The following is a 71,845-nucleotide window of genomic DNA, read 5'->3' on the forward strand; positions in this document are numbered from 1 at the left end:
GTCTTTGTATGTTAACCCCGGTGCCGGCCGGGGTAACAGCCGGTGACACCAGTGTTACGTGTACGCGAAGTCTCTACAGCCACTCCGTGCAGTCGCCGGGGACGCGCCGGCGCATCCTTTCTTGTCAGAACCCGGTGTAAACAAGGGCCAACCGAACACGCGTCTTTACGGAGGCGCTGTCCAAACAAGCATGCATTCCTCGCCGAATCGAGCTTTAGACTGGAGCCGCCGCGGCCTCCGCTTTGACTCCGCGCCGCCAAAAGGGCGAAGCGGCGCGGACGCTCCAAAGGAGCAGGTGTCGCACCTTGTTCCCGTCACTCCACACTGCGCTAAGTGAGCGTCACGCTCTGCAGCGTTCATCTTCGGCGTTTCTGCAGTAGCGTGCAGCAGATCACCGTGAATGAACCCTGTAATTCTAGAGTTATGTGCAGTGCCGTGCATTGCTAATACAAAAATACACAGAACAGCTCTTATAAAAATATTCAAGATAAAGAAAGAAAAACAGTGCTCTTGGTTTAAAAGTGCGGGGCACAAGACGGGAACGAAAAATGAGAGAAACAAGATGGGTGCTCCCTTTTATAATTTTATTTGTAATAATGTATAGTTATCTAAACTTGTTCTTCTGAAAAAACTAAATGAAGTGAGCTCCCTGCCACTGATGCTGATTTAGGTAAAGTTCCTTTTTTTATATAATTTGAAGACTAAATTTTGGCGAAGTTTTAGTTTTTGGTTTAAGGCTTGTGGGGTTTAACGCCCCAAAGCGAGTCAGGCTATAAGGGAAGCCGTAGTGAAGGTTTCCGGAAATTCAGACTACCTGGGGTTCTTTAATAGGCACTGACATCGCACAGTCGACGGGCATGTATAATTTTGCCTCCATCGAAATTCGACCGCCGCGGCCGGGTTCGAACCCACGCCTTTCAGGCCAGCAGCGGAGTGCCGTAAACCCTGAGCCACCGCGCCGGGCTGAAGACTGAATTTTTACGGAGCTTAAGGAAATTTTGAGAACAGAAATTGTCTCCCTTTTTCCAAATTACAGATAATTTCAAGCACCTGCAGAGAAAAGGGCACAAGAAATAGGTATGTTCTGGTCTAAGTAAGAGAATTTTTGGCTAATGCATGAAACACCTTGGCTCTCGGCCTGTTCATCTCTCACACCCAGAAATTCTGGGCAACCGCATTTTTCAAGAGGCAGTCGTATATGAAAGTTAGTTATTTATATATCTTAAGATTTCACTATAACAATCAATATATACCAGCGGATCTTTGCTCAGCAAGTATTCATTTTTGTGATTAATATTTTTGCCATCATGAAAACCGTTTCACAATGCTTTTCTATGGCAGTCTTAACTACTTGATGAGAGCGATGGACAAACATTAAAAGGAAGAATGTGATACGCATCTGAAGGGTGGGCATTTGGCATCAATATTTCCACAACAGTGTCTTATAATATTCCGCAGTTGCCTCACAATTGGAATTGACATCCAAGAATCCTGGACTTCGTTTGTCCTAGTTTTCTGCCCCGCTCTTTTTTCCACTAGCACTCAGGCAACTAAAGCAACGGTATGCTTTGCAAAATTTGTTTTTATAAGGAGGTTTCTAACCAGTCCAACGAGTTTGGATGGTTGCATTCAGCTCGAAATTGAGTGATAGATGATGCAACGCCACTAGGATCCCTGTGAAAGGAAATAGAGGGGAAGGGGCGGGGGCAGAGGAGTTAACACGACGGCACTCTGTGTTTCCTTGAGAGGCTTAACTAAGCATTTTCCATTGGTAATGTCAACCTTCGGAGAAGGGGGAAATATAAATGCGCTTCAGGTGTATTCTCATTAGACTTTGAGTGATAGCTGCCCTAGCTCTTTTTTTTTTTTACCGAAAGCCTAGCGACTGATGTAAGAACGTCGAAGGCTTTTATTATTTAGCTTCCCCCCCCCCCCCCCCCCCCCCAAAGAAAGCGACAACTAGCGCTGTCTAGCAACTTTCGGGCACAGTTAACCTTAGAGGCCGGTGGTCCTATGCTATTCCTTGAAAAAAGCTTATGTGGATAAATTTGCCTCGGTAGTTAACGTGCGGTAAATCACACCTGCTTCAGATCTGTGAAATTCGCATCTTATAGGAACCAAACTACTAAGCCTAGCGATAAATGCCTACGTAGCTCATGACAAGGAAGAACCGCATATGATATCCGTTAGCCGGCATCATTGGGTGTATTGGAGCCAGAAAAGGCTCTTACGGGAAATTGAATTACTTACAGAACAAAAATTTACGGTAAGCTGGTTAATACCTGAAATGCGGCAAGATCAAACATATCGTTGTCTGTTTCTTTCTTAATGTTTTATCAATTGTTTTTTTTTCTTTCCTTTTAACCCCTCTGCAATCCTTTCCCTCACGGGACGGACCAGGTGTCAGCCCGATGTAAAACTGCTGCTGCACCTTTCGGTCCTGATGAGACACCCGTAGATCATACGAGAGGCGCTTCGAAGCGTTGAGCAGCATCTTACGGTCGCGCTTCTCACTACGAAGGTCGCAGGATGCGTGAGGCCTGCGTACACACAGTGGTTACATGATCGCAATTAAGAGCAGTGCGTCATTCGCAGGAGCTACGCGCGGACGTAGGAGGTAGGTGATTGCGGGCCCCACGTGACTACATATGTTCAGAGGGCAGTCACGTGATTTAGGACACACTTCCGCATTGGTTTCGGGCAGAGGTGGGCATTTGACCTAAAAAATCTGGACCTCACCTCAACCTCAAAAAGAATTTGCCAACCTCACTCAACCTCAACCTCACCAGTTGAGGTAGAGGTCTCCTTAGACGCCCTTACCTCACTTTTCCTGAGGCCACTGCTGACCTCACTCAACCTTACCTCAACCTCAAATTGGGAGGTTTAGGTCGGCTGCTCGACCTCAGAAAAAAACAAAAAAACAAAACAAAAAGCGATTGAGAAGCTTTTCAGAAAAAAACAGTTATGAGAATCCTGTGGGACAGGGAAGTCAAAATGATGATGGTATTATTTAATAAGGTGTGTACAGACACTATTGATGTGCACGCAATAGGAGAAGCTTATAATCTGGGATGAACCCTCAGAGTATATGGCTCGCGGGCAGGGCTGTCCCATACGCGGTTAACACAAGTACGTCGGTGAGTACATTATATGTGTCAATATTTGGAAACCTGCTTCGTGTATACTTGCTCGTATTGGAAGCCTCTCGCTCATTCACGCACGAACCGGCAATTGACAAACACGGCCTTTCTGCACCATCTACCACAAATAGGGAGGAGGGGGGACGTACTCACGATACTCTGTTCAGGCTTGAGAATAGTTACCGAATATAAAGAAACTGGTCGTCGATGTACTTTCCAAAGCGACGGTTATGCAGGAGAATATCAGTATATTTCGATTTTCTAGCTATATCCGGCATAGCGAGAACGCTTTTTTCAGTCCTCTGTATGTTGCCTTCGAAAGCACTTAACAAGCTGCGACTGTAGTACACCAACAGAGGCACGTTGTATTTATGTCTGTGCAGAAGCCAGCGGCTTTTTTTATTAATTCTAAAGCATTAGATGGCTGCATCTGTCTCATATATCGTTGGTTCAGGTGTCTAACGATATATGAGACAGATACTGCGCCATTTCCTTTCCCAAAAAACCAATTATTATTGTTATTATTAGATGGCTCACTTTCAAGGTCATATCCGCAGAAAATTGTCCGCAAGAAACGGCGCCATGCGACGTCACGAGCCGACGAGTCACGCGACGAAGATCAATGCTAATTAATGCTAATTAATATAATTAGTTAACAGTAAGACTAATCAGTATAATTAGTGATGCTATCGTGTGTGTGTGTGTGTGTGTGTGTGTGTGTGTGTGTGTGTGTGTGTGTGTGTGTGTGTGTGTGTGTGTGTGTGTGTGTGTGTGTGTGTGTGTGTGTGTGTGTGTGTGTGTGTGTGTGTGTGTGTGTGTGTGTGTGTGTGTGTGTGTGTGTGTGTGTGTGTGTGTGTGTGTGTGTGTGTGTGTGTGTGTGTGTGTGTGTGTGTGTGTGTGTGTGTGTGTGTGTGTGTGTGTGTGTGTGTGTGTGTGTGTGTGTGTGTGTGTGACGTCATACCAGGTCAAGTGACAGCGATGTAATGTGTCATCAGACCTAGTCACGTGACAACGCTGTAACTAAATTATTCCGTAGCCCTCCACTACGGCAGCTCTTTCTTCCGTTCTTCTTTCACTCCCTCCTTTATCCCTTCCCTTACGGCGCGGTTCGGGTGTCCGCCGATATGTGCGACAGATACTGCGCCACTTCCTTTCCCCAAAAACCAACCAACCAATCTTTTTCGCAGCTGCAACCGCGCTATGCTGGTGTGTTCGTCTCCTGTTGCGGTGGTTTGTCATAATATGTTAATTTCCGAGAAGGAACAAGGAACCGGAGACCAAAAGAGAGGTTATCCGGCAGGATAAAAAAATGAAATTTGATTTGCATCGGCTTGCATTACGGAACGGGAATATGCAGAATTAGTGTGAGTTTCGAAAGGGGAAGTCACCGATCAAAAGCTTCGAGGGTGTTATAGAAGTTTTTCTGGCTTCGTGTTTTTTTTTTAATAAATTCTGCAGGTATCCTTGTTAGTAACCACATGAATCACATTCTCTTGCCTGTGCCGACTACTCCAGTTTCTGTTAAGTCAGCTTGTAATGTACAGAAGTATCCCATTTATTCGACTGGAAGTCCCGAGCCATGACGTCTGCACCGGCAACGAGCATGAACACGAAGCAGTCTTGCTTGGGGCCATCCGCGCTGCGACGAATTTATTGCGTGCTTGTTGAAGTGAACTTATTTTTTTGCGGAATCAAACAAGGCTACCGCGGGTCAACGTGGGTTACGTGCTTTGCGCGCTCCCGGGAGTTTGAGCCGACCGGCAGGCAGCCGGGTGCTGCGCCAGCGGGGCAAGGGGGAGGGAGAGTGGCGTGCTGTGACAGTAACACTCCTTCCAGGAAGACTGGAGGGGTGCGTCTTTCTGTAGGCTCGGACTGTATGAACATTACGGCGCAGCACCGGAAGCTAAGAAGGAACTGTGGCATTTTGTTGACCAAATAGGGGAAACCTAACACCAAGCGTCATTGCATGAACACTGCGGCGGTGCGTTTCAACTCCGCTTCGGAAGCGGCACTCGTTGGAGTAAGACGTGGCAACTGCCAAAGTCTCCACCTCAAAATTTCGACTCACTAAATGACGACCTCACTCAACCTCAGACTCACGCCTGAGGTTGAGGTGCGATTTGCTTACCTCACTCACAAAATTTCGAGCCGTCGCCGACCTCACCTCACGATGTGAGGTTGAGGTCATTTTGAGGTCGAGGTCGACCTCATGAGGTCGAAACCTCTGAGGTTGCCCACCTCTGGTTTCGGGGAATGTCGCAGAATCAGCTCTCGCTGCAAAAACATCTTGAGCAGATTACGCTACAGCTAAGTTAAAACATTCGGCGAGTGCCACATGTCCCTCCATTATATATCCCCTTTCTCTTCTCTCTGTTGGCTTGGCTTCGATTTAATCTTGGCTTAGCTTGCTTCGCATTCGGATATCTACAACAGTTACAAGCAACAACGTTGCTTCAATTACAGCACGACTCAGGGCGGGCTCGCAATAACGGCTCTCACCGTAATATATCAACCAACACCGAAACCTTTCACTGTCCCTCGGAATGGCGCAAAACGGCAGGAGCGCTGCCCACAAATATCCAAAATGGTTCTATTTTGGTAAGCCAGCATGTGAACTAGATAATGCTTCTTTTTCATTAGTTGCAAAGCGGTCACGTGATCCTGCGTGGTGACGTAACTGAGCTTTCTCTAACGGCAAACACAGTGCGCAATATTATACCAAAAACATCGACACAGTTAACGATGAGCAAACTCCCTGAAGCCCCTATCGCAGCCAAAGGACGGCGGGAGTCATTCTGCTATCTGCTATTTAACCAGGAGGTTAATACAGCTGGTCATCTACGCTTTCAATGGCCGCTTGTTTGGCGCAGTCATTTAGGCCCGATTCCTTTCAAACTCAGCGACCGTCTTTTCGTCTCTTCGTACAGTGCACGATTTTTGTCAATCATGATTGGAGGGAAGACGTCCATCCTGCTCTTCGGTTATTGACGTACGCCTCCAAATTCTCACGATGAAGGGTCACAGGATTCCATTACTGCACAGACGTGAAATAAGTAGGCTTCTCATAAGAGTAGGTGCGAAGCTCCGCGGAGCGAATAATGCCATTTTTTAAAGCAGGCGATGTTTTTTTTTTCACAGTTTCACGCTGACGGGCTTCCGCGTAGCTATAAGAACAAAGCCACAAGCGACGCGCCCCCGAGATAAAAAGTGCGCCAGGATATCACTTTATTAGCTCCGTAGTAAACCCCATAGCAGCTAGTCACCATGATGCCATAAAGTTTACAACCAGACCTCACGGGTACACCGTGTCCTCCGATCCTTGAGCAGCTATCTAAGCCATCTAAGCTATCTAAACGTTCATCCTTCCATCTCATCTTCACCAACAGCTGACGGACGTTGAGGTTCTTAATTCCAACCTAGCTTTGAGCTTTTGTTCATACCTGGGTTGTAGGTAACAAATTCAGCCGACCCGCAGAACTATACGCCAGGCACCTGTGATCCCCTGGCCTTACACTCTTCCACACTCAAACGCATATAACAAAACACATTACTACAAACTTCGAGAAAATAAGCGGGCGATTTCATAACCACGCCCCGAAATCTGCACCTCATCCACTCAACTCAAACGAAAAAATCCGCTTAACAATCTCCGCCATATCTCACCACCATATCTCTAACGTCAGTTGGCCACACCTGCCGGTTCCCAGAAACACTGCGCCAAAATCTTCAATTATCTCTTTGAATGCCCATTAGCCGTACAATTACCACATGACCCATACTTACCCCCTTCTTCGTAGAGCACTTGGCTCCCCTCGTAGCAGCTGCATGACCAGCTGACCCCGTGCGGTACCCCGTTACACACTTTGCGGGTAATACATAAGCCCCTCAATAAAGTCCATTCTCTCTATCTTCCCCCCTCCCCCCGCTCCAGCGCTCTAGACGAGGCAGACAAGCTGGACTGAATGGTTTTCTCTGACAAACTGCACGCTGCTACCTAAGCGAGCAAAGAAAATGAAGCGAATGAGCAGAGTCGTCTATGTAACTCGTCTAGCTTTACTTCTTCCAGGTGTAGCCTTTTAAAAAGTATCAAATCTGCATGGGCTTGCTTTTAAACCGTCCAGTGAATCATTCACGGCACCTTTATACGTAACACGGCTTGAAAGCTGAAGAGCGTTCTTGTCAGTCTACGGATATGTACAGGGTAGGCCAAAAGTTCCCAGGCCGCAGGGTCTACCTTTCAGCCATAAATCGTGGCACATCATATGACAGTAAGTCTATCAAACTTCTCAAAGGTGAGAATGGTAGTTCTCCTACCCTCCACAGAGATTCTCAGCTTTGGGGCTGTCGTGTGTGCCTGATGGTGCTTCTCGAAAGCAGCACCTGTGGCCTGGGTGTCCACCCCCGTGCAACGACAGGGGTGCCTCAGTATTCCCCTACGTGCATGTAAAACAGGCCATGTCGCCGAAATACTTTTGTCCAAGGGTATACGCCTCCGCTAGCTCTTTGTAGTCTCTTGTACAGGCTCTCGCCTAAATGAGTAGCCTACCGCCCCAGTAGGCAATTTGACGTTCGAAGATAACGCTGCAGCGGAGGCCACTGCACTGCTGACTCTAAGTGCACTGCACGCAACTTTCGGGAGACGCCTTACAGTCCCTTCTCTCTCTTGTATACAGTACAGGACGCGAGCGGAGGATTGCTCCCAGATGAGTCAGTTGTTTTGCAGAGCTGCTTGCGTTTTGGATTCGACCAGCAGTGCGAATGCAGGCTCGGAAGCCCACGCCTGTCGGCCGTGTACCCATGGAGGGGCGGAGCTTCCTGTGACGTCACACCACCCTCTTTTACTTTGGTAGACGTCCTGCAACTTCCCGCTGGCATCGCCGGTCGCAACTCGCGTTTTCGAAGCCAGGAATACCAGCTCTGCTTATATTTGGCTACATCTGTATGTAGCTTCCTCTCCAGGGAGGGCGACTTCGGAAATGAAACGCAGAAGACACTCGCGGTGGTCTGGTTTGTGTCTTCGGGGATCGACCTTCCATGCCAAGAACGCCTGAGCCTGAAAGCGTCTTCGTCACGCCACTAAACTTGACCGCGCGCTGGCCTTGTACTTAAAACGCCTGCTTCCTGGGAAGGCTCGCGCTTTTTGGCTTGTGAGTCAGAAAGGAATGCACCTCGTTGTTGTTTAAGCGTTTCTTGTGGGAGAACTGGAATGGGAGGAAGAGCTGTAAAGCGTTCTCGCGACGACTTCAATGGTTCGAGACCGTGAATACACACTTGAATGCTGGCGTCTGCTTCGCCTGAGCAGGTAATTGGGGCTGCTCCTTAGTCAAGCGTCCAACTTGACATTCTTATGAAGCAGGACACGTCCGCTACATGGCCAGGACATATCCGGGACGTATTTGTGATAGGTCCAAGACGTGCTCGTGGCACTTTGCGGGAACAGTGGAAAATGAAGGCAAGTGAGGGTTAAAACATGGTACTCGCCTACGACCGCTCGAAAGGTTATCAAAGCGTCTATTCTCTCAGGCAGTTTCTGTTTGGTTTTAACAACCTAACGGTACCTGTGACGTCAAAAGTGGTTATACGTCACGTGAATCATGAAAAAAACGCACTATATTCTCTAATGCGTCGTTTATTTTCATTTCGGCTCGTTAAGAAGGCCGGTGTAAGCATTGTAGGGAACTAAAATGACGGATCAGCGTTATAGTGAACAAAACGTGAAGCCAAAACAAACAAAGCATTAGCCCAGACAATGTAAACGAAAAGTAAAGAAAAACCTTAATAGTACCGGGAACTCGATGAGTCCTAACAACTATAGATTGCTACATCCTGAACTACGTTGCTCCGAAGTGGCCAGGTGCGATAACTCTGCAAGCGCTGCGTCGTGTCGTCGCGTTGAATCGGGCACCCAAACCTTTTTCTTAGTCTTATTTTGTTTTGACTTGTACTGAAAGCTACGTGGCTCCCTCTTTCTCGTAGTGCATGCAGTAAGTCTCTTGATGTCTCCGTCTTCTGGACTTCGTGCCTTAGCCTCCTTCTTTCTTCCCGTGCAAGATCCTGCACTTCGTCTGTGCATGCTATCTTCTTGGTCTTGTGCACTGTAATCTCATACTGCTGTACTCCTAACTCGCAACAGGCATACGCGCGTGTACATTGAGTGCTGGTCGCGTGCTTTGTAGAGTTTTCCGTCGCGTGCCCTGGTTATCGTTGCAAGCACGCATTGACGGCGGCAGGCGCAGCCTCTGTGCAAGCAAAATATCTCGACTCGATAAGGTCAAGAACACTGAGAGCCCTTTCGAGAACTTCACAAAGTGCAGCGTGTTTCCACGTGTTTTTTTTTTGTTTTAACCTTAACGCCTCTGAACAATTCCCGCCACAATACTAAAAGCGTTTATCAGCGAAAATTGTGACAAACAATTCTGAAGGCACCTAAGTCTGCTTACGTGGAAGAATGCGAAAGGATAGAACTTTCTAGAACGCGGGTATCTTCCTCGTCGTCAGTACGCGTTGTTTTTTATTTTTATTTTTTTTCTAATATTTTATTGATTTTTATTTTTATTGACTTAAGAAATTTATTTTTATTTTTATTGTCAATCATTTAAATCTTTTTGCTTCGATTCTGTTTTATTTTTACTTTATTTATTTTAGTTTCGATGACGTCATTTGATTGACAGGTGACGTGGACACTTTCTTCGAACGGACACTGCCTGCGAACACTCATGATGGAAGTAAGGCTTTCGCCTTAAAGTTGTTTTGGTTTATGTGTGTTTAACGTCCCAAAGCGTCTCAGGCTAAGAGGTACGCCGTAGTGGAGGGCTCCGGAAATTTTCATCACACGGGGTTCTTTAACGCCATAAGTACTGAGCCACTGTGGTGGCTAATGAGCCAAAATTCGCATTTCATTTGAAACACACACACGCACACAGACAGAGGACGCCTTACCTCGTTTTTTCACGCAGATTCCAAAACTGTCATTTGGCCAGATGACAAGAAATGACTGCGCTAATTCAACATCCTGCTTACCGCAGAACACGGACATCTTTGTACAAATTTGTTTTCAGTTTCTTTATAACTACTTATTAGGAGGGCTAGAATTATAGAACAACCTCGTACGTTCAGTGTTAAACCAGTCAATACAGCAGAGCAGCAGTTTACCTGGTGGGCGAATGGGAGTAAAGGAAAAACTCCCGTGTGCAGTGCAATCTCAGCGAGCGTTAAAGATTAGCACCAGGTATTCAAAATTACTTAGGAGCTCTCCACTATGGTGTCTCTAATTGCCAATGGGTTGCTTTAAACCCCATATTCCATACCATACCATGCCGCCTGAGTAAAAATTGTTTACTTTTAGTTTGGTTTAGTTTGGTCAATGAGGTTTAACACCCCAAAGCGACTCAAGCTACCAGAGAAGCTTTACTGGAGGTCTCCGGATAATTTCGACGAGCTAGGGTTCTAGATGAGCGTGCACAAACATCGCACAGTACATGTGCCTCTATAGCACTTCGCCTCCGCCGAAATGCGACCGCTGCGGCGGGATCGAATCCTTGTCTTTCGGCTCGGAAGCAGAGTACCATAACCACTGAGCCACAGCGGCGGCTTGGAATTTTTCGGAGATGTGTTCCGGGAGCCAATCATTTTATGGTGATCACTGCTTATAAAACTTCCTATAGTACTTTCGTGTTTACTCCCCTCCCCCGGTATATGTAATACCCTTGGTAAAACGCCTCTAATGTGTTTAAGCCCTTGTGAAGGAAAATTACTTCAACTACGAAACACAAATGATGGAGGTCTATTCACAGCCTTTTTTCTTTAGCCGCATGAAAGTTTTCGCTTCGAAGTTACTTACGACTACTGACCTGTTTTAAGCGAACATTTTTTGCCATACTAATCTGTTCCCGACTCCCTTGGACAAGGCGGCTTTCAGACTGTGGGAAGAGCTTTGGGGCGCATCTTACCTCAACACTTCTCAGTTCTACGATCAGGTGCGGGCCACACCCAAAGTCAAACGTAGTGACGGCATTCGAACCACTTGTGAAAAGGTCTTCACTAGAGAGAATAGTCTGTGTTCCTTTACTGTCAGAGGCGAGAGAGTTCAACGCAACGGATCAGCCATCACAGAGGCGCAGGGCGAGGAAGGATGTCAAGGGCAGCCGTCAACAAATGTAAATTGATAATGCGAACAAGAAACCTTCAGCGCTGTACGCTGTGCGGTGTACCTTACGCTATTCGTGGCTCGCTCAAACACATTGGGATAGCCCCCAAATAGCTTCACACAGTTTTCACAATTGAGACAACCCTGGAGGGTACACTCGCGTAACATGCTATCACACAGAGGTAAGCGCACATACGATCGCGCGCTCCGATTATCGTGTCTCGTTCGTTGACGACGGTGTTATCTTGCTGCAAGCTTGAAGATACGATTTTCTATTCTTCTCCTACACACACCAAGGCTTAGAGTGCCGACCGACACACTCGTTCCTCCTCACTCCCGTCTTCTGGAAGGCCTCGTCGACGGGGTCACTGACCTTTTTGTCAAAATCAATGCGGACTTGAACGAAGCTAGCCGGGCTGAAGTGAGTGGCAAGCCATCGCGCGGTCCTCCACACATCGGCTCGTTAAAAAAGTCGACAAGAATTCGCTGGTCACATGCCAAGTAGCCTTCTTGCCAGACCCGCTTGGCATGTCTGAAAGCGATCGGTAGCCTTCACATGTTGACTCCGAGCTCACCAAGCATTTTGTTCCTGATCTTCCTCCTCGCAGCTGCTAAGGTTCCAAAGTGTCAGGAAGTACTCGTGCCTCATTACACAACTGTCCCAACGTCGGACAGGTGCTGCCAAGACATATTGCTACTTTGTTTTTAAGCGCTGCTTTAGATTATGCCGTCTCATCTCTACTTTGTAGCGATGTCCTAGTTTCTCTCTTGCAGTTGTTTTTTGTTAATTTACTTTTTTCTTTATTCTTCTGCAGTGGCCCTTTCACTGCTTGGTAAGACGGGTATTGCTGTCAACCGCTGGGCTATACCAGTCAAGATCTATGCGACCTTGACAGTCCCGTAACTGGGCAGTGGAAATAAAGGTGCGATTGTTGCTATTGGGATATCAAGTAATTCCGGACGTCTGCCGAGGGATAACCCTGGGTAAGCTCACCGAACCTCACCTGCTGCGGGTGGCTCAGCAGCGGTTGTCTTCGGTTACGTCAGAAGAGCTCGTAGGTGTGATCCCAGCCGTGGTAGCCGCATTTTAATACAACTGAAATGCAAAAACTCTCGTGCACTGAAACTTATTTTCGGTCAGGTTAGGTAGTGCAGTTAAAATCCAGAATTTTCCACTGAGACGTGATTCTTACATAGCCCACAGTAACTCTCTGGAATTACAGCAATTTCTAAATATTCATGGTTATTTATCAAAATTTTCTAGGTACATTTTAAATTGTAATACAGTTGCCAAACGGGCGAGTTGCTTATACATTATTGAGGGTAACCGCGCAAAAGACGGGATGAGCGCTGACTTGCAACTGAAGTTTATTCAAAGGAAACTAGGCGAATATAAATTCTAAATTGTGGCGTTTAACTTCCGCTGCCGGCCGGTTACCCACCGGTTTCCTCAAAATGGGTACAAACTATGTCCCGGCCTGGTGCTCGGCTTTATAGGGCTACATGGCTTGGCGAAAGAGCCTGCGCCTTCAAATCCGTCCCCGCGGGCTTGGAAAAAAAGGCCGACAAATGGGCTTCTACTGCACGAGGTAGACTTAGTTTGCTTGACGGCGGAACTTAGCTCTGATCCCATCAGTAAACTATTGTACTCATTAGAAAACCTCTGGGTACCCGGCGGCACTGGGGATCGAACCCAGCACCTCTCGAATGCGAGGCGGATGCTCTACCACAAGACCACCGCTTCGGTGGCCTTGACGGATCAGAGATAAGTTCCGCCGTCAAGCAACCCTAAATCCGCCTCGTACGGTAGAAGCCCAACTTGTGGCCCTTTTTTCGATTACTCAAGGTGGGGTCAAAGACCTATTTCCCAAGCATTTCACTGTAAAGAAGCCGATCACCAGGCCTGGGGAAAGCTTGTACCCATTTTACCAGCGGGGGGTACCCGGGGGCACTGGGCATCGCACCCCCGCACCTCCCGTTTAACTGAAGTTTATTCACAGGAAACTAGGTGAATATAAATTGTAAATTGTGGTGTTTAACGTTTCGTCGGGACTTTAAACGTGATGTTTTTTTTAATGTGACAGCATTAGGAGAAGGAAATTTCCCTAAAAGCTACCTCCCACCTGCCACGGTTGGCAAGAGTCGGCGTCAGTGGGGAGCCTCCACCTGCCAACTATGTCCGGTGAGAAGTGGTGATTAGGGGGGATTTCCTTCCCCACTTGTAGGGAAAGGAGGAAGAGACCAGACTAGGAATGACTCAGCAAAAATGAAGAAAAGAAGCGATTTGGAATCGCAGTTGAATAAGCTTAGAATCAGAATTTAAATAGAGCTGAATTCAAATTCATTCAGAACTGTATATGATTACAACTGGAATAGATTGGCTAGGGGAAGACAATGTAAAGAGAATTGGAATAGATTGACGAGAGGAAGAAAAACAATATCGCATTTCTTCAGCATTAATGCAATGGGTGACCCCTAAATTTCTTTCACTTTTTGATCAGCTTGCGTTTCATCGTACTAGTTATACCCGCATGATGGAGAAAATATTTACTGTTGAAAGGAAATTCTCGCACAACCTCTGAAACTTTGAAGTTACTAACGGCAACTAGTGGGGAGCACCTGAACTACTAACTTGTCCAGAATTGCTGAGCATGAAAACTTTGGGGGCTGTGCTTCTCTTGGAAATAGGTGTCATCATTCTCAGCACACTCTTCCCTCGCTGTTTCCAAAACTTTGTACAGATGTGCAGCGTGTTCGTGCTCCCCTTTCACACAGCATTAGGCCAGAATATTTGAGTATTCTTGTGCAACAAAACAATATTTTAGCGGACTAAACTGATGTCGGAGTAGGGCAAAGCCAGAAATCCTAAAATTTTTGTGATGACACTCGCGTATTCCACCGTCTACCATAGCTACAACAAACTTTGCTTTGCATATATGAACCCTTTATTAGATATGGTTGCACGACACATTTTTCCCCTATAGGGAGAGGGAAAGTAATTTAATGTCACTCAGTTATGCGGTCGTCATAACATACACCTTCGACTTTCTTGCGGCCACTGATCACTACTGCAAAATAACTGTAGTGAAAAAAACTGCAGTACGATCAGCCGCTGCCTAAGAAGACAAGAAATAGCAACGCTACATTCATGATTAACTTTTTATAGAGAGAACACAGAATCTGTTCTGTGTAGTCTTTTTTCTGCTAGTAGGCAGTCTTTTTTTTTCTTTTGCATCAAAAATTATGTTGTGACTGCCGCTTTCTCTAGTCCTATATGTTCTCTGACGTCGTGCTTCTTTTCGCAGTAATGTTCATTGTAAACACACACCACAAGGCTGAAACTCCTTCACTGGCTAAATTAATCAAGTCATACAGCATCTGCAGTCTAAGCATAGGGCACGAAGGAAACAATGCGTATCTTTAAAAAAAATGGGATATTTCTGCACCACGCTAAACTAGCGTTAACATTTGCTTGCAGTCCTGACCTGCCTAAATGCATTCCTGACAAACAATTTGGTACCGTAGCCAAACTCCATATAACTAATATGACTAGCAAGATTGGAAAAACAAAATCGGCTCTGGTTCAACTCATGAGCCTTATAGTTGGAGGAAGAGGTTGGTTATGCTTGCTTATGAGCGTGTAATTAATACGCTCATCATTAAACTATTCACGAACGCCTCAGTAGATAACTAGATACTAGATGCGCGCCATCTGCTACGTCCATTGCGTGTTGGGATTTCAGTGGGTTCCGCATGTTGGCGCTACCACCGCACGCTATGCACGAAGAGAATTCACCGGAGACCTACTTCGCTACTCGTTTTATTGGGATGTCTGTAATTTACATGCCATAATTTATTCATGCACTCCTCAGTACTTTTCTCGAAGATACGCTTCATAGACGTCTGAGCGTTCACTGGACGCGCATTCATTCACTATGGCGTGATTTTCCTCATTGGACTTCATAGCCTGTGAAAACGCGCATGCTGGACCGCTTCACTGAACCTCTTGTTTCAGCCAGAGGCGATTTCAGTCGAATGATGCTCCAAATCAGGGGCATTTATGATGAGAGGGACGTTCTACCTGGTTTCCGCTGTTGATGCGGTGTCTATCTTTGCCGCCCTGTTAGCTGTAGTGTTTTCTGTCTAGCTAGCGCAGTACCGTCACTAGCTGCGTGCTTTATATATATATATATATATATATATATATATATATATATATATATATATATATATATATATATATATATATATATATATATATATATATATATATATATATATATATTATATATATATATATATATATATATATATATATATATATATGCTCTTTCTAAGCCGGCGCTGGCTCAGTGATTATGGCGCTCGGCTGCTGTCCCGAAAGACGCAGGTTCGATCCCGACCGCCGCGGTCGAATTTCGATGGAGGCGAAATTCTAGAGGCCCGTGTACTGTGCGATGTCAGTGCACGTTATAGAACCCCAGGTGGTCGAAATTTCCGGAGCCCTTCACTACGGCGTCCCTCATAGCCTGAGTCGCTTTAGGACGTTAAACCCCCACAAACCAAAACATCCACTTTCTGTACATACATAACCTCGTGTAATAAATGCCATATGGGAACACAAACTGAAAGTCGTGGTGGAGTGAAAACGTCCCCGTCTCGAATGCCGAGGGTCCGGGTTCGATACCCACCTTCACTAGAATTTTATTCGGTTATTTTTTTATTAATTCAGGCCGCTTGAAGGTCATATCTGTGCCGTAACATGACCTTCACAGTTTGTAGGCTGGAAAGAGAGCTTTCGCTCCAAAACGGAACTGCACGTCAAAACGCGGTAAAATCTTCAAGCTGCGCTGGACCCGTCCGTTGAACTTCTGGCAACGGCTCCGTTGGCAGCAATTCTTTACGTAGTGACCAATGCAAAGCATTCGGGCGAAGAAGGAAACAAGACAATGCACGTGGTTTGTATGCACCGGACGAACCGGAAGTGGTGCTTCGTGTTGCACCTTTTTTTTTATTCTTCTTATTGGCCGGAAATCCAGCCTTCCCGCTTAGTCGCTACTCTTGCATGCCTCTTCGAAGCACTTGTCTCGCTTGAAGACGGGAAGCCGTCGTTCCTGAAAAGAGGTGCCAAGAAAACCGTCCAGGTATCATCGGGTATTGAAAGAATTAAGAATGTAAAAAGGAAAAGATATTCAGTTCGGAACTGCGATACCTCTCTCTGCACGGGACACCAAAACAAACTTACTTCAAGCACAGCACTTAACATTCTCATATTTTTGTGCTCGCGCTTGAACTCTCCCGTTCGCGTTCCATTTGGCCCTGATTTTGCATTTACTCAGTTACTGTTACATTCTTATATCATTGTTAGTTGTTTTTTACGCTGCACTACTGTCACATTATTGTATATATTTTCGGGTGTATTCTCTAGTGATAATGGTTTATGATTTGGGGGGTTTATCGTCCCAAAGCGACTCGAGCTATGGGCGACGCCTTAGTGGAGGGCTCCGGAAATTTCCGCCAGCTAGGGTTCTTTAACGTGCAATAACATCACGCAGTACACGGGCTTCTAGAATTCCAACTACATCAAAATGCAACCATGGCGGCCGGGATCGAACCCGCGTCTTCCGGGTCATCAGCCGAGCACCATAACCAATGAGCCACCGCGAATCTTGTGATTAACTTCTGTCGCTTGAACAAATAGTTTGTATTGCTAAAATCCTAAGTAGTGGCGATACCCAGCGAAGTTCCTCGGGTAAAACCCTCAAGCATAGCTTAGTGAGCAGGAAAACGAACACACTCTAAACGGCCACGTGTACGAGGAACAAGTGTACCAGAAAAAAAATTCAAGACTGCCGTCGGGTAGTCGGCAGATATATTGATTGCTATACTGAAATCTTACATTATACGAAAAAACTGCGTTCATAATTAAACGGTTTTCCGCTCAAAAATAATTGTGTACGGAATTTTTTGGTATGATACTTTGCCACACTCTTCACTTTAGCACTCACCAGAAGCTAACGAACAGGCGCTTCCGGGAGTACTCTGTAAAAAATTTTCTGAAAGTTTTGTTTACGTGTGTTTGTATAGGTCGCAATCCATCTCGGTACCCCCAGATGGGGGTGGCTTCAACGCGAACGTATCGCGGAGTTTCAAAAATACACGGCCTTTAAAATTACGTATACTTTCACAACATGTTCTACGATATGCTTGATTCTAATTCACGAAGGACCACCTCATGGGTGCACTGTGAAATCAGAAAACTGATTTGAAGACTTTTGTGCACATGTATTCCTTTGCGGCGTAACTGCAGCTTTTACATCTGGCTGGTAAAACAGCGCCACCGCATTTTCTTTAAGTCACAAATCGGTGTTGGTCTATACATGACCTCTTATTGACCTTTAAACATGGGCGTCGCCATATTGGTCGATCGATTGCTTTCTGCACCTGGCTCGACCGAGCTATAGTGAGTAGGATGCAGCTCAAGAAAGCAGCGGCAAATACCCCCAAAAGTAGGCCCGTCAGCCAATGGGGCCCACTGCATGATTTTCATGACGTCGCGGTTAATCCCATTTTACGGAGGCACCTGCCAGTCCCCTGGAATTTCGCGCTAGGGTGTTAACCGCGACGTCACGAGAACCGGCTGACGTCATTGACTGGAGTCTTTCCTCTGAGGGGCATTCGCTGCACTCTTTTGTTGTATCCTACTATAAAATCAATAGAAGATACACCTGGGTGTGTTAGAAGCTGTTCACGACGTTTTGTATGCGCAAACTTTTCGAAGACTAAGAGAGCAACACAGCACACGCGCGTGTTCTGTGTCTTCTGTCCTTGTCTTCGAAAGTTTGCGTCCACAAAACGTCATGAATACTACAGAATATTCTAGTTCGCTGAACCAAGCGCTCCGTGGGCGTCGGCTTATTGCTCGCTGCTTCGAGCGCAGCAGCTCGGCAATCAATAAGGAGACGCCTATAGGTTGGAATGGTATATATACAGTATCATCGTCCTCAGCATGACGATAAAACTGGTGTCATATTACGTGAACCCCTTTCCACTTTATTTTTATTTTACACCCTGGAGCGCACCTTTTCATGTGCCCGAGTGTGGGAGGCGTGTTACGCCTCGGCAATGACCTTGGGGGTGATTTTGCAGGTGCAGTGATGCGGAACCTCGACGGCGCCCCAAGAAGGCAGGGTGTCGTTGGTGGAGCCGCTCTTGCGGTGGTACAAGATCATGAATCCCGATCGCTCCGTGCACTCGCTGTCGTACCTGCGAGGAGAACACCGACAAACGCAGGGTGGCACACTCGTGAGTAGCCACAAGGTATATTCTAAATCGGACAGTGTGTGGCAAATAAACTGCCCCCTCGAATGTATTGTGCACCTGATCAAGTTTCGATCCCATCATATATGAGAACAACTACTTGTACAGTCCTATTTAGTCCACGTGACTGTGCCTGAAGGCGGTGCTCTTATGGAAGTCTGTAGTGATGCTAACTATTGCAGGGTAGCTCAGCGTATTCTACTAATCCTCTTTTGTGACGACCTCTCCCCAGAATCCGAGGATTTCGGGTGAAAATTGCTCAGTACTTCAGTTCTTTATTCCTTTAACATTATAATAAACAACAACACAATGGCTATACGGACGAGTTCGTGATGCACTGTTTAAGCAACAGCGTGAAGAACGAAGAAGTGAGGTGCATTGGATGAGCACTTGGCTTGTGAGTCTTTCTGACGTCTTAATTCTTCGCGCTGTTCCGAAAACGCTCTTTAGGGCGGAATATAAAATAAGAAAAATAGTGCCCGCTCACACCATGTTAATAATAATAATAATTGGTTTTGGGGGAAAAGGAAATGCCGCAGTATCTGTCTCATATATCGTTGGACACCTGAACCGCGCCGTCAAGGAAGGGATAAAGGAGGGAGTGAAAGAAGAAAGGAAGAAGAGGTGCCGTAGTGAAGGGCTCCGGAATAATTTCGACCACCTGGGGATCTTTAACGTGCACTGACATCGCACAGCACACGGGCGCCTTACCGTTTTTCCTCCATAAAAACGCAGCCGCCGCGGTCGGGTTCGAACCCGGGAACTCCGGATCAGTAGTCGAGCGCCCTACACACCATGTTTCTTAAATTTAAAATTAAAATGGGTCTTTTTAAGAACATTCTTAAAGAATAAAATGCGTCACCATTTGGAGCCCATTCTCAGTTATTCTAAAGGACCCCCCCCCAAATTTTGCAAGAAGGCTGAGCCGAGAATATAGATTAAGGTACAGGGTCGGTCAAAAGTTCCCAGGCGACAGGATCTGGTTGCGAGCGCTACAGTCAGGCACTTACGAGACTCCACCAAGGCCAAAATCTCTATAGAGGATAGGAGAAGTACCATTCTCACCTCTGAGAATCTTGATAGCTTTAGTGGTATCATAGGTGGTAGGATATTCCCCTGAAAAGCAAACACAGTGGTCTGGCAACTTCTGATCAACCCTGTAAATAAGTGGCGATTATTTGGTGGACTAAGATGCATTAGTCGGTATACGTGGGTAGATTATGGCAGGTTACTGAGGATTAGTGGGTGTATTAATGTAATTATAGGGATCAGTGGGTGGATTAAGGCACAATAGAGGGCCCAGTTAGTAAAATCCCATATCATATTCCAACGAAAGGTATTCGAAAATTAATAATAATAATAATAATTGGTTTTGGGGGAAAGCAAATGGCGCAGTATCTGTTTCATATATCGGTGGATACCTGAACCGCGCCGTAAGGGAAGGGTAAATGAGGGAGTGAAAGAAGAAAGGAAGGAAATTCCAGTTCCCAGATTTTCAAATTTGGCGATGCTGACGACATCACGACCCTCTCCCTCAGAGAATTTCGTGGTGGAGAAGCCGTGTGGTTTTCGCAAAATCACATGTCGAGCGTTATCTCACTAAAAATTGTGACTGCCCTCCAGGGCGTATTATCCCTACTTCTATGAAGGCAACCCGCCACCGTTGTTGTCTACCGCCGAAAAGTTCACTTTTTTTCCCCTGCGCATTTTCCCCAGGCAGGGAGAATAAAAGATATTGTAGAGACGCCTGGGAGACTTCGCTGCGTTGCCCGTACCGTGAGCATTAGCTTCTCGCCGTCCAACTGGCCGAAGAGGCCGCCGCGATTCAAGAAATCCAGGCCAGCATCTGACGCGGCGACCCTGTCCACCCCTATCCCTCCTGTCCCTGATCTCTCGACAGAGAGGTAAATCCGGAGAGTAGCATGAGGTCGTCTTCTTCACTTGAAACAAAGTATTTCACTCACTCACTCCTTGCGTGAATGCTGAAGGCGACGTAGCACCTGGCGGGAGAAGCGCGAACTGTGTGGGGCTAGTTGGACTCACAGGGCGTCGATGCCGACGCAGGGAGTCCCCTGCGAGGCGCAGCGGTACGAGAAGACCCACTGGGGAAAGGCCTCGTCCTGGACCACCTCGACGGGGTTGCCGAACGAGTCGACCGTCTGGTTGAGCCGCTCCCAGGCGGTGCTCGTGCGGCAGATCTCCTCCGAGAGGGGCGCCAGCGGCGTCTCCGGAGGGGTCCTCTTCACGCCCCGCACGCTGCCCCGGTCGCCACCCTGGGGAACCCGGGGCGGGTCAGCCCCGGATCCCTGAAGCCGGCCGCCGCGCTTGCTCAGTGTGGCCGCCGCAGATTCCGCCTGCGCAACGACAGAGACACTACTGCGACTGAGCGCGAACATATATATAGTGCAGCGCAAAATTCTAGGGTCCTAATATTTGCCTCCGAGATGCTTGACGACGCGGCGCCGGAGCCATCACGATGCGTTCAAGATTTTCGGGTGGCAGATGTGCAGCTTCTGCCAAAAGTACATAGCTCAAGGAGTTGGCTTATATGTCTTGTAGTGAGGCTCTTCTAGTGTCGCGGACAATCTAACTCGGACCGGTGAAGACATGAGGTCCTCCCACCTTCAAGAGATTTGGACCGCTGGCGATGCTTATCGAGGCACACAGCATGGCTCAGGAGCACAGACTTGGACTGCGTACTTTTGGCAAAGGGTGTACCCTCAAGGCCATTATAGATGCGCAGAAACTAAGAAACTGAGTGATTTCTACTTTCCGGATCTTTCCTCGGAACGTTTCAGGGCTACTGTCCCTGCGTCGGCCGTTTGCGAAGGGATGAAAATGGAGGCGACCTTACAGGGTCCTTGACGCTGCAAATCTGAGTTTTGCGCCGCCACTTATTGACGCTGTGTGGACAGCGCACTCTTATTTTTGCTTGTTTTTAGGCAACACGATGTAAAATATGTATTGTCTATATGCTGTCGAGTATAAGGGGTCGTAAAGGCGGTAGCTTTAAAAAGTGCCATTTTTGTCGCATCCTTCAGGAGACAATACTGCGCCTTTAATTTTCAGAGCGCTATTTCGTACAACACTGTTTATTGTAACACAGGTACCTAGCCTGTGATTTCATTGTTATGCTCGTTTATTAGACTTGCAGTACCGAGTGACTGTAAACCTCACGAACTTTCTTCGGAGGAATGCTTGAACGTTTCAAGAAAAGTATGTTATTGTTTTTGCTCAGTATAATGTATACAACAGTCAAGTATATGAACAGGAAAAAGCCCTTCTTTTCGCAGTAGGCTCCTCAACTACGCTGCACAAAGCCGCTGCACAAGGATGTTCGGCGGGAAGGTGCTTCACTAACGCCTGAATGTAACACAGAGAAGATAGATGCTTCGCATATAGATAGCGAGTAAATGAATTGTCTTGCAGCACTTTAGAGTGAGCTCTATAGGTGTCGTTCCAGGTAAACCAAGCAACAACCGCACGCAGCCTGAATACCGGCTCGTAGCCTGGGGACGACTGCGCCGCCAGCGTGGGCTCGTCGGGGCTTCCGCGGGGCCGGTCCCGGCCCACCCACAGGTAGCGCTGGTGTAGCGCCGGGTGGCGGCGCACGTGCTCGTAGAGGCGGCCCAGTCGCTGTCGCAGGAACTCGGCCTGGGACTCGCTCAGCCGCAACACGGGGCTGTCGCCGAGGTCGCGGATCAGTTCATCCGTGTACGCTGCAACGAGATGGAAAGGCGTTTATATAAGGACGAACAGCAAGGGGTGTGGATTTGCACGCCCTATGTTGGGACAGGTACACCTGAAATCCCCTTCCTTTCCAAATTGAGCTAATTCAAATTCTATATAAAGTGCAACGCGAACCAGCTAGATTCATCTAATGAAAATTTTCACGCAGGGATTCAGCCACAGCAATGCTGAATCCAATGAAATTTCCTCCTTTAGCAAATCGGCTGAAAGCGGTTTAGCTGAAACTTTTTTTTATTAACCTTGGAAGTTTTTTTTATAATGACACCTCCTATTGCTTGTTTTCACCGGAACAAAATAATTTAGAACAAAGGCATGATTGTAATTACCACACTCTGAAACCACACATTAACTCATACGTCTGCTCACTTCTCAAAAATATAGCGCAGAATAATGCCTTACCGGCTGCTGTTCCAGAATGTGATACAGGGCTATCGTTCCAAAATAGGATCAAAGAGGACATCTAAAATGTAATTTGCATACGTTGAAACGTTGTACTCGCATTTGTAGTTGTTTTTACTGCAGTGTTTTTTTGTAACCACCTTTTCTTTGTTTTGTGACAGAGTGTGCGAATGCTTTTGCCCACCTCCGATGACGGCAGCTACCAGCTAACACCACTGTAAATAAAAGGTGACAGCATTCTGAGGTTTGTATGTTCGCGCCAAATTTGCCCGCTGCTTTTGAGTCCGGCAGACCTCATGCAGCCTGAAAACAAGTTATACTTATGAAAAGCACAAGAACTTATGATTATACATCTTTTGGGTTTACATTGATGGGATGTCAAGCGGATGGCTTACGCTAAAAATTCACGTACAGTGTTGGAACATCGCACGCTGGATGGCGGAGAATGAAGTTTAGAAGACAGGAAATGCTGGGTGCCGGGGCAGCTGTTATACGTAGTTGGCAGAACGGCATCTGCCTCGTTAGAAATAAAATTACATCAACAGCTGCCTCCTGTCCACCAACTGCTTGATGCGGTGCTTCATACATCTCCATGCATTGTATCTCGCTCGCAAAAGATGGCGCTACCCTGGACAATCCAGGCTGCAGTGCCATAGATCCACATTAGCTGAAAACTGTCACTTGCTTAATCGTATCCGCAGCGTATTTCTCAACAGCTAGCGTGTTGCATTAGAACATATTTATAGAGTTTAGTCCAACGCAGTCGAATATTTATGCAATGTTTGTTTTTGCCTGATTATTAATGGAACTATAGAAAACTAAAAGCGGAGACAATCAGCATCACAATGCTACTTTTCTGCGGAATTTATGCTCGCTCCAGTTTGCTGTTGATTCTATAAACACTTGTTATCCCCACCTAGAGTTACTGACCTCTAGTGCAATAAACAGTTCACTAGTATCAAGTTTGTTCTACCACACATTATCTTTTTCGTAGTCAGGTGTGCTTGTATGCGGAGCGCAATGAAAGACTGCTCGCTACAACCACTGCGACGGGAAATGGCTCCAGCGCGCTGCAGGAGCGGCTTTTCCTGGTAACTTGGATGCTTCGGAGAGCAAGAGGGCAAAGCTATGCGCAACGTCGTTCCAGTACATAGCCTGTACAGGCACCCGCGCGACAGCCGTCGGCAAACTCGCTCTTTGCGGCTATCTTAGTTTGCCACCGAGACGTCTCTCGACCGTGCCTGGAAGAGCTGTACCCTTTCCAGCTCTGCAGGGCAGTTCGGCGACAGCTACCGTCGATACGGAAGCAGAAGCGGCAGTTGGCGCTAATGGTCTCGTCGTCTGGGGCCTCATCAACACTGCAGCAATGGGCTAAGGCCCTTGCAGCGTTGGCTTGTACATGCTGCTGCGATTTTTCACTTTTTCATCTTTAACACGGCCGGGAAGCCTCGTCACTTGCACAGAGCTGCACTAACTGCGGAGTAGCATCGCATTATTAGTACCCCCGTAATATTTCTACGCTATACCAATCGGTAACAATGTTCTGTAAGCTGTGAATAAATCAATACCTTGGATTCAATTTGCAGCATCGCATGTCGGCCGAGACCATGGCTCGCGAATCCAAGTGCCTTAATGGGACACTAAGGACCGATTGAAGTAGACCTCTATTGATAGACTACTGCATGCTAATGACAAAGAAACCACTCTCACCGAAAAAGGAACTTTCAGAATGATATGTGATGTTATGTTATGTTGTGTTATGTTATGTTATGTTATGTTACGTTATGTTACGTTATGTTGTGTTATGTTATGTTATGTTATAGCAGACTAAAAAACGAGATACAGGTGTCGCCCTCACCGGCCCAATTTGCAGTTGAAGTGCATGCGTCTACATCGAATTTTGTGAGTATAACAGGATATGGCTGTGCTACGTTGCCATTGACTTCAATACGGCGGCAACCAGTCCTTGTCGTTGTGGACGCCACGATTTTGAATCGAATCAAGTGGCGGGAAAAATTGCTTTTAAATTTTATTTCCTCAGCCTTACTAAATGTTTTTGTGCTCACGCACAAATGTGAACATACCCAGAAACAGAACTAAAATCATTTTTGTTAATACCGTCGCCTTTAGAGCAGAGCAGCTATGCTCTATAGACATCAGGAATCTCAACACACTAAGAATAGCAAATATTGATTGACAGCTGAAAGTGAACAGGGAAGGAGGAGCCTCAGGGTGCTTAGCCAACTTTCCTACAAGAGGACTTGCTTCGTCTAAAAAATAATGATTGAGGCACACTTGTCATCAAAATTTTAACAGCCACAATAGAGCTTTCATAGCAAAGTTTCATGGCACTACAAGTCGGCAAACAAGACCAAAGTTTCGATAGCAAACATTATTTTTCTCTTTCTCTTGCTAGCGACGATGCCCAGTGAATATGTTTTCCGCAGGCATGCTACTCTTCGCTGAGCGAAGTCGGCGAAAAAATGAACCCCAAATACGCATTGTTCGAATGAAGGATGCAGTGTACCGGGCGTGGTTTTTGTAAATAGGTACGAAGCATAACTCCTGGCAAGGCGAATACGTAATGCTTACATTTTATGATGAGCCGTACGATGCCGCTGCCAAAGTTGAATGGTGGAGGGTGGTTGGTTCTCAGCACCTGACATTGGGCTGGGAAGAGAGCTGCGCATAAAATAAAGAGGAGGTATAGTATGAACAGGGGGTCCATGTGCGGTGGTCGCAAAAGTATCACCGTCATCATCATTATCAGCCTGACCACGCCCACTTCAGGGCAAAGGCCTCTCCCGTATCTCTCCAATTAAACTCGCCCTGTGCGGGCTGAGGCTCTTTATACACGCAAACTTCCTAATCTCATCCGCTCGTGCACCTAACTTCCTGCCGCCCCTGCTGCGCCCTTAACGACAACCAATTATATTGCCTTCGTATTACAAGGCCTGCCCATTCCCATTTCTTTTTCTTGATTTCGACTAGGATGTGATTAACTCGCGTTAATCTCCTGACCTACTCTTCTCTCTTCCTGTTTCTTGACGTTAAACATATCATTTTCCTTTCCATAGCTCGCTGCGTTGTCCTTAACTCAAGCTGAACCCTTGAATTACCCTCCGCGTTTCTGCCCCGCAGGCGAGTACCGGTAAGATACAACTGATGTATACTTTTCTCTTGAGAGATATGGGTAAGCTGCCATTCATGATCAGAAAGTACCTGCCTAATGTACTCCAGCTCATTCTTACTCTTCCAGCTATTTCACTCTCGTCGTCCGGATTTGCGGTAACTACTTGCCCTAAGTTGTATTCCTTTACCGCTTCAGGATCCTCGCTATGCCTATCGTAAACTGTAGTTCATTTCAGAAACTGCTGAATGAGTTTAGTTCTCTGCATATTATTTTTACGCCCACTGTACGGGTAATTGATCACGCTTTGCAATCCGTTCCCGCAGTTCGTTCCGCCGTTATTCCTGCACAGAACCGAAAGCTGATACCGCGAATTGTATTACATATTGGTCTATCTTAGAGGCAACAGCTATTGTGGTAGCTAAATTGATCAGTCTGTAACAGCTAGTAGCACGGCGACTGAGACCATTAAGCGGGACCGGAAGTAATTTTAACTGTAATGGAGAAAACGTGGTATTGGCCCAAGGTGCATGACCCCGTGCAATTCGTTTATTAATGACTCAAGCTGCGCGTCACTTAATGCCTAGACAAAATCTCAGGCTTCGTTTTCCAAACGTGGCTTGGTCATAATTATCTGCCCTCAGTGTAATAAAACAGCATTCGCAGCGTTTTATTTACCTTTAAAAATAACGAACTACATAGACAAAAATTTGTTTGGGGCACATAGATAACTCAGTTCTTAACTGCGGGAAGGCGAAAGCCGTTTGCGACTCATTGTACTGATTTGAATTTGCCACGCTTGAATTCATTTCACGACAGAGAAGAAGAGCAGCTGGCGCGAGCGTGGCAGAGACATCACGTGACATCACAAGGTCACGTCGACCTAGGTCACGTGACCAAAAATGTAACGGACGGACGCACTTTTCTGTATATTTCAGACAAGGGTAACAACTGTTGACAATGGTTTTAGCGCAATTTCGCTTCAAAGTGCACATTCGCCTTCTGCTGGCCGGCTTTCAAATCAATATACCATACTGGCAATATCGTCTCCCAGAATAAACTGTTGCGTTCTACGAAAAGCCCGCCATCCATAAACGGTGGCGCCCACAGTGCATTCCCAAACAAACGTAGTTTTACCCTGGCTAATAATATGAAATCATTCCTGTCCTCAGCCGCTGATTTTTTCGGCTGAGGGTCGGCCCTGGTCACCCCTCCCCTCCCTAATCATACCCTAAGACCATGGCCTCTTAATTGAGATTGATATAACACTGTGCCCTGTCACTGCGCCGCATAACCAGAAGCACCGCATTTGCAGTGTCACCCGCCATAAGTATATCCTGCGGCATTCTTGATAGACAGCAACTAAGTTGGAACAGTGCACATAATCCGTAATGATTTAATGCTGCTTTTTAGGTCTTTTATGAAAGCGGCGCGCCCAATAGAGCAACGTCCACTCGCGAGTCTGCGATCCCGCCTTTACTACACACTGTATTCAAATCTAGTAACCCGCGTTTCCGAAGGTTTATTGGAAAAAACACAGGTATTAATACACTCTAACACAAACAGGACGCATGCGCCTCCCTGAACACTTCTAATCATGAAACTTCAAAAAGTCTCTATTAACATTAATAGGCAAAAAAATTGAGACACTTTGGTTGTTGGGGAAATGAATTTGGTAAGGCTTCAACGGTCTGTTAGTAGTTATGAGAAAATTGTCTAGATTGTTTTTTTTCTGCAAAAACACATACACAGAAATTCCTTTCAAACGTGTAGTTACGGAGCGTGCCACCTGGCAACACTCGGTATCGTTTTTTGCAAAAGCACCTGTCTACGTTTCTGGAATCGTTAGACTAGTCAACGTGCTCCGTAAGGTATAGCGTCTCGTAGACAGCACACTTAGACCCAAGCCGGAGCGTAGAAAACGAGTGAGGGGAGGGGGAGGGGGGGGGGGGGGGGGGGAGGAGTTGACAGTTCAAATCCTAACAGCAGAAGTAGCTTCGGAGATCCTCTTCTCCAGGTTACGAAAGGAGATCGTAGCTCAGTTACGTGTAAGCTGAGAGAGCCCAATTATGAACGCAGTCTTCTCTTTTATCTATGGCATGATTATCTACCACTGACCTTTAGAACTCACCAGAGTTCACCGGCCTCGATCATAGCAGCCAACATATGTTATAGTTGATTAACAATGCTTCTTTCATTAAGTTTACAGGCACTCCAAAGTTAGCCTTCTACACAGACGCTCACAACATCGCTCGCCTGAGCACACGGCAAAGTTACCAAGTTGGCAAAACACGCTTAAGATGTGAACTTAAGTCATTCAAAAAAGAAGTGAAGAGAGGCGGGTATGGGGTGGCAAACCTGTACATCAACCTGTGCATCGCTCTTGCGGGCGCCTAGGAAAAGCTGCCAAGCGGAGGTTATCTGTAGGCATACCTGACTCCACGAGGAAGAGGAGCAGGACGACCAGGACTCGCTTGCTGCGCTCCATGCCGTCTGCCACCGCGAAACACTCCCCGCTCCCTTCTTATATGCGCCCGTGTGACGCAGTGTCACGTGATTTCCGTGGCGTAACTTCGGTCACCAGTCAATCAGGCTGATGAGAAGAGGCCACGTGTGCGACTACGAGCATCGTTTCTGGACGCCTGAACGTCTGTGCCGTGATGTCCTACGGAGCGGAACACGCGGAACGTCCTCGCATCTTCCTCTGGGCGGTCTTCGAGGAGAAATGGTGCGGCTCGAGGCACGACACATTGAGTCGCTTGGCGCATTGCGATTTCGTGAGTTTTTCTTTCGCGTCTAGAGGATCTTGCGCAGATTCGAACTGGTGCGGAGAACACACAAAAAAGGCAAGGTAAAAATTAGAATACTGCCCTTTTTACTTACCTTTTAATGTGGTTAAGAGCCTTAGGCCACGCATATCCTCGTTTTCATATTACAAGCTGTCGTCTCCTATAGCTAGAGGTCCTGAACCTGTTCTCCTTAATCGTACGCATCCTGAGCAGAACAGTGTCGTGGACACCACATATTTTTGTTTTACTATCAAAGGATAAAAAAAGCGCCATGTTTTATTCAACCATAGTCGAGCCTTCAAAGGAGTATAACCACCTACTCTTAGCTGCATGTTTTTTTCTCTGTAATGATGCATACACATTGAAATACATGGATAATCGCGTGGTAATCGTCTACGACCGCTATTCATAACTAATTTTCATCCCTCATGTTTTTTAGAATTCAGTTACATCTGTGATGTTAAATGTTACTTTGTCATGGGAGGGATGGAGAAAACTGCAATATTATTGCTGATATGTAGCTTTAATTTACTACGCACTTTATCCGGTCTGATTCATGAGCCAGAATGACAACGAACGATGTACCAGCGATTGTGAAGCAGTTTTCTCTATGCCTCGCGTGACCACAAGCCAACTTTTGCGTCACAGCAAACGTTCTTTCAGTGAAACCGAAACAGCATGAAGACGAAATTTATTTATAAATTATTTAGCGGTCGTAGCAGCCTACCATGGTATGGTCCATGTATATTAATAAGCACTTTTAGAATAGGGTGACGCTATCGGTCAGAGGCATAGGGGAATACCGGGGAGCCCGTGTGCAGGCGCAGGACAATAACCGGAGGGAGGGGAGTTATGGCCCTGCGCCTGCTCACTGGCCCCCCGCTATTCCTTTATGCTAGTAACCGATAGCGTCACCCTATTATAAAAGTCTCTAATGCCTAAAGAATAATTTCAAAGGTGAAATGACGCCATCAAGTATTTGGTGCCAAGAGTTCTTCAAGCAGTTCGCCCATTCAGCAACTTTATTCTGACACATAAGTCATGAAGCCGTAGCGAACAGGGGTCTTAATTTTGTAAGAGTTCTCTCGATGCTTACCATCGCTCCTACCACCATTACTAGGAGGCGCTGCGGGCCTTGTAAAAGTAGTTAGCCAACGGTCATAGTCATTCGTCGGCTCCGATGCCTAAGGAGGAGCGGACCAATGGAAGCAAAGCAATACAATACCTGAACAATATGGGATATGCAGCATCATTTTTTAACGCTTATATACTCTTAGTCTTCAGACTGCCTCAGCGGCTTTGTGATGCACAGAGCTGTCTCACACCATTTGCCGCTCGGAACTAGTTACTTTTTTTATACACGAGCAATCTTCTGTCTAGCTGACATGAGGCCCGCATAGTTGTAACACCTTCAGCTTCCTGATTTCGGCACTATGAGGTTCGATACACCGCGAGTTCGTTGGCGCTGACATGTCCTAGGGCCTAAGGCATTTGCGGCATTGTAGCGGTTAAGAAATATACGATCATACAGCACTTGCAGTGGCTTGCATACATCACTTGGGGTAATGCGGTCTCCTTTCAGCTCGAATTTCATACATACGAACTTCTAATTCAATAATACCTGAAATATTATAAAAAGAAGAGAAAATTTTGCAATGTTTTCCTTGATTTCGGTGACTGTTGTCTTTCTTCATAGATATGTGAAAGCGATAGATGGCTGGCTGACCAATTTGGGTTGGTGGCGTATGAAAAGTTTCAATGTTCTGTGTGCTTTGACAACTGAAAATAATAACGACGATGATGATGATCACTTGCAGAAGATTTCGTCTGCTGCTGAATACGCACAGGGACACATCGCCCTGCTTGACTCGCGTGTTCATTCTCTCAAGAAGGTGTTGGTCTTTATCACCATGTGCTCCCTAAGAGCTGTGTAATATGTTTGGAGTGGTGCCTGAAGCGAAAGCTCATTTAAAACGGTTGGGAATACGCACTTGATGCTTAGGCACCTGCTCGTTGACGTGGGTTTGTAAACTCGGTGCTCTCTAGTAGGTAAATTATTCAATATTCACGCACAGTCCAACTATTGGAAGCCCTGATTTAAAGTCATCGAGTATTTGTAACCGGCAATAGGTACAAGAATCTTTGCGAGATCTCCATTGGCAGCTCTTTCTTTCTTTCGTTCTTTATTTATTTATTTCCTTTCCTTTCTTTCTTACTTTATTTATTTCCTTCTTTCTTCCTTCCTTTCTTTCTTATTTTCCTTCTCTCATTCTTTCCTTCATTCTTTCTTTCTTTTCTTCCTTTCCCAGGCATTACTCGCTTCTTATACGAAAGGAGGCTTTAGTCGACTGAAATACTTAATTACCCGACTATACAAGACACCTCTTTGGCAGAGTTCCTAAGGAACGGAGACTAGCAAGAGGGCTGATTTTGCGTGTCCTACAGGCCATGCCGTTATCCGGATGTCTTTCGGCAACCAGCGTGGGCGGCCTTTCCCGAATGAACGTCGGAAGCTCCGCGAGAGTGAAAGACAGCAGAATGTTCAGTCGCCAATAAGGCAAAGTGCGCGTCTCCGTTTCCACGCTCGAGCATGGCGGTCCGCTGACTTCAATCCACTTATCCCTGGCGCGTGCACGGTAGGCACAGCGACCGTCGTATGGCGAGCAGTCTGTGAGCTTGCAAGATGTTCAGCTCGGACCTGGATGACCATTGCAAGCTGGCAGACCGGGCCCGGCTGACGGCAGCCGCTGCAGGAGCCCTCCACTGAGGGCCCCAACCTTGCGGGGTAAACTGCTTATTGATACAAATATATGTGTAAACCGGAAACTTGAGCTAGTTGGTTCATGTTCGAAGCTTTTGCCAACGCTGCGGCAGGGGACAGGGAGCGCTTGTCCTTCGGTCTAAACATCATAATCACCATCATAAGTATCATCATCACCGTCAACCCCGAAGTCCCTTTGGTGAGCGATCACCGCTCCTCCATTGCAATAATCGGACAGTGATTACATTGTTGTGCAAAGCATAATTCTGGGGATATTTGGAAAACAGATAACGAGGATGAAACCTTCAATATTATTGTACTGTTATGAAAGAAATTGATATTCTTCGCATCTATGCGACTGTCAAGATCTATTACTCGTCGTCAAGCAAACACTTCCACGCAAGGAGGGAAGCGAGATACACACTAAACATGAATACGCTAGTACGGGAGTAAAAGGGAAGTAAGCTGTCCTCTAGCGAACGCACTTTTTTAAAAGGGTGTGTGCTATAGGACAGATTACTCCTTTCCTACTCCTTTCCGTTTAGAGTGCAGTTAAGCGCGCATGATGTTCATTGTCATAACACTCCGCTCCACAGACTGACGTATTGCATCTGTCGCTCAGGTTCGTCCCAAAATTTTTCTCTCTTTGGAACAATGGGCTTGCGTGGGAGAGAGCACCAGCGCTTAGTCGGATGGCAATGTTAAGCCTAACAATGGCGTACAACTACGTAGTTTGACCATGCAATATTTCCGGTGACATTCAAGTGCTGGGTATGCTGAGAACACTCAACCGTTGTCGCACTTCTCTGCTGCAAAATGTTCCCCTTGCTGCGAAGTCACAGATGTGCAGTATCCTTCAAGTTTGACAGCAACCATGAAAATACAAACGTCTTAATGTAGCCCCCCCCCCCCCCCCCGGTCAAAAGTATATAGTCCAAGAGGTTTGCTTGTGAGGCCTGCCGCATGCCTCGTTATGAACCCTCAATGACCGCAGTCTCTTGAACGATGGATGGCTTCGCGTTCTCAATCCTCCCAAGGTTTGGACTGCTTGATATGAGTCACGCTAAACAGCTTAGAAGCAAACCCTTTGGGCTGTATACTTTTGACGGGGACTGTAGTGTCGCGCCAACAGCTATCACTTGCAACGCGTCCGGAGTGAGCCTGCTGAGGATTCCGCTTTATGGTGAAATAATTGGAGTAAAGCAGAAATTTGGGCAAGTTGGTACGTATCATTTTGAAACAGCGCAACAAAGACGGGACGTGGAAACTGAGGTGTAAAGACAAACATGCGCTGACTAACAACTGGGTTTATTGAAAAAAACACACAAAATATATACAGAGTTAGGAAAGATTAATCGCCACCATAGTCAACTCATGCCACATGTGACGCCAGATATCCAATCTCCCCTTCGGAAAGGGCGACCGATGGGCAACTAATGCACGTTGCGCCTTTCTCACGTATAAGAAAAGCTTCAAAAACTTCTCGCGTCATCTTATCACAATGGCGAAACACGATATTGGTGTTCTTATAGTCGGGGGTACATTTGCATTTCTTGCAACGGAATGCACCTTTAGTGAGAGGGTCTCCTTCTGTTTTTCTTTTTTCGTACTTTTTTTCGTGTTTGCATTTGCACCTTCTGCAGTGGACCGCCACGTGTGACAGGGGGTCTTTTTTTCTGGTGTTCTCATGTTCCATGAGTCGCTTGTTGATGCATCTTCCTGTTTGGCCAATATATGTGGCGCCACACGAGAAGGGAATTTGGTATACTACCCCTACCTCGCAAGGTACATAAGGGGAAACATGGGGCACCTGACAAACCCTTTTGTTTCCCTCCTGCCTCTGCCTTACCTGTCTACACATTCTGCCTAATTTCTTCGGGGCAGAAAATACGACGTCAACGCCATATCTGCCTGCCACTTTTTTGAGCCCATGGGACATGCTGTGCGCATATGGAACCACTGCCGGCCTTTTATTTTTATTTTTATTTTCATTTCTTGCACTCGGCCGAGCCCCATACTTCACGTGCCTAAGCAATTTTTCCGCTGCCCTGGAAATGAGGTGAGCCGGATAGCCATTCGCGCATAATCTGTTTGATTGGGCTGCAATGCTCTCCCCAATCATTTCATGGCAGGACTTCTTGAGTGAAGATTGGAGGCACGACAAGATAATGCCTTCTTTTATAAGCTTGGAATGACCTGACCTGAAGTTTAACAAGGGCTTAGCCGATCTTGGCCGATAACACCAGCACACGTGCTTGTCTCGGGAAAACAAAACCAAATCTAGAAACTGCAGTTCCTTGTTCGTGGGTACCTCTGTTGTAAACTTTAGCCCACGCCCGTACTCATTAAACACCTTAAGAACATCGACTAACATTCTAGGCAGGCTGTCTGGCGGGGTAAACACCAAATAGTCGTCGACATAACGAAAAATACGCACCCCTAACTCCTTCGAAGCTTGCTCAATCGCCCTGTCCACAAAACTCAAAAAAATGTTAGCCAATACAGGTGTAACCCTGGAACCAATGCATACACCGGATGCTTGCACAAATGACTTGCCCTCCCACTCAACAACTGGCTAAGATATTGCACTATTAAGAGTAGATGTCCACAAGAGGAAAGCAGCCGTGCATTTAAAATATTACCAATAAAGCCGCAGTTCATTTTAGATTTCCCATTAGTGGCATTGAAGCGACCTTGCTCGCTACGACAAAAAGCGCGTTTGAATACGTATCGCGCTCCGATCTGATAAGTTCCGGCATGAGCTGCATCACTCTGGCCAGATGGCAAAATCCATTACCTTTATCTTTTTCCCTCGCCAGTCCCGTTGGCCTCGGCTACATAACCGAACACCAAACAAAAGCTTGCTGCATTCGCTTCCCTGATGCGGGGACGGTCATTGCGACGTGCACGGGAATGCACGATACATGGAAGTAGCCGGCGAACTCGACAACGCCCTGAACAGACGCAAGACAGGGAAACCAGGCTGCCGGAATGGATCTTCTGAAGCCACCAGAACCACTTCGCAACAAAGGTGACGTTTGTAAAAACTGGCAGATATTTAAGCAGTAGTTAGAGCTTGACTTTACCGTCGTAAAGTCACATGTGAAGCCCTACAGCGATGCTGCGAATACTTCCATGACAGTGAAAGTGGTACCTATTTCTTCAATAATTTTAGTTTGGACAAAGACGGACGCAGAGAATACTACAAGCTGATAGCTGAGCCTGCCTACTGCAAGCAAAGTTGTCATCGCTGCTTCGCCAGCGGCGGTGACGATCAGTGCTTCCATACAAAATCTCTTTATGCCTCTGTGTCCTGGCTTAGACGCCTGCGGTCATGCTCTACAGGTCTCATATACTTGTCTGTGAAATGTCGAGGCTGGTCCGCGGTCTTAAACCGTGAGCTGGACGTCAGTAGCAGCTGTCGGTGATGGCAACGAACTCCGGGCAGCGTTTGGCAATGCGATGGCGGTGTCCGATACTTTGTTGCAATGTGTCTCGCTCGTCAATGTGTCGTCAACGCAACCCGCAACTTTGAACGACCCCGAGGGAGCCCGAAGCCTGACTCATCCTGTGGGCTTCCCGTCGTCCTGATGGGATCAGTCGGAGGATCCATTCCACAACGGTTTCTTGCGGCCAGGCCAGCCTTCAGATCGGCGGCAACGGTCACCATTGTAACGCACCGCACGTTGACATCAACGCGTCACACCAACGGCGGCGGTAAGGAGGTATCGTGGGGCGACGACCCCGAATCACAGGAACCGCAAAGTCACGCGCAGCTCACCGGCCGGCCGCGTGACTCGCAACTTAGCGGCATTGTGTTTACCGGGGAGAGAGTGCGTGCGACAGGGATTGGTCGCCCGCTCCAGGGGCGAGGTGAAACACTAGAGGGGGACATTATAGGCTCTGCCCCAGGGCGTGGACATGTTTTTGATTGGAGTGCTCTGTTTTGGATGCTTGTTTAACCGCGTTCTGGGGAGTCCGAGAATCATACAATAAACGAAGTGAAATCTTCTAGTCCCCAAGTCCCAGTTTTTGTCCAGGGTGCAGCAGGCATGTCCCAACAGGCCACCGGACCCTCTCATGGGCACGGCGCGTGAGCGCCAGGCAGCGACCCTAGAAGTTTAACTCAAAAGCAGCGTTTACATGATGCGTTGATTTGAGTTGAAAACTGGTTACTCGGTTCATCTAAATGCCGCCTAGTCGGGTCGAGAACTCGACTCGACTCGACCCCTCGACTCCGCCGCAAGGGGTGGGTTGACTCGCAGCTCATTTTCCGTAGGGGAGAACAGAAGCGGGAGCAAGTTCAGTTCTCTTGCGGTCGCGCCTCACAGGGCGCGAAGGGCGAGTTTACTCGCTAGTATCGAGCTCATGCAAACAGACAGTCATCGAGTTGGGTTGACCTCGCTCAACTCGATCCCCTGACGCGACCCGCCGCTGTCTAGTTCACGTAAACAAGTCTTATGGGAAACTGGCTGCCCGTATTGGTGCCTTATAGCGTAGCACAGTGTTCCAGAGGTAAAGTAAAGCCTCGTTAATTTGATGTTATTAGGGCTGCAAAAAATATTCGATTTTAATAGGTTTTTGAATGACCATCCAAGCACAGCAAAAGAATGATACTCAAGCAAAAAAAATAGTTACGAGAACGCGTTGTATGCGATTACTAAGTTTGCGATTAATACCGTGTACTGCACAGTACAAGTCCACTCCCCAACTCGTAGCCCTTGCTCGCCAAAAAGGTTGGCTCAAAATATAAGTGGAGACATGCCCCCATACACGCATACGCCGCAGTTTGTTTCGGTATCCCGCAGCTTGTCATCGCGACACTCGCGCAATTCAAAGCAATAAACGTGTGACGATGTGCTCGCAAAGGCTGATGTCGGAAGCCAGTGAGAATAAAAAGCGAAAAAATGACCCTCCATCATGCCTTCCACACCCGCGTGAAGTCGGACCGGTAGGAGAGTGGGCGGTTATTTTGTGCTATCTGCACACATGCGTTGGCACGGTGCAACTTCTCAAACAGTGCAATCTTTCGCTGCGCCGTCCTTAGCAGCTGTGCGCACTTCAGCATAATCACATGTGGCACACGGCCAGCTATGTAATGCCATCCCTTTAACTGTAATGTGCGATGCCGGCGTAGCTGCGTAATGTCATCCCTTTAACTGTATTGCGCGATGCCGGCGTAGCTGCGAGTGTTCATTTGCGCTAACACCTTCTACCGCCAAATATTAACCTAAGCGGAAGACACTTATGGTTAAGATATTGCACTGTTAGGAGTCACTATTCAAAAGAGGAAAACAGGCGTGTATTAAAATGTTAGGGTTTTAACGTAGCTAAACCAAGCATAAACGTGCGAAAGCATGTATTTAGCCTAGTTGGGTCACACGGTTTTGCTTTGATGGGTCGTCGGCACGTCTGGTGACGATATTAGAGTCGTGTTAAGCTCTGATCGAGGTTAAGCTGATCTGATCTGTTCGCGCACAGATGGAGTTGAAGATGACGTGGAAAATAAAAGCAACAAGTTGGCCACGTGGTGCAGTTTCCAGAGAATGCGCCGACCGGCGAGGCGCGCGCGCGGCGGTGGCGGCGCCGGCGCGCCAGCTGTGCGCCGTGTGAAGTCACTGCTCCTCGCGCATGCGCACAACGGCTGTCCAGGAGCCAGGCGAAACTGCTCAACCTCGTCCAGTGTAGCTTACGCTACAAAAAGCGCGCTCGACTGTGTTTTGCGCTCTGATCAGATATGTGCCGGCATGGGCATCACTCTGGTCACACGGCACAGTTGATGCCTCGTAACTGTTTTTCTCGGCAGTCGTGTTGGCCTAGCTTGCTTCATTCGCCTCCCTGATGGACGATCGTCATTGCGTAGAGCACGGAAACACGACCCATAGTGTCAGAAGCTGACAAACTCGACAACTCCCTGAACAAACGCAAGACTGGGGATCCAGGCTGCCGGAATAGATATTCTGAAGCCGCCAGACGAACTTCGCACCACAGGTGACGTTTCTAGAAGCTGACAACTATTTAAGCAGAAGCTAGAGCTGTACCATCGTAAAGCCACATGTTAATTCCTTGAACGATGCCGCTACGACTGCCATGCTGGTGACTTTAACCGCTGAAGGCGTTACCGAGGTGTTCAGTAATCTTCCTTTCAACGAAGACGAAAGCGAAAGACTGAGACAGTCGTTAAAAAGTTTGACAGTTGGTCCTGCGCTGGTCTGAGAGCATATAAAAGCTGTGTGTCAGCACTGTGTGCGTCCTTTCCGCCCTTCCATTCGTGTATCCTCTTTGGCCTAGAGCCGTTGCACTCCAGTTAGTCTGTGAATATGTCCCAACTGCTGGGGAGTCCAGACGAGCGAAGTGTACCAGCGGTACTTGTTCCAGAAAAAATGCAAGTGACAGGATAAACCTTCGAGCAGTTCTCACGCGACGTGAGGAAGCACACACGATAATGCAATTTCAGGAACTTAACAGACTCAATGATCTGCGACCAGATAGTAATTGTAATCAGTAATGACATGCTCAGGACGAAGCTTCTCCGGGATAGCGAACTGACGTTGGCCAAAGCGGAAGAAATGTGTGAGACACCCGAAGCAGCAGCTCTCCAGAACGAAACGTGGAAGCACAAAGAAAGACTGGTCGATCCTGTGAAGATGGCATGGGGCAAGTAGGCCGCAAAGCAAAACAAAGTGCTCGCAATGTGGTAGACAACACAAGCAGCGAAACTGCCCGGTCTATGAAAAAACTTGTTGAGCATGCCAGGCTGTTGAAAATGAGCGCAAGTCGATGAATTGGGGGACGACGACGATGACGTGGAGATCTTAGACGTTTGCGTGGACAGCGTATACGAAGTCAGCGATTCTGGATGGGCAAAGCAAACGTTGGCAATGTAGATGTTTTGATGAGACTGATCCCCGGATCCCACAGGAACCTGCTGCCCTACTCTGTCTACAAAAGCATTGAGTCTACGCCGTCACTCAGTCACAGCATGCAATTCCACCCTACGATCTCATAGGCAGCCTGCAGTGCCTGCAGACGGCGCTCTAATTGTTCCAATGCGTGCCTGAAAACTGCTGCCGTCAGCCGCTGGGGCCACAAAAGACGCGAGAGCACATTTTGAACAATTAGAGAAACGCCTTTGGCTGGTAGCACTCCTTTCTTAGGTTTTATCGGCGCAGCATATAGCTGATGCACGCCACGCGCTCATGCATATATATAAGCGCAGGCAGGGGGTGTGAAAAAGCACTATGGGCGCACCTAAAGAACGCTTGCTTCTCTCGGGAGGCTGTGTGCTACGGCGTAACGATCTACACGGCAAACATCGTTGCATGCTGCCTATAGCAGCTGTACAATTAAGCACTTGAGCGTTATCAGCCAACAGGAAGGCATCGGCAACTGATGTTATGGGTTTAAAATTTTCGTCGTCAAGAAAGAACGCCAGAAAGGTGGATTCGGTGATAAGCAACCTTTCTGAGGAACTTCTTGAAGAATGCAGCGACATCTTTCAAGCCACCGGCTGCGTCCAATGCCAGTACACAATGGTACTCTGCGAGGGCAAGATTCCAGCCGCTCAAGGCACTTGGCATGTACCCCTGACGCGGCGAGCTGATACGAATGGAACAGGCTGGCGTTATACCCAAGGTCACGAAATCAAAGGACTGGATGAGTACCTTTTGCGGCTGTTAAAAAGAAAGAGGGGAAGCTAAAAATCTGCATGGATCCCAGAGGGGTTAATGCATGTATAAACAGGAAGCATTACGGGATCCCACGGTGGGATTACATACCAGAAGAATTGTCAGGCGCGGGAAAGTATTCAGCTGCCTTGACGCGCAAGCTGGTTTTCATAAAATCCCGCTTGACGATAAGAATTCAAGGATTTGTACCTTCGCAATTCCCTCTGGAAGATACTGTTTCTAGTGGCTGCCTTTCGGTATCTCTTCCGCATTTGAAGTCCTCCAAAAGGTACCTGGCGAAATCATTGAATCTTTGTGTGGCATCCTCGTGTATGTGGATATTTTTTGTATGGGTAACGTCTAGACAGTGGCATGATTAGGCTAACCCCACCTGTAGCATTCAACACCTCAACTCAACTCAACAAGCGCTTTAAGTGCGTATTTCAAGCCGCGAAGCGCGCGAATCTAGCACTCAGTGCACAGGAGTGCAACGTTGGTGTTGAAGCCTAATTTTTGGGGACCATAATCTCTGAGAAAGGCATAGCGCCTAACCGCGAGTTTGTCAAGTCCATAACGGAGATACTTTTGCCATATCCGACAAGTGGGTAGGGCAACGTAAGCTAGACATAGCAATTTATTGTTCCAAGTACATTTCTTCCTGGCAGAAAAAAATCGCCTCAGCTGCGTAGTTTTACCGAGCATGAGGCGGTCTTTGAATGGCCTCCCAGCCACAAAAAATAACGGCTAGGAATCTACGAATATCTCGGCAAAGTGCCACTTCTTGCAATCATTCTACCCTAGCTAGCAAAGAAATTAAGGATGCATCGCTGACTTGTCTCGGTTCGGGCCTTCTAAAGCGTCATGTCGCGGTGCGCACTCATGAAGGACGCACACTTTAGTTGAGCAACGTTATTCGCAAATCGAAAAATGTCTTTTCAGTGACGTCCGGCTCATAAATTCCAGAAACTCCATTATTTAATCTACGGCCGAAATATAACATTTGCAACCGACCACTGACTGCGATTGGTCAAAAAAAGCAATAGGGGACATGCCAGCCAGGCTTCATAGGTTATTTTTGCGTTTGCTAAAATATTTCACAATGCCGTATATTCCAAGAAAGCAGGTTCTTCTGGCAGATATGGTTTCAAGAGCCAGGATTAATACAGCAGGAGATGAATCGGCCTTAGAAGATGACATCGAAATCTGTGCTGTGAGTAAGGAGGCCGCTTTTTTAAGCGATGTCACGATAAAGCGGTTTAACGACGCAGCCGATAACGACCTGTACTTGCGTACAGTAACAGAAAGTGTCTATGCTGGAAAAAATAGAAAGAGAGCTGAAGCATTTCGCCAGTGTACTCTCTGTAGCGAAATGGATCCTGCTGAAAGGCAGCAAAGTGATGGTATACCTGCGGTCATGCTAAAAGAGGCTAGAACACATTCATCAAGACCGCATGGGCGTAAACAAATGCAAAGCGAGGGCACGAATATTTGTGTTCTGTCCAAGGACGAATGGGCAAATGGCTGCTGCTTATAACCGCCGCGGTGGCTCAGTGGTTATGGCTCTCGGCTGTCGGCCCGAAAGACGCGGGTTCGATCCCGGCCGCGGCAGTCGAATTTCGATGGAGGCGAAATTCTAGAGGCCCGTGTGCTGTGCGATGTCAGTGCACGTGAAAGAACCCCAGGTGGTCGAAATTTCCGGAGCCCTTCACTACGGCGTCCCTCATAGCCTGAGTCGCTTTGGGACGTTAAACCCCCATAAACCCAGACCCAAATGGCTGCTATGACCAAAAATTGCGAAGCATGCAAACGCCACGCATACAACCAACCTACAAAACAACTCAGACTGGCACTAGACAACCCACGGTGCAGGTTGAGCGTCGATTTATTCCATTACGTGGGAAAATCTCCTCTCTGTGCATGATGTTCTTTTGATTTTTTTCAGAAATTAAGGAGTTCAACGACACGTCGTCAGCAGCACTAATCGAAAAGCTGGGAGCCGTATTTGCAATGTACAGAATCCCGACAGAAGTGTGCAACGACAATGGAGTTTTCGCAAGCGATTAAGACTTCCGACATGTGACATCGAGCACCGAGTTTCCCGGTTCTAACGGCTCAGCGTAGAAGGGAACGCATATATTGATAGCTGGATCGCCTGCTTAGAGCAGCGGCACTCATAAACGTATTTCGTTTTTCGCTCTTTTCTACTGTATCAAAACTGCGTCTTCGGTTGCAGTAGTGTGTTTGTGACAAGAACGTGGTCCCCTGTCAGTACAGGCGAAGTTCTATGTGTCGTCACTGACCCTTTAACTCGAGCAGAGTGCTTGTGTGAAACTCCGTACTGACGCAAACTTATGCAAAACTGCATATCTGCCTTGCATGAAGGTTCCAAATGCTCCACAACCCTGTCTTTCCAGCAAAGACTCCATCCATCATCACGTTGGGCTTTTTTTTTTACATTCGTTTCTGTTACCTTTTGTTCAAAGATGTTCAATTATTGCTTGAAGGATGCAGAAGCAAGCATTTAACCCTTTGATAAAAGACCTCGAGAATTCTCAGTATTATAAGGCTTCTGATCTGAGATCACGTATGTTGCATACCTGTGTTAAGTGCTGATCTGCAATGTTGAAGTTCAAATCAAAGGGACATTTGAGATCAGTTGCAGGGTTTAAAGCACTGTCATATTGCATTTGTGCAAACATAGACTCATACTGTGAAACTTCGCAGTTGCTAAAAAAGTACACCAGTGAGTGTCTAGACCTTCCAACTGCAGCTATAGAGAGAAATGGAAAAGCTTGTATCAAGTTTCAAAGCAAGCTTTTGCACAAGTGTGACCACATTGGTGTAGATGCAACAGGACCATATTTTGATCTTAAATGGCCTCACTGGTCTCAAATGTTGCTTTCCGTCCAGCTGCAGCACGTTACGTTAACTCTGAACAGGCCTGGCGACCTCTGCATCACAAGTTTTATACCCCAGCATAGAACTGTGAAAATTGCAGTGCCATTTGCGATTCATAGTTTTGTGGGCGAGCTGAATGACCTGCTTTTGCGGCAACACAGACAACTTGGTTATTTACCTGTACTACTTAAGTGTATGTATGCCACAGCATGGAACAAGTGCTGTACTTCGAACAGACAATGACAATAAAAGCTAACTGCGTGCCAAGTAACATCTGCAAAGGCAATGTGGCACTATGTACCTGTACTTGTGCTTGTCCTTGATATATTCAGTCACTCGTGCCAATACAGGAGTGCTTAGTAACACATTCATTCACTTTGTTGAATGAATGTGCTGAATGAATGAAGCTTTGCTGAATGAATGTGTCACTCGTCTCTAGCTGTTATTTATATCCGATTAAGTAGAAGGCGCATAAATGTGGAGGCAAGTTTTGGCTGGGGTGCAGAGAATATAATCCTGGCTAATAACGTTAAATACCTAGGCACTACTTTTCCTTCAAACCTAACATGGAACAAACATGTAAACTATGAAAGCTAGGCGAGCACTTTCATCAAGTGAAATTTCAGGACTGTCCCTCGTGAAATTAAGGAAATTCTATACTTTACTCACGTTGCGTTACTACTGCTTCAACAGCTAGGCTGAGATCCTAATTCTATTAAACTGATAAGAGAATTAGAATCTGTTCGTGACCGTAACTCATACACGTATGAACCAGTGCGACCGCACTGAAGAAAGCACTTACATGGCAGGGTCTTAAAACACACCGCTCCTTATCCAGGCCCAAATTGCTGAAGCAAATAGCTTGAGGAATTGTTTGTGTTGATCGCAATCTTTACCTTAACCTGCCTGCGTTTATGCTGGCCAGATATGGTCACAGTTGCGAATTGCTTGAAATAGCTTGCCGCTCATATGTGTGCCAATCGTCGTTTTTCCCGCGTAAAATAAATAAGTGAAGCAGCTACTAGACTGCACCTTTTCAGCCGCTGACGACATTTTTCTAGTTCTGCCGATGCAGCACCTACAATCTAGAGTGTGAAAATTGTATTCCTGTGTTTATTTTATTTATTTTTAGTGCTAATAGGTATCTACTTACTGCTGGCGCGTTATCTGTGTTCTTCCGATCACATATTTTTGTTACTTCTCTTCATTTTCCATATCTTCCCTTTTTTGCCTTCTGTCACAAAATTCGGCGCATTTTCGAAAAAAACCGGCGCTGCGTCTAAGCAATCGCGCCCGGGCGCGGTAAAATAAAACAAAAACAGCGGGGAAGGACCCCCGGAGAGTGCGTAGCTTTGCGCGTACTTCTGCAACTCAGCTCGCCGGCGCGGCGCCGAGGGAGGCACGGCCGCGCGCGTCGTCCATTTCTCTAGAATGTGTGAGTGGTTTCTACTCATCGTCGACGGAGAGGGCATGACCTTGACCGCACTAAACTGATACCCTCTCCCCTTCGCTCTTGCGTCGATGACTCAGCGTGCCGCGAATGACCTAGATTGCTCTAGAAGGTGGTTTCCGCGCTCGACCAATGGGGTCGCGCGCCCGGCGCGAGAAGGAGTTTGTGCAGTTGAAGCTGCGTGCATGTGCGCACTTGCCTTGGCGCGAAGAACAAACAGACGCAGTCTGCGCCTACAAATGAGGGGCTGCAACCGCTGTCGTCGGTTAGCCCGAGTCACCGTTTAAGCTTCCGAGAAGCGCGCCTGCTCGACTCCCGGGAGAACACTCGCCCAGCCCGGACCAGCGAAGCAATGTGCCCCAATCTGCGGGACGGCCCCGTCGAGCTCCTCAGGTCGTCGGACTGTCGCAGTGCCCGGTGAACAAATTGTGTTTTGTTGATTTCTCTCTCCGTATTTGTGCACTTTAGGTGCAAACATTCTGTTGAATTGTAATCTCTCTCAGATGTTACTTAGCGCGATTTGCATTAAATTTGTAAATCACTTTGTATTCGCTCGTACCTATGACTGCGAAATCCTCTGTATCGTCTCTTTGCTGTATAAACTTTGTTTTGTTTCGTGAACCTTTGACTCAGACCCGCGAAAGCTGGGCACCAAACGACCAACCCCCTTGTCACTTGGTAGCTGGTCTCCGGCTCAGCTTGCCACGCTGAGTCGAGGGCATCTCCTTTGTGACAGAGACCGCTACTCCCACACGCTCTAAGGGTGTCTGGGAGCGCACGCAAAAGTGTGCGAAGTGGTGAGACCTTCGCTTTGACGTTTTCACCTTGACAATTGTGCCATTGCTTCGAATATCACTTTTTTTGTGAAAAGAAAACCACTTTAACGCCCTGAGGATGCAATCAATAATAAATGACGTATACATGACAAATTAAAGGTTCTTATTTATTCCATCACCCAGAACCAGGTATCAGTTCAAACAGAGCAAGTTGAAACATGAAAATAGCTTGAAAACTCAGTCATGAACATGAAGTTATCACACTACAATTCTAAAATATTTGTGCATCATGTGGATTCAGGTTATCACGCAAAGAATACAGCCATACAACAAGCAGGTGAGAGAGCATCCAGGAGGCGTAAAGCAAATCACAACGAACTGTACTCTAAGAATGATCTTCCCGAAGCAATAATGCATAAAACCTGCTAGGACGCTTGACTAGAAGCCTAAATGAACTAAGCTCTACGAACTTTACACAGCAGTGCTACGGACTTTGCCCTGGGAAAAGAAGTGTTTTAGCCAGCCCACTTAAATTCCTATAGACACCTCACTTAGGGTGCCTGTTTTCTTCTCTGCAGTGATGCATAAGATATTACATATATCACCACGTTTTATACCCCTACGACCTTCAAAATAATTCATACTTGAATTTTTCCAAGATGCTGTTTCGGGTTTCTTCTATCGAAGGATGGCTGTGACGTGCAAGAAGCGTGAAGAAGTCACGTGTCATTGATTATAGTGCAGCTTTTTGTGCCTCACGTCACCTAAGCATTTCTCCACGTCACAACCATCATTCAATCAATCAATCAATCAATTTTATTTCTGCCTCAAAAAAGTGACAGAGGAGCTGCAGAAAAAGCTGTCATAGACAGCTTGACTGAGCCGCAGCCCCCATTATACCGGGCAGCAGTGACAGGCAACGAGAAAAAATAACAAAACAAACAAAAGAAAACAATTCAGAGAAAAACACATTAACACCAAAAAAAAAAATCTACCACTAGATTGTACATGTGGGCAATTTACATGTTCATCCAAACATCATTGCATAAGTATCTTTCAGCAGTACAACAAAAGCACAATGAATCAAACAATACAAATTAAACAAAACAAAAAACACCTCTTAGTGCAGTTTAAAGAAAAAAAAAATCATTTTGTAACACAGTCTATGTATAAGCAACGCAGCTCACGATTAGTACAGGTAGACAAGTTGAAATTGGCAGATTTGTATGTGTTTGTGAAACCGAAACAGCATTGAAAAGAAATTCAATTATAAATTATTAATGGTGGTAAGAATATCAATGAGTGATCCATGTATATTACATGCATTATATTGGGACTAAAAGAAAAGAAATAACAAAAATGTGTCCCGGCCCGCACCACTAAGTATAACGGGCTAAGTCCTACTACAGCCGAATACAACTCAAGAACGAAGTGGCAGGTGCCCCTCAAAGGAGGCCCTACAACCAATGGCAAACCGGTTTTCATGTTGCCGCGGTTAACTCAATTAAGCCCCGGTTATTTCTCATCCATATGCCACCCCCTGAGATTTCAGGCAAGAAGGTCAAAGGGGGAGAGGGAGAGAATAGTTTGACGCGACTGGCTGGAGAGGCTCCTGTGAGGGGAATTTGCCGCTTCGTTATTGAGTTGCATCTGACAAATGCTTAACGCACAATTTCGAAGAAAACACTCATGCAAAATTTTGGTTTCTATACTCCTTTAGGCAGCCAGGCTATTCACTGAAACCCGAGAGCAAAGGATTACCCCGTTCCCAGTAAAGCAGTCACTGCTGCACAAACATTCACATAATCAAGCAAGTCACTGCTGCATAAACGCCAATTCTAGCACTTGCTGCCAAGAAGGTGGGAAAGTAAATGCACACCATTAAATGTATTCACACCACGATGTCCATAACCCTCAGATACGAAAAAATGTGCAGCCAGCAAGAGATGTTCAGGCAGTCAATCTGATGGGCGCCTCCCACGTGCGGCCGGCACCTCACAGGACCCTTGCAAACGCCTGTGATGGCAAACAGGTTTGCTGTGATGTAGCGTCGGGCATTTCTCATAGCTTTGGCCACGGCATGCGGTCCGGCAACTCTGGCCAGGTGTTTTTGGAAGGCATCTGTCTGGCAGAGCTCCTCGTACGCTACTGCTGGTAGCCGCTGAACGCCGAACTTCTGTGGATTCATCGCGAATTCCACAGCCCTGTTAAGGTACGCGACATTGCGTCGAAGGATCTCGTTGATCTCAAAAATGGTGTCCTCAAAGCCACACTCCTCCCAGATCATGAACGAGGTCAGGACATGGTTGACCGGCAGCGTGTGTGCAATGGACTTTACTGCTGACAGCTTGGTGGTCAGGAGACCAAAGTGCTGAAGTGTCCGGTTGCTTCCGATCATACTGAGCAGTGCACGAATGCTACAGTTCGCACTGGAATCAAAATGTAAGTCTAGGTGGGACACTGACTGGTTTTGCGCCATGCCCCTCATGACCGCTGTTAGAGCCCAGCTGTGCGCTTCCAGCATGGGCATTCGGACCTGCTTCAGCGTCTTTGTTGTGATCAGGAGTTGGGCAAACCTCCTTCCAGCATCGAAATCCATTTTGAACTCGGACTCTATGCAGAGAACTTCAAGGCACGGAACAGCCACAAGCGCGGAAAACAGTGACTTCAAGCAAGGGGATTTAAGGATAACGCTTTCGTCCAAGTGAACCGTTGTAATCCGGTTCGCATTCACGCGGAGGGTTTCGGAAAGCTGTAAGACTCCTTGTAGGTCGTAGCCGAGACGCACTCGGTCATGCGCAACAGCACGCTTTAGAGCTCCTGTGACATCTTCATAACCCTCTTCTTGGCGTGTCACCACGTACCCCAGTTTTAATTGTTCCAGGACACTATTGACGACGAGCGCATCAACAAGTGCAACGATTCCTTGGGACGTTAAGTCGTTGTTCTCAAGATCGAGCTTCTTCAGGGTCTTGTTAAGCCTCAGTGCCCGTGCCAGCCAGATTGCGGCAGTATCATCTATCAAGTTTCCACTTAAAACAACTTCAACGAGGCATGTGTTCAATTCCAGGAGGGTGGCGATAGACTCGATTTCTGGTTGTCGAAGGTTCAATAGATCTAGAGACAGGCACTTTAGGGTGGTGTTCGTCTTCAGGACTTCGGCCAGTCTAACAATGCCGAACTGAGTAACAAGCGAATAATAAATTTCTAGCTTCTGGAGGCTGCCATTTCTCTTCAGACCTTCTGCAAGAAATATCAGTTGGTGCTCATCAAAAGACGTTATTCTACGCAGTGACAGCTCCTGCAACTTCGAAGTCGTTTCCAGAAATTCACCAAGAAGGCGTGCTCCATCAGCTCCAAGAGCATTGTCGGAAATCCGAATGACCTCGAGGTTGTCGTTCCGGCACAGACCCCCAATGAGCTCTTTGGCAGCCTCAGGTGACATGCTGTTATTCAGGAAACTCACTTTCCGAATGGACTTTGATCTTGCTACCAAGCTGCCAATGCGGCCAGCGGCAGAGGGATTCAAAGGTAGCTGGGAGATGCAAACGGACTCAAGTGCCGGCATCTTGCACAGTGAGTAGACTAGTGTGCGTCCTGTCTCTGGTGAAAAGTCCTCCCAGAAAGCTATGGCCAAGTTCAAAAGTCCTCTGTTGCAAGCCAAAGCATCACATAACAACTGTGGATAATGAGAGGCCAGCGTGGTATATACCAGATCTAGAGTCATTATGCATTTATGCCTCTTAAGCAGTACGTGTAAAATTATGCAGGCATCGAAAACCTGGTTGGTGTCTTGGTATTCGCACACTACACCGCCAAGAGGGCCAATTCTAAGCTTGCGTGGTTCCTCCTCTTTGATCTCCATGTCCACTCTCATCAGGACACGGTTCAACGACGTCAAGTTGTCCATGATCCAGCAACGTTCTTCCTCTGTCATCGAGCATGGTTGCTCCATACTTAGGCCGACCTTCTGGAACTCCTGGAGGCGCTTCACTACCACTTCTACTGGAGGCAAACCGGGGCAGATTTCATGGAGGTGCAGCGCATACAGCCTACCAGCAGTCTCTGTATCCTGATTTGGAAGCCTGCGGTCATCTCCTGCAGGATCCATGTACTGGTCTTCGAACTGTTGAGGTGGGACACCAGTAGCAGCTGTCGGCGATGGCAACGAGCTGCGGGCAGCCGTTGGCACAGTGGAGGCGGTGTCAGATATTCTGTCGCAGTGGGTCACCACGGGTGGCTGGCTGCTGCGATGCAAAAGAAAAGGCAAATAATGAGCCTTGTGGTAGCAGAATTTTTCGAAGATTAAGTAAACGCTCGCAATTCAAGTCATTAGGGCAGCAAAAAATGCTTCAAATAAGAAGGTGTTCGAATGAAGTGAACAGAGCAAAAAAAAATTTCGTTTCAGGAAAGCGCTATCTTTATTGGACCGTTTAGTGCCGCATAAAAGCCTGCTCCCCAACTGGTAACCCTTGCTCACAGAAAAAAAAAGTTATAAGTCGACACAAACGCCCGCAAACGCATACGTCACACACTTTGTTGTGAGGGCCGCCGCGATGCCTCAGTAGTTACGGTGCGCGGCTGCTGACCAGAAAGACGCGGGTTGGGATCCCGGCCGTGGCGGTCGAATTTCGATGGAGGCGAAATGATAGGGGACGTTTAATTCGATTTAATGGGAAAATCGGCCGTAGAGGACAATAGTTCGAAGCTTCTAAGAATGCTCGGAGCGCGTATATCGAGTTCCCGTGGTAAAAAGACGAGCTTAGAATCCTCTTTAGTGCACCTTTAATTGCGAGTACTGCAAGCACTGAAGTTCCGGAATACGGCACATCACGCTTCGAAGATTATCCGAAGTTTGCTTTCGCCCTACCTGCAGCAGGCAGCCGAGCTGCGTGGCTGTCCTGCGCTTGACTTGCGCGGTGTCTGCACACTGAGGGCCGAGTTGGAGATGCTGCTTGGCCGGATGCGTTGACGCTCACCCGTGCCATCCAATCCCGGTGCCTCTGTCGCCTGGTCTGGACGCATGTTGTCGGCTACTTCACAGGTGACACTGACGCAACCCGCACTTGCACTTGCCGCGGGTCCAAAGTGGTTCTAGTCCAAGCGGTAAGCAGGGATATGGGCAGCAACAGCGGTCAGCGGCCACGTGTGGCTCGCAATAGCTGACACTGAACTGAAGCCTAGCAGTTCGTCGCTGTAGACGACCTTGTTAGTCAGCCCGCTGCTCACACCGAAAGAGAAGCAGCGGGCAAACGATTTAGCCTAGGAGCACGAGGCATTGCATGGGAGGCACTCCATTCGCCGAGAAGAGCGATTACGTCAAGAGTGGGCTTCCAAAAAAGGCAGTCTAAATCGCACAGGAAAATCCCGCAAGCAGTGCTCTTCGTTCTCCTTCACTTTTGCATGCTCATGTATACCAAAAGGCCACACAAACTTTGCAGCAAGGAAACTACAGACGAGAAATGAACTCCACACAGTAAACAAGACATGTACACATGGCTAAGCTTGACTGAAGCATACACAGGCACAAACAGGGTGTTTCACCTAAGCATGTACACCATTTTTAAAAATAGGCTTTTTGAGTTGCAAGAGGGCTTTTTCAGCGGTTTAGTACATCAGATTACAGCTAAGATGCTCTAACTAGCAGGCTTGTGAACTGATATTGAATAGTCAACTTTTTAACTATTACTCTTAGGCTACTTAGTTACTGAGAGGCGTGTAGACCACCGTAAGTAACATTCATATCAGTTTTTTTTTTATAATTTCTAAAACGCGGTTACCTTCAGCGGTGTGGCCCAACAAATTTTGGCTATTTCGACGAGTTACGTGCACTGGAGAGATTGCTGTGCCTGTAAGCTTTTCGAAATCGCATGTATTTTTTTTTGCCGCGTTTTTGTCAAAATTTGTTGGGCCACAGCACCGAGGGCATCCGCGTTTTCGATATTCTAAAAACTGATATGGATATTACCTGCGGTGGTCCACACGTCACTCTAATAAACAGCCCAAGAACAATAGCTAAAAGTTAACTATTCGTTATTAGCTCACCAGCCTGCTAATTACCCATCGTAACTAATCTGATGTACTACACCGCTGACAATGCTAATCGCAAAAAAGCGCTCTTCGAACTCAAAAAGCCTATTTTTTTTTAAACTGTGGAAAAACTTAGGTGAAACACACTGCATATAGTCTAATGAGGGAGAGGAGGGTAACAAAGGGGGAAAGTATACGGCGCAAAGGCGGCCAATTAGAAGTAGTCGTGTCACAAGGCCAAATCGCAAACAAAAAAGAAAAATAGAACCGGTAAAATCTGGGTGTAAACTCTGTAAAAAAGTTAGCTGTGGTCTAACTGCTGCTAAACCTGATAAGAAAGCGAAAACTGCGGTTAACAGGGCAAGTAGGCGAGTCTTGCCGTCTGCAACGTTTAGTGCGTTCAGCACACTGTATAGGCAGCGCGCCTACCCTGCCACCCCGACAGGTGGCTGTTAAATTAATGGTTCATCGCAAGAGGTTGGTCACCCAATGAACGGTACGGCCTATTTTACCGCCCTCTGCCGGCGAATCGAAAGGTCGGCGAATGGTCGGCGAATCGGCGAATGGTAAGGCCTATAGCCGCACTAGACCTCGGAAGGTCAACTGGCAACGCACGGTGAAATCTGCTTTACCTTGCGTAGAGCAGTTTTCGCCTGAAAATAACACCATGTGTATACTTCGTCGAGCCCAGCTTATGGCAACAAGGTTGGAGTCGTGCGCATCCACAAAGGCCAGCATGTTCACATTGCCGCAAAGGCGGCAAAGTCCGTTGGCGCCGCCGGCTACGTGAGCCGGTCGGTTTTTCGCGACCCGTGCGAGAAGAGGGAGTACGCTCTAATGAAAAAAAAGGAGTTAAAAGGCTGTGCGCTAGATGAGAGTTTACTACCCTTCTGCTCAAGTATATGCGGTAGTACGGCAGAGTCCCTGGATGAGTTCAAATAAGCGCGCTCCTTTCCCCGCGCCACCGAGCTTGGAAGAAATATGGCTGCCACGATTTATTTCGCTCTGCCTCTGCAATGGAATTGCGGTGGCAAAGCGTCCTTTATGCGCTTCCGTTCATCGACCTCCACCCGCACCTTTGGCGCCGATGGGATATGTAGATCAGCGCGATGCCATCCGCCCTTTCCTTCTGTTGACCGGAGACGTCGTGCAGTCAAGCATTTATTCAGACAGCAACACAAGCTTAGCACTCCGAAACGATCGATTCAGGGGCTTCACCTTATAACGGGATACAATAGCACAAGTGCGCAGTAACCGCGTACATCAGAGAAATTCACCAGCGGTGCAGACGAGCTGCAGCGACCGCATTTGTGTGGTGCTTTGCCTCAAAAATGACGGCGAGTGACAGGTGAACAGTGATCGCACTGAAACTATGCCCGAACAGATATAGCGAAGCAAGTGGTATTCAACCGGCTCACTTGCTATGCCGTTGAACACCTATTTGTACTATGAAGACAACGCAACCAATACATACATGCTAATCTTTTTTTCTTCATTCGTTTCCTTGAGCATAGCAAAATTTTGACCGAACTTGCCAAACCGATGCCCGAGCGTTTATACTCCACGACGCCACTAACTCGCCGCCAAGTGAAACGCGAACCACGGCAGTCACGCAGACCGATAATATTGCCATTCCTGACGAAGCAGTAACTGCACACCGCAGAAGGCCAGCTTTTTTGCACGATGCGGGCAAACAATAAAACCTCGTGGATGTATGGATGGAAGGTAGGAGCGTCCCCTTAGAAACGGGGTGATGGCAGTTGCCACCATGCTGTTTTTTCCTTTATTTTTGTTTAACTGTCTTGTAAGTTATTAAAATTTGCCATTTTCTTAAAATACGTCTTCCTACTTTTTTTAACCTTACGTCACCTCTCCGCTTTTGAGCCACCAATCTTCCAGCCGCTTTTTGCAAATTTCCACCGCGGATTTATTTACATGGCTATGGTTATCTCTGAACATTATAGGGCCTCAGGAAGAGTTACTGTGCCTGCATCGACATCGGTGTGGATACCATCACATTTTAGTATGAGGTTCTATTGTTTCTTCGTTGTTGTTGTTGTTGTTCTTAGCCTATCAAAAGATGACAAATAACCACACTGGGGGATCGGCCAAGACTCAGGTGGCTTTTCACCTGTACTTAGGTAATAAATTAAAATGAAAAGCACGCGGGAAAGCAACACCGGAGGATTCTTCCTCATGAACCGAAAAGGAATAAGGGTTTTCATTTCAAAATTAGTAATAATAATAATAATGATGAGCGGGATCGAAACAATTTTTAAGTCAAATTGAGTAATTTATAGAAAAGAAAATTTTGTAACACTTAGCATGGCAAATTCTAGCAGGAAATTTAGAACAGCGGTACAAACAGATCTGCAGCTGAACCCAAATGTGGTGGCACCGAACGATAGCAAGAGCGGGCTGCTTTAACTAAGGCCAAGGGGCCGCAAGGGCTCCTCCAGCAACCTTCTTCTCAAAGAGGTGTATCGGCGACAATAGAGCCAAAAATGCTCGATAGATTCAGGCTAACGGCAAAATGCACAAAAGGGAGAGAGCGCCAAACCCGATCTGTGTAAAAAGAAATTTAGAGGAGGGATACGGCACCGCAGCCTCGTCAGGAGATGCTTCAAGCTGCCGAGATCGAAAAACTTGCCTGTTCCAAGAATATCTGAGGTGCTGATCATCCACCGATGTTAAAAGTGTTGTGTCTTGCGTGCTTAAAAACTCACGTCGCCAAAACCAAGATGCTGTAATATAGGCTGTAGCCGGGATGATATAGGCCAGACGGGCCGCTTAGGGAAGCCTTTGAGAGAGTATCAGCAATCTCATTAACTGTCACACTGCTGTGACCGGGAACCCATACTAAACGAACAAGACAAGTGCGGAGGAAGCAGGGACAAGGATGTGTTTAAAACGGGACAGTCACCATGCGCGGCGAGGGACGAACACAGAGATAAAGAATCAGTAATTACTGCCACTGCGGTAATAGAGGGGTCTAGCTTGCGTAGAGCAAGTACTACTGCCAGAAACTCTGCTTGAAAAATAAGGGTGAAGTCTAGAAGGCCCAGTGAAAATGGCCAGTCTAAATGCGGACAGAATATTCCCGCACCTGCTTTTTTTTTGCATTGCGATGCGTCGGTTGCTATTGCAATATTTGTGGGAAGGGTCCTTAGATGATCTTCTAGTAGACCATTTAGAATACAGGGTGGCAAAAGGTTTGCCTTTGAGGGGAAAATATCGTCGAAAACAATGTGGGCAGCGGGTGTCTGCATTGCGCAGGAAGGATGTCATAAATTTTCACTTCTAAATGCTCAAGTAACCTTTGCACAAACACTACCTGTGAGGTATGGAAACGAGACCAGAGGGCACTAAAAAAGAAGGTCGGCTGGCAACAGAAAATGCTTTGTGAACGGTGGAAATGAGATTCCTAGATTCTTAGGTAAGTCTGAACAGTTAAAAATTGAAGTCGATATAAGAGAGCGGGAATGCGGGCTTCAAAGTACAACAGATTGGTAGCCAAAAAATTCTGGGAGGCCGTGGCACATCGGAAGTGCTTCCCTCTCCAAAAGAACGATAGGACGAAGTTTGTATGTAGCCGAGCCTGAAAAAAACACCGATCCAAATTCTAAATTTGGCCTGACATACATTTTGTAAATCATTAATAGCGCATCTCTTCGCATGCCGTACCGGTGACTGCATAATCTACGTAACGTGCCCACGGCACGAGCCCCTTTCACCGCGACATGGTCAATGTGGGGTCGCCAGGTGAGTTTATTGTCATAAATGACCCTAGGTATTTTAGGGATTGAACCTGCGGTATTGGTTGTAACTGGCAAGTGAGAGAGACCACTACAGGATTCTGTAGAGGTAAAAAAAGGATGGCGCACTTGCTAACATTTAACTTCAGGTGTAAGCTGCTGAACCAGTGCTCAATTGTATTCGATATGACTGCAACAGACCATGCAGGGAATGTATATCCGGCAGCAGCCGCAAAAAACGCAATGTCGTCCGCATAGACGCAAGTGCGTACCTGACGATGGAGAGGAATTGAGTTCAACAGAATATTAAAGAGCACTGGAGAAAGAACAGCTCCTTGCGGTACACCTCTCGTTTGTATCTCTCTGAATGAACACCATTATGGACGCAAAATAATTCCCTGTTATAAATAAATGCAGATATCCAAGCAACTGTATAATCCGGAAACTGAAGAGAGTGTAGCCTACGCGTTAGGATGGAGTGCTCTACACTATCATAAGCTTTGGCGACGTCTAGTGTAACCAAAGCCGCGACCAGGCGTTGTCGACAAGCAAGGAAAATTCTGCTCTTAAGCTCAGCATGTGCATTCTATATCGAACACCGTGGCCGGAATCCGAGTTTACACGGGCTGAGTATAGTTTTGCGGTCCACGAAGGCTGACACCCGAATTAGTAACACCCTTTCTATTAATTTTACCACGTTTGATGTTAAAGAAATTGGCCTAATATTATAAAATTCATAGCCTCCACCCTGATTTTTAAGCAAAGGGATCACCTTGGCCATCTTCCACTCAGGAGGTATCCAAGTTTGTTTGATAGAGTAGTTTATGAGGTGCAGTAAGGAGTCGGCATACTCTTCAAAAAGAATCTTGAGCATCTTTGTAGTGACACCATCAGGGCCAGGAGCAGCAGCTGGCAATCTCTGTACAACTTGGGAAAGCTGCGGTAGATTTACTTGTGAGGCATTATTATTTGGCACCACTGACGCAAACAACATTAGTCGCAAAGACAGTAGAGACGAAAATCGCTTTTGCAGGCCCGTGGCAATTAATTCAACAGCCTGGATAGCCACTTTAGGTGACATAACTAGCGACTGTAAATTACTAGATGACGTGAACAGTTTTCTAGACCGTAGAAAGCCGAATAGTGCACGTCGGTTGCCCGACTTTGAAAGATAATCGAAATGTTCTGAGTCATATTTTTCCTTCGCACGAGAAATTGTTCGTTTAAAGGTGGCTGCAATAAATTTATAATCACTCGTTATTTGGGCATTGGTTATAAAGAAGTTTTTTTTTTTTCATGCAGCCTTCCTCCGCCTGTAATTTCTTGTACAGTCCGCATTCCACCAGGTAGAAGAATTCCCTTTTGTTGGCCGCACCAGAAACTCCGATTTTTTACGGCATTATTTTGTAGCCAGACATATGCTTGTTGACTAGTGGGCCTCGGCGATGATAGACACAGACACAAGGGCAGAGCGCAACGCCGTCTGAAATCTATCATAATTTATATGTTGCTGCAACTGAGAAGACGCAGGAGTTACACGACATACGGTATAAAAATGAATAGGTATATGGTCACTTTAGGTGCCGCAATCAACAGTCGACCAATCCGTTACGCCATTGCTAGGACTAATGAACGTGAGATCTGAAACAGATTTAGTATGTGCGCGAAGATAAGTGTCCGATCCTGAATTTAAGCACATCAGGCTGTGATCAGAAACCCAGTCCCAAAGGCGCTTGCCGCATAGATTAGTCCTGAAACCCCACGACGCATGGTGAGAACTGAAGTCCCCAGCCACGAGAACTGGGTTTTTACAGTTAGCGAGTAACAAGTCCAGAGGTCTAATCTCCTGTACTCCAGAGGGGAAATAACAATTTGCTATAGAAAATGGAGAGCAACCACGAAGCACAAAGTCTAATGCCAAAATCTCACACTCAGGAGACAATTGTTAAAAAGATACCTTAGCCCTGTGTCAAAATTTTGAAGAGACTAAAGTTAGTAAACCCCCTCCTCTTGACTGGCGATCTAGGCGAAATGAACGGTAATGTTTAAAATGAAAATGTTGGTCCTTTGAAAGCCGGGTTTCTTGCAGAATTATGACATCCGGATTAAGCTGGGTACAAAAACAGAGTAAATCTGTGGAAGCTGAAAGAATACAGCGACAGTTCCACTGTAGAACTCACAACGACGCTATGGTTGCGAATGTCTAGCAGCAACAGCTGCCTGCCCCAGATTGGTATCCTTGGGCTTGGTTCCAAGCTGTTGCTTTTTTGATTTGGGCTGGGTACTCGGAGAAGACGAATGAGACATGGGGGACCCGCTGCGCTTGAGAATCCGCGCATCAGGCTCCATCATCTCGGAATCATAGATAATACCGACATCACTCGAAGTACCCGAGGTAAGTACCGCGGAAGGGGCTGTAGGTCGTTCCAGAGGCTGATATGCTTCAGGAATTGTAGACCGGGTAAGAGTGGAGGTAATTGCTGTCGAGAGATTTTCCAAACCGGCCTACACGGCATGTGTATGTAAGCTGAGTCGCTAGAACGTTTGTAAGGCACTCCGATACACTTGCGACAAACCTTTCTACCAATTTAGACATTGAAGCCTCCACAGCAGCCGCAATTGCCTGGGACAGCGCCGAGTCTAACATGTCTCCTTGACGTGCGGTCACACCAGCCTAACCGTGGGCACGTTCTTTCAGTTCTGTATTAGCGTCACGGCGCGAACAGCGTTTTCTCTCAATTATCTCCAGAATTTGGATTTGCTGCGCTCGGGAGGGACAACTAGAGTAGTTTGCAGAGTGGGCTCCACCGCGCAGGCAACTCTTCTCGCTTTGCTCAGTGCAGGTGCTCGTTGCATGACCATCCCCGCAGTTGCATCACCGCAAGCTGGATTTGCAACCGCCGGCGCTATGGCCATAGCGCCAGCAGTTGTTGCACTGCAGAGGCCTAGATGACAAAGGGTCTACTCGAAAAATTAGAGGCCATGCTTTGATTTCAGAGGGGCAGGAAGTGCCAGCCAAGGTGACAATCACAGATTCTGTAGGCACCCGCATGTTGTTTACATCCTGGCTACAGCGGTGCACAGCAACAACACCTGCAGCAGACAGAAGCTCAAGAGTCTCTGCCGGAGACAGGAAGAGTCCACGCCTCGAACAATACCTTTAGTGCAAGTCGGATGTGAAGGGATAAAGGAACTTACCCGAAGCGAGGCCAAGGATGAGGCCTTTAGTAAATATCTGACACAGTCGATGTCTGGCGATCTACAAAGAATCCCGCCGCGTCCAAACTGGCGTACCTCTGAGAGCGACTCATAACGAGAAGTGGCTGACTGGAGAGCATCCCGAACAGCTTCAGGGTTGGTCATCTTGATTTCAACGCCATCCTGAGGCACCAGCGCAACAGGGATACTGCCGACGCCGCTGCGCAAAAAAGCTTCCAAAGGCAGGAGATCAGGGATAGAGAAGCCGACAAGGGCGAGCTCCCCTGGCCGGGAGACTGGGCAGACATGGCCCCGGGCTTACTGCCTTACCGCGTGCTTACAGCACACAAAACGAGAAGCCACCAGAAACTTAGCCCATCATCCCCACAAAGCAGAGCAGCAGCAAAGCAGATTGTTGTTATTGTTGTTGTTCTTGTTGACCTCACACAATGGCACATACCCACAAGGGGGATTGGCCATAACCAGGCGGTGACTATTTAGAGGACCAGTTGCATGTGGCAAGCATGGGATGACCTACCAAAATTTGGATCGCACAGTTTCCGTAGGCGAGGTGGTTGCAGGAGGTTAGGGGGGTCATACAAACTTAAATTTAGGCAAAGAAGGGGTAGGGATTACTATAAGTGGTTGTAAAAACCGAAATACAGAAGCTGATAATGGGATGGGCAGGACGAAAGCTCATGATGGTAGACGTTTTGATTCTAGGAGATAATTTTGAACGGCAGAGCAAACATTCCCATTGGTATGGCCAAGCATAGAAGCGCCAAGAGACAGAACAACCACAGAAGACAGGCGCAAACTGAGATTCTGTATTGGAACTTCTAATAGTCGCCTCCTAATCGATGAGTAGCGACGGCAAAAAAGAAGAAAGTGCTCTATTGTTTCCGGCTCCGCACAATACGGACACAATGGGGAGATCGCCAGACCAGGCCTGTTGCAGAGTCAACCGGAGTCCAGGAGGAAACTGCTACCCCTGAGGTTGAAAACGTTAAATCTAATGCTGATCGGGAGTGCCCACGGAGAAAGGTCGGAAAACCCGAGTTATGAGAGTTTAGGTTATTCACACAAGCCCAATCCTATAAACGCAAACCGCACTGGTCTGTTCGATAACCCCAAGTCAAGTGATGCGAATTGAAATCCCCAACAAGCAACACATGTGATCTGCTGACAGAGAGCAAGGAATCTAATGGCCGTATGTCATAAACCCGAGATGGAAAATATACATTTGCTACAGTAATGGGATGGAAACCAGGAACTGAAAGATCCACTGCCTGAATTTCGCAATGAGCGTCCACACGCTGAAACACCAATCGTGCCTTGTGACAGAATCTGGATGAAACCAGCAGAAGCAAACCGCCCCCCCCCCCCCCCCCTTGATGGACGGTCCATTCTAAAAATTCGATAATGTTCCATTTGAAATGAAAACTCTTTCGACAACCAGGTTTCTTGAAGCGCAATGACATGAGGAGAAAATCGATTTGAAAGAGTTACTAAATCAGTGAAGGCTGATTGAATGGAACGGCAGTTCCACTGCAGCACTCTCAGAGACCCTGTTCTGCCGAGAGATCCGCAGAAGCAACTACCTTTTCCAAAATGCTGTGGTGACCAGTTTTTCTTGAATTACTCTTTTTTGTTTTGGATTGAGGGGAGCTAGACGGACCAGCCACGGCCAAAGGAGACCGGCTACGTTTCTGAGCTCGAGCATCAAGCTCCATCAGCTCAACACACCCATCAATTGCTCCGGTCGTGACTTCAGGTACAAGAGTTGGAGGCGTGCGCTCTTTTTGCGGCTGCATTGAAACAAGGGAAGGCGTCTCCGCACTGAGTTCAGTAGGTACTGCAGGATCCACGGATGACTTCAACGCAGCATTGGAGGTCATTATTGAAGAGGTCATTTGCGCCACCATGACTTGCGAAATGCACTCTGTTACTGAATTCACTAGCCGATCCATGACCTTGGCCATTGCCTTTTCAACCGCTGTAGCAATCGCATCTGACAGGCTTGAATCCACGACCGCAGTCGTCTGCCGTGTACCCTTGAGTACACTTGAGTACACTTGAGTACCCGTACGTCCTTTCCTTAACAATAGCCATAGCCTCGCGCCTTGAGCACCGGCGCTTTTCTAACACTTCCAGCACCTTAACCTCCTCAGCCCTTGCAGGACAATTAGAATATGTGGCGGAGTGACTACCGCTGCACAAGCAACACATCTCATCTTTTGAACACCTTCCTACACGGTCATGATTACCACCACACACACTGCACCTTGAGCTCGACTTGCAGGCGTTCGCGCTGTGGCCAAACCTCCAGCAGTTGCGGCATTGAAGTGGCCTTGAAGAATACGGATCGACCCTGATAACCAGGGGCCACACCTTAAACTCAGATGGACAGGAGAGACCCGCAAAAGTGGCAATTACCGTTTCAGTTGGAAGTTTTGTTTCCTCGACGACCCGAGTGCACCGATGTACAGAAATCACCCCTGCGGAGGAGAGTTTCTCTAGCGTTTCCTTAGGGCTAAGGCGTGGGTCAACCCCTCGCACCAGACCTTTAGAGCACGCCAAGTGCGGCGGTATAAATACGCTTACCGACTGGCTTCCAAAAGCTGTGCACGTTAACAAATCCATGATGCAGGCCTGGTCGGCCGGCCTGCACACCACGCCTCCTCTGCCGTACAGATTTTTAAGAAGTGAGGCGTAATCGCCTGTAGCGCAGTCTGAACCGCATCCGGGTTATTGAGTCGAATGGCTCCACCATCCGATGGAACCAAGGCCACGGGAATAGTGCCGACGCCACCCCGAAAGAAGGCGTCCAGGGGGAGTTGGTTAGGGGGGAGGCTGGCCGACCAGGGGGAGTTCCCCTGGCCAGGAGAGGACGTCAACATGCGCCCCTAGCGACCTGCAAGCGCCCTGCAAAAGCGAAAGACAATCAAGCAATCAGAAGCTAGTGATACGAACAGTCACCGCCCAGTGAGACCACGCCCGCCTGTGGTATGTGGCTTCGGGTTAGTTGCAGCAATCTCTTTCCCCGTGGCAGTCATCCACGCACAGCACATGTGTCATCTTCTTCGTTAAATTTCTTTTTGTACCTGCGCGTTCTTAGACACTCTGACCTAGCTTCAAATAGTAGGGCACTGCCTCTTCAGTTATCACAAAACGCTTCCTTCCTGATCTGCCTTTTCCAGTATCGATATAGTTCTACACTGTACTTCTTTTCCATTGAATATATCCAATTTTTATCTTCCGCGTTTTTAACCTGTCGTTTTATGCTCTTTCCCCGGCCCCGTATCTGGCCTACTTACTGGTTAGCTTCTTAGCTATTTTCCGGAATTGTGAGTCAACGCTATTTCTGTACAGGTATTTAAATACCTTAGCTGCCCACCTGTTATCGTCCAGGCGTTCTTCGTATAGTATTTTACTCTGATCTTCCCTTGCTTCTAACAATGTCCAGCCCATATCCCGCTGTACTGCCTCGTTTGTGGTTTTCCCGTGGGCACATAGTGCTAAGCTTCCAACAGCTCTCTGATTTACTTCTAATCTCGACTGAACTTCTGCCCTTAAGCACAGAACCGCATTCCCGAAAGTAAGCCCTGGCACCATTATTCCTTTCCATATACCTCTGAGTACTTCATGCCTCTTGTACCCCCCACAATGCCCTATATTTAATTATCCCGGCATCCCAACGCCCTTTTGCTATGAGAGGCTGTTCGTGCTTTTCCGTGTACATCTGCCCTTCGTTTACCCATACCCAGAGCTATTTGTATTCGGCCACTCGGGGTATTTCATGGCCTTGTATTGTAAGATTATATATATATATATATATATATATATATATATATATATATATATATATATATATATATATATATATATATATATATATATATATATATATATATATATATATATATATATTAAGGAAGCCAACAGTCACCGCTCAGTTGGTAAGAGCACCGGACGCGATATTCAGAGGTCGTGGGTTCGGATCCCACCGGAGGCATGGTTGTTTTTTCTGCTGCTTTATAAGTAATTTTCTTTAAAAAAACTAATTGATTGGCACTAGATATTAAATAAAAAAGCATTCCCCTATGCACCTTGATTTCGGTGACTGTTGGCTTCCTTAATATGTTTGTCATACGAGCCCCTCACTTCATTTGCCTTGTCTGCTAGTAGCTTAACGGGGGTCTCGGTTCTGGCAGTCTTGATGCCATAGGTAGCATAAGAGGGCTCTCGCACAGTTTCCGCCCTCGCCGTTAGATGACGTTCTACGTCACACTTGCGGTATTACAGGACGTGCTACGTCCACCGCTATGGACGAGGGTGGCGCTGGTGAACACTCTCAAGGTCCGCTTACACGCAAAACATAAATACCCACGAAAGCAGCACATTGGACAGCCGTCGCCGTAGCTCAGTTGGTAAGAGCACCGGACGCGATATCCGGAGGTCGTGGGTTCGGATCCCACCGGCAGCATGGTTGTTTTTTCTGCTGCTTTATAAGTAATTCTCTTTAAAAAAACTAATTGATTGGCACTAGATATTAAATAAAAAAACATTCCCCTATGCACCTTGATTTCGGTGACTGTTGGCTTCCTTAATATGTTTGTCATACAAGCCCCTCACTTCATTTGCCTTGTCTGCTAATAGCTAAACGGGGGTCTCGGTTCTGGCAGTCTTGATGCCATAGGTAGCATAAGAGGGCTCTCGCACAGTTTCCGCCCTCGCCGTTAGATGGCGTTCTACGTCACACTTGCGGTATTACAGGACGTGCTACGTCCACCGTTATGGACGAGGGTGGCGCTGGTGAACACTCTGAAGGTTCGCTTACACGCAAAACATAAATACCCACGAAAGCAGCAGATTGGACAGCCGTCACCGTAGCTCAGTTGGTAAGAGCACCGGACGCGATATTCGGAGATCGTGGGTTCGGATCCCACCGGCGGCATGGTTGTTTTTTTCTGCTGCTTTATAAGTAATTCTCTTTTAAAAAAACTAATTGATTGGCACTAGATATTAAATAAAAAAACATTCCCCTATGCACCTTGATTTCGGTGACTGTTGGCTTCCTTAATATGTTTGTCATACGAGCCCCTCACTTCATTTGCCTTGTCTGCTAATAGCTAAACGGGGGTCTCGGTTCTGGCAGTCTTGATGCCATAGGTAGCATAAGAGGGCTCTCGCGCAGTTTCCGCCCTCGCCGTTAGATGACGTTCTACGTCACACTTGCGGTATTACAGGACGTACTAGGTCCACCGTTATGGACGAGGGTGGCGCTGGTGAACACTCTGAAGGTTCGCTTACACGCAAAACATAAATACCCACGAAAGCAGCAGATTGGACAGCCGTCGCCGTAGCTTAGTTGGTAAGAGCACCGGACGCGATATTCGGAGATCGTGGGTTCGGATCCCACCGGCGGCATGGTTGTTTTTTCTGCTGCTTTATAAGTAATTCTCTTTAAAAAAACTAATTGATTGGCACTAGATATTAAATAAAAAAAAACATTCCCCTATGCAACTTGATTTCGGTGACTGTTGGCTTCCTTAATATGTTTGTCATACGAGCCCCTCACTTCATTTGCCTTGTCTGCTAATAGCTTAACGGGGGTCTCGGTTCTGGCAGTCTTGATGCCATAGGTAGCATAAGAGGGCTCTCGCACAGTTTCCGCCCTCGCCGTTAGATGACGTTCTACGTCACACTTGCGGTATTACAGGACGTGCTACGTCCACCGTTATGGACGAGGGTGGCGCTGGTGAACACTCTGAAGGTTCGCTTACACGCAAAACATAAATACCCACGAAGGCAGCAGATTGGACAGCCGTCGCCGTAGCTCAGTTGGTAAGAGCACCAGACGCGATATTGGAAGATCGTGGGTTCGGATCCCACTGGCGGCGTGGTTGTTTTTTCTGCTGGTTTATAGGTAATTGTCTTTTAAAAAACTAATTGATTGGCACTAGATATTAAATAAAAAAAAAACATTCCCCTATGCACCTTGATTTCGGTGACTGTTGGCTTCCTTAATATGTTTGTCATACGAGCCCCTCACTTCATTTGCCTTGTCTGCTAATATATATATATATATATATATATATATATATATATATATATATATATATATATAATTGGGTTGTGGAAAAAGGAAATGGCGCAGTATCGGTCTCATGGTCTCATATATCGTTGGACACCTCCTGAACCACGCCGTAAGGGAACGGATAAAGGAGGGAGTGAAAGAAGAAAGGAAGAAAGAGGTCCGTAGTGGAGGGCTCAGGAATAAATTCGACCGGCTGGGGATATTTAACATGCACGGACATCGCACAACACACGGGCGCAATTAACCAAAGTTTGCAAATCTTTCCATGGCTATCTGCTAACAGTACAATATCGTCCGTATACATTAAACCCGGTAGTCGTTGCTCAACAACCTGTGCGACAGATTATAACCTCGATTGCTTTCTTGTAGCCTTCTTTACATACTTATCATATAAAGCATGAACAGCAGCGGTGATAGAGGACAACCTTGCCTTAATCATTTGTGTACCTTGACAGTTGTTGTACTCTGAATTCCTTTCCATGTTATTTCAACTTCATTTTCTGGATATATTTCCTGTAGAAAATCAATTACCTCATTACCCACACCATCATTTAACATGTTCCACAGGAGTTCCCTGTTTACGTTGTCGTATGCAGCGCTTATGCCCAGGAAGGCGAAGTACAAAGGTCTGTTTTCTGCCTTAGCGATTTCCATGCACTGGGTAAGCACGAACAGGCTATCATCTAAGCGCCTACCACTTCTGAACCCGTCCTGAAGTTCTCCGAGTATTCTATTACTTTCTACCCATGACTGTATATTTATTTTCACCGCCTGAATCGCCAGCCTGTATATAACTGATGTTATCGTAATCGGTCGGAAGCAATTTATGTTCGTCTTATCGCCTTTCCCTTTATAAATCGAATTGATTTTACCCTGTTTCCAGCTGTGCGGAATTTGCTTGTTTATTATGGCTACCTCCAATGCTTTAATCAGCCTTTCCTTGCCTCTTGGGCCAAGTTCGTTAATTTGCTTGATTGGAATTTCGCCTATCCCTGCGGACGTGCATTTAGGAATAGTCGCTCCCGCTTTTTTCCAATTAAGATTGGTCAGTTCTAAGCCGTTTTCCATAGTGCTGTCCTGTGTGGCTCTTTCATTTGGGTTGATTATCATATCGTGTTTCCTGAATGAGTCAGCTATAACTGATGCAATGTAGTTCACAGCGTCATCTCCTTATAAACATTCTCCCTCGGCATCGTGAATCTGTTCCTGCTTTGTGATTCGCTTTTCCCAGCCAACTTATATGGTTTCAGAATTTTCTTGCCCCCCCCCCTCTAATTGCATCGTGAACTTCAGCCAGCCAGCAATCAGAGGGCTGCTTTATTTTAGCCTGGAGGAGGACCTGCACTTGCTGTTTCATTTGTCGATAAGATACCCATTTTCGGCCTATTTCCTCTTTGCTTCTCTGTGTTCCCCGTGATGCCAACCGTCGTTGTTCGATGGTCTCCCTAATTTCCTTATTCCACCAACTTCGTGGCTTCCTCTTTCCTCTCCAGCGGTTTACTCCTTTTACTTGTTTTATTTTTGTACTAATGAGTAGTTCTAACTGATTATAATCCCACTTTTCCATGGGATGTTTCTCTATTGCTTCCTCTATGCCGGCCGCTATGTGCACTATTTGTTCGTCATTTAATTTTGCGTACTCTTTTTGACTTCCCTGCATTTCTCTTTTAAGCAGGGCTCCCAACTGTAGACTAATACGACTATGATCACTTCCGAAGCTGTACTTCCCCTCTTCGTCTATTTCCAATATTACGAGCTCGCTATATATCCCCTGCGACATTACGCAGCAATCAATGGTAGTTTGCCTGTTACGGTATTCCCATGTGATTTGTCCTTCACACTTAGTTTCTCTATTTACCAAAACTAGGTTGTGTCGCTCACAGAAGTCTAGCATCAACTTCCCGTTATAATCTGTGTATCCATCCAGATCCTCGATGTGGCCATTCATGTCCCCCAACAGAATAATATCGGCGCCTTCTCCAAACTGCTTTATATCGTCGAGACACTTAACTAGATTCTTGTTTTCTTGCTGCATTTGTCCCCTGTCCCTGGATAAACCACTCCCAGCCATGTCCTTTTGCCGGCAATTGTACCTGATAACCAGACATGTTCTCTGCAAGTTGACTTTATTCTTTGCCAATTTGTTCCTTGATGTATCAGCATACCTACTCCTCCTCCTTTCCTCTCCGTTGTTGTTCTGTTGCTCCTTTCCCAGACGTAGCCATCAGTATATGGTGGGTCTTCTACATCCCTGATATGTGTCTCGCATAGCGCGTATACACCTACTTCTTCGTCCTTCAACTGCTGTTCTATCTCTAACCACTTCGCTCTCTTTCTACCGCCTTGCATGTTTATGTAGCTGATCCTGGTGTTAAAGTTCTTTTTTGTAGTTTTCTTCCTGGACCTCCTGGTAGCCATTTTGTTAGGGTCAGCCGGCATTGTTACACTTTCTCTTTGTTTCTACCCCACCTTACGCCGTGAGCCGCAGTGGTCCCCCTAAAAAAGCTATTGCCCGGCCTGCCAGGCGCCAGATGATCTCGGCTCCTAACTATCCATTAAAATGGATGCCATCTCGTGTAAATCCTCTGCCAAAGCCTCCTCTATGCACATCCCTGTTTATGTCTGCCACATCGAAGCCTTTCTCCTGGCCTAACTTCCTCGTTTGAACTTAACTCGTCTGAAGCAGCGAACGCGCTTCTGGCGAGCAGTGATGGTTGCAGCGTGGCTTCGCTGATACCGGCGATTAGGCAAGCATCAGATCACCGAGATGGGTCAGCCGGAAGTGCGGACGCCCCTTCGCTCTCTGCTGCGCATCAGCTGGTAGAGCGCGCTGGCGTGCAGCTGTGGCCAGTTTGGCCACCGCTCGCGTGCTCCGTCTTATTTTTGGTGCACCTGTACGTTATCCGCGTCATGTTGCAACTGCTGCACAGTGTTGTGCAGGTCAACTTATCCAGTGCACTTATCCATTCGCGACCTAGAAGCGTCGGCATACGAGCTTCGTTTTCTTGCTTTGCAGTTATCAGAAGCAGATCGTAGCTTCGGTTCTGATAAGACACTAGCGTTCGCTACGCCTTTCACTTTGTGTGCAATGCCAATATACACTGCTAGACGTACTACGCAGTACTGTCGTGAGCAGCCCTCTATAGAGCGCGCCGACGGTGCTGGATGGATGGATACGGCTGAACCCTTTAAATCGGGCGGTGGCTTAAGCCACCTAGCCATGACTTGTGAAATTTTACCCTTGTCCTTATTTTAGCCACCAACCAGATAACCTTCGCTAGGTTACTTCTACCCGCTTAAAATCTACTTTCCCTTCACTGTCCTTAAACACCAATGTTTTGGATAAATCAGCCCCGCTGCATTCCACTGTAAGGTGCTCTGCGGAGCAAGTCAGCGCCATCTAACGTTAGGCTCTGGGTTTGAGTTATGCGTCCCGTGCGCATGCGCGGCCAATATAAAGCGCTGCCTGCTTGTGGGTTCTCGGTCTCATTTCCGCTCCGTGCTCGCGCTTCACGCCGCCAGGGCCGCGCTGAATGATCTGTAACAGCGGCCGGAAAACTAACGCGTTTTGCACGTATCACGAGGCGGCTAGGCAAGCAAGTGCAAGTGATACGGGTGATCGCGCATTTCCAACACGGCTAAGAGTGCGAGAATCTGGCCTAGTTGGTTTCTCTCTGTCTGTTTTCGTCTTGTCTGTATAAAGCTAGCGCGTTACTACCATGCATCATGCGTTACAGGCGTATTGTTTGATTACGTGTCTTTGCGCTGTGTTATCAGCTACAAGGGACACTGCATTTGGCATCCGTACTGATCTAGGAACTTGTATGCAGAAACGCGCGATCATCCGCTATCAGTCCCGCTTGCTTGCCTGGCCATCTAGTTACACTCGTGGAACATGGCGGCATGGCAACGCCCTGGCCACCGTCACAAATGCAGGCAGAGCGACCCTGGCGGCACGAAACGAACTCGCAAGGCGGGGGCTGGACAAGGAAGCGATGAGGACGCATCCCTCTGTTTTTGCCACGCATGCGCACGTGACGCATAACTCAGACCCAGAACCTAACGTTAGATGGCGCTGACTTGCTCCGCAGGGCACCGTCAGCGCGCTCTGGACAGGGCTGCTCACCACTGTACGTAGTCTTTGGAACACGGGCTGTTTGAAAAATTTTCATCGAAGTCTCCTTCAGACATTATGGTCAGGGCTGCTCCGCTATCCAATTCCAATGGAATATCCTTGCCATTTACTTTTACTTTAAGCACAAAAGGCTGAGAGCTATGTACCTTGTTCATTGAACAAATTGCAAGCAAGTCGGCTGCAGACACGATCTTCCCAACTTTATGCACGACCTTTGTTTTCGCACATTTTCGCTACATGACCTGGTTTTGAGCATTTGAAGCACGTACTACGTACTTTTGAACATAGGATAACTCCCTGGCGCGTGCAGTCCGCCGCATCTATGACAGGTGTCCTTCCCACGTTGCTAGCGGTCTTCTCCTTAGTCGAGTGTCGCTTGCCCTGCGTATTCCCGATGCCAGTAAACGTCGGTGGACAGGCGGTTGACCTCTCCGCTAGCATTTCTCGGGTGTCGTTCGGGGAAGTTTCCAAGGCGGTGGCGAATTTGCAGACTCGCTCCCAAGAGACTTCGTCGTCCGACAGGGCAAGAAGACAGCATAGAATCAAATACGTTCCGATTCCAGCAATCAGTCGAACCCGGAACGCTTCTTCCAAAAAACTTCCAAACGAACACGTTGCGGCCCGTCTTTTCAACTCGACGATGAACTGTTCCAGGCTTTTGCTTTCGCTGGTAAAATGAACAACGCTCGGTAACCACTGACTGTTCTGGAACATAGCGCTTTCGGAGAGCTTCTGTAGCTTCTTCGTATTTTACTTCCGTGAGTTTCTTCGGCTGTCACGTGGGCCTTTTCACCCAGGATTGTTAAGAACCGCCGGACTTGCAACTCCTTAGCTGCGTCTATATTCCGTTGGCGGTTGCATACAGGTCGAACCTTTCCACGTAGACGTCGATATTGCCAGAGTCTGGGCAGAACTCGGCCAGAGATCCCAGGGTGGTGGTCATCATTGATGTCCTTGCTTGCCATGGCATCGTTTCTGCAGGCTAGATCATTGCCTCTGCCCGAACGATCATATCCTGGTCGCCATGTTGACTATAAACTTCATGAGTCAAGTACTTATTCGGACAGCAACACGAACATAACAAACCGGAACCATTCAGGGGCTTCGCCTTATACAGGAAGCCTGGGTGCAACCGAGGCATTCTACTGGCTCGCGATACAATAGCACAAGACACAATAATCGCGTACATCAGATAAGTGGCGCGCAGTAACAAAGCGATAACACGCGTGAAAAACTTTGGCCAGATACAACGCCCTCTACCTCCCTCGCAGCTTACATGTTTCTGCCACCTATGCAGAAGTCGCTTCGTGGCCTGTCTTGCTACACGCAGAGCGGACTGCTCTAAATACAGTTGAGCCCATTACCAGAGCTCCCGGCGCAGCATAACTCCTTCAAAGGCTCCGGGCTGCTCCCCACCCTTGCGTTGAATTACAATGGCAGATCGCGAGTGCTACGCCGAATCCCGAACAGAGCGCGCAGCTCCCAATTTGCCATTGGAATACGATTGCTCCAAACAGAGCAGAAAGACTTGATCCAGATCTTCCATTGTAATTCAGCATAGAATGGGACGCGCCGCTATCCTTTCCCGCGCCCATATGACCGCCTCCCAGCGTTCCAGCAATGTCCCCCGCATCCACACACGCCTCTTAAAATAATGTTGAGTTCCAATGGCGAATCCGGTTCAAGTTTTTCCGCTCTGTTTGGAGCAATCTTATTCCAATAGTAGCTTGGAAGCGCGAGTTGGTCTGCTGCAATGTTAGACCGGGATCAGGCGTATATAGATCCCGGATCGCTCCGTGGAGCAGCGATATTTGCTCCGCCCAAATCGGCAGATTAGACCGGAACCCCATGTGATGTTTTCGTTTCCCCCGCGTCTGCTGGCTGCCACGACCGGCTGCAGCTGCTTCCTTCCTGTCGTCACTACGCCGCTACGCGGTGGTCCGAGCAACATACAAGGAACTTTTTTTTATCTTTTTGGATTGTTAGCCACATGCAAAGCCATCTCAGCCGAAACGCGCATCGCAACTCTCCCAAATGTAATTATTTTTCGTTTCTTTCGCGTCCGCATAAATAAAAATTATTGCATGAATAAAGAAACTTAACAAAATTTTAGTCCTTTGTAACCGCTAACCTGTTGTAATCGTCAACCTGTTTGAACCACGCGCGCTTTCTGACGTCAGACGACGCGTACTCGCTAAGCCTAGCACGTGTGTAACTACGGAAGCAATCTGAAAATTTCGAGCGTTCCTTCGCTAAAATTTTGGGGTGCGGGCATCATCTGATACAGCGAAATCTTCCTGCGCCTTTCGTTTGCCGCGAACATGAGAGACATAGTGGCGACAAGGACTAATCGGTGGTGAAACGATAGGCCCTGCTTCGACGGGCGGCGCCATGTTGTTTGAACGTAGAGTTTTTCTTGCAGTAAGTGCCCCCGCAGGAGATCACGCATTCCATTCGCAAAATGGAAGGGAGCGATCACCGCCGGAGATACTCGCTCCGTTCGTGATCCGGCGGAGCGCTCTCGAACTCTGGAATTCAACATAAGGCTGACTCCACCGGCCGTATGCATCTAAGCGTGATGCTCCTATCTCTGGCTATCTGTGCGCTGCAGCAAGAGGCTGTTGCTTCCATCAGTGAAGAACTCGAGGAGTGCACTGTTATATAGAAAGAAGGCTCCCTAATAGACAGGGGCGTTTATGCCGCAGCACTCTATGTTGTTCCCGCTCTGGGCATTGTTGGACAGTCTCGGCATCCCCTCCCCTGCTTCTTCTACCACAGCGGAGTTGGCAGCCATTGGCCATGCAGCAGACATTGTGCAGTATCCCGTTCTCACCTCTAGTTTGCGACCGCTTTCTTTCCACCAAAAACTCTAACCTGTTTGAACCCCGCGAAGTGTACCTACCCTCTAAATCTGGAAGCAGTCTGAAAGTTTTGCCGCGTTTTATTGCTCATACTATGGGCCGCGTTCATCTCCAGAAGAAGCGAAAGCTTTCTGCGCGTTTCATTTGCTGTGAACGCGAAACACTCAGAAGCGGCTCGACGAATTTCGAATGCCCCAAACGTTATACCCCTTATTGCGGTGCGGTAGAAGTTGCCGTACGTGTTACCGTGTTTACCGTACGGGGCTAAAGCTCTCTACCGTTCACCACAACCTCACACTGATTTCACGCTGTACAGTGTTGTGCGTTTTTGTCGTGACCACTTAAAAAAATATCCCCGCCTCAACCGCTGGCTCATTTGCCGTGAACTGCACACAGAGCTTGCGTATTATGGTAACTTTTGTATCGTAGCAAGTTTGACAACGGTACTTACTTAGTTGAGCCGTGCATGATGCGAAAACATAATCGTCTACGTAGAGATCGGCAACCAAAACCCGCAGACGACGCTTTTTCGCTGAGGGTCGGCAGTGGCGCCATCCGTTTTCGGCAGCAGAAAGCATCACGACGAGACCGTCGAGGACAGTGTTGCAAGGAGCGCGGGCCCTTTGAATATGCCGTTCCGGCCCTTTCTTCTGCTTCAACTGAAGCGCTTACAACATTTTCGGCTAACTGAGCTGGAAAAAAATATCAGAACAGCTGATTTAACGAGGCTTTACCCTTCAAAGAATATCGTTTGCAACGCTCGTCTCGGCGGCCTTGTCGTTATGTTTTCCACTGCCGAAAACAGATGGCGCCACTGCCGCTCTTCAGCGAAAAATCGTCGTCTGCGGGTTTTGGTTGCCGATCTCTACGTAGACGGTTATGTTTTCGCATCATGCACGGCTCACCTAAGTAAGTACCGTTGTCAAACTTGCTACGATACAAAAGGTACCATAATACGCAAGCTCTGTGTGCAGTTTCACGGCAAATGAGCCAGCGGTTGAGGCGGGGAAATTTTTTAGTCTTCACGATAAAAACGCACAGCACTGTATGTATTCGTCTCGTTCGACAAGCGCCCCCCGAGCGCCGCGCGCATACGCACGCTTGGCCGGTCGGATCTCCAGCGCCGCCTTGCTCATCGAGCCAGTAACCCTACACCGAGCTGGTCGATGCGCCACTGCCGTACCGATCCAAACCAGTCGTGTCAGACGAGATGGGGCCTCGAAATTAGCTACCACCACATGCAGAAGTGGAGCTGAAAGAAACCGTAAACGCCGACAACAACCGTCATTACAGCCGCAGCGAACATCGATGGAGTTATCTTTATCGTTAATAAGTTCACAGACACGTAGGGATATCGCACTTTGCTTGCTAAAGAAGCTAATGTACAGTCATCAAGTACGCGTCAGCACTGCCACTTACAGGGCCAATGCGCACTTCACGTCGCTCTATAACAATCTTAAGCTTCCAACGTACGTGTTTTCGGCCGAACACTCGCGTTTAATTCTTCAGCTTTGCCACGTGCTACTCAGTGTTGAAATAG

The 71,845-nt window shown here is 47.3% G+C and overlaps 2 protein-coding genes across 3 annotated transcripts; both read right to left on the minus strand.

Moving 5' to 3' along the window:
* Positions 1-16,243: 16,243 nt before the first annotated feature.
* On the minus strand, positions 16,244-28,475 carry LOC144105031 (uncharacterized). The gene is made up of 6 exons (XM_077638247.1): positions 28,319-28,475; positions 25,348-25,437; positions 22,105-22,325; positions 20,650-20,960; positions 18,369-18,552; positions 16,244-16,400 (listed from the first exon to the last, which is right to left on the minus strand). Exons 1-5 carry the CDS (start codon positions 28,371-28,373, stop codon positions 18,399-18,401), a joined length of 831 nt encoding a protein of 276 aa, XP_077494373.1. The 5' UTR covers positions 28,374-28,475; the 3' UTR covers positions 16,244-16,400; positions 18,369-18,398.
* A 17,039-nt stretch (positions 28,476-45,514) lies between these two features.
* LOC144105032 (uncharacterized) lies at positions 45,515-49,511 on the minus strand. 2 transcript variants are annotated; one of them, XM_077638249.1, is made up of 2 exons: positions 49,097-49,511; positions 45,515-48,470 (listed from the first exon to the last, which is right to left on the minus strand). In XM_077638249.1, the coding sequence occupies exons 1-2, from the start codon at positions 49,249-49,251 to the stop codon at positions 46,118-46,120; spliced, it is 2,508 nt and encodes an 835-aa protein (XP_077494375.1). In that variant the 5' UTR covers positions 49,252-49,511; the 3' UTR covers positions 45,515-46,117. The 2 variants fall into 2 exon arrangements, with proteins under 2 accessions (XP_077494375.1, XP_077494374.1); XM_077638248.1 differs by having other exon boundaries at positions 45,515-48,473.
* Between the last annotated feature and the right edge of the window lie 22,334 nt (positions 49,512-71,845).

The sequence above is a fragment of the Amblyomma americanum genome, chromosome 9, assembly GCF_052857255.1.
Source record: "Amblyomma americanum isolate KBUSLIRL-KWMA chromosome 9, ASM5285725v1, whole genome shotgun sequence".
Lineage (NCBI taxonomy): Eukaryota > Metazoa > Arthropoda > Arachnida > Ixodida > Ixodidae > Amblyomma > Amblyomma americanum.

Excerpts from the sequence above, each read along its gene's own strand:
- LOC144105031 (XM_077638247.1), bottom strand. The coding sequence starts at position 28,373 with ATGGAGCGCAGCAAGCGAGTCCTGGTCGTCCTGCTCCTCTTCCTCGTG. Across the intron at positions 22,326-25,347 it reads CGTACGGCTCATCATAAAAT|CGTACACGGATGAACTGATC; the intron begins GTAAGCATTACG and ends ATCTCGTTGCAG. Across the intron at positions 18,553-20,649 it reads TGCGTCGGCATCGACGCCCT|GTACGACAGCGAGTGCACGG; the intron begins GTGAGTCCAACT and ends TTCTCCTCGCAG.
- LOC144105032 (XM_077638248.1), bottom strand. The coding sequence starts at position 49,251 with ATGCGTCCAGACCAGGCGACAGAGGCACCGGGATTGGATGGCACGGGT. Across the intron at positions 48,474-49,096 it reads AGCTCGGCTGCCTGCTGCAG|CAGCCAGCCACCCGTGGTGA; the intron begins GTAGGGCGAAAG and ends TTTGCATCGCAG.